The 72,089-nt window shown below is 37.3% G+C and overlaps 1 protein-coding gene and 1 pseudogene across 1 annotated transcript; both read right to left on the bottom strand.

Annotated features, from left to right (window-relative positions):
• Nucleotides 1-18,031: 18,031 nt before the first annotated feature.
• LOC131053552 (uncharacterized) lies at nucleotides 18,032-19,334 on the bottom strand. Its single transcript, XM_057988175.2, has 4 exons — nucleotides 19,255-19,334; nucleotides 19,090-19,154; nucleotides 18,758-18,980; nucleotides 18,032-18,351 (listed from the first exon to the last, which is right to left on the bottom strand). Exons 1-4 carry the CDS (start codon nucleotides 19,325-19,327, stop codon nucleotides 18,230-18,232), a joined length of 483 nt encoding a protein of 160 aa, XP_057844158.2. The 5' UTR covers nucleotides 19,328-19,334; the 3' UTR covers nucleotides 18,032-18,229.
• A 1,504-nt stretch (nucleotides 19,335-20,838) lies between these two features.
• LOC131053543 (large ribosomal subunit protein uL3-like) lies at nucleotides 20,839-43,549 on the bottom strand (annotated as a pseudogene).
• Between the last annotated feature and the right edge of the window lie 28,540 nt (nucleotides 43,550-72,089).

The following is a 72,089-nucleotide window of genomic DNA, read 5'->3' on the forward strand; positions in this document are numbered from 1 at the left end:
TTCTCTACATCTCTCCCCATCTCTCTCTCTATTTATCTATCCCTCTCTCTATATTTTTATTACCCTCTATCTATATCTCTCCTTCTCCCCCTCTCCTTTATAAATTAAGCTATCTCTCTCTCTCACCCCTCTTCTTTTCTATCTCCCTCTCTATATCTCTCTCCCTCCTCTACCAATTTCTCTCCCTCTCTCCCCCTCTTTCCTCCCTCTCTTTCTACATCTCCCATCTCTCTTTCTCTTTGTCTCTATTCCTCCCTAGCTCACTTCCTATCCCCTTATCTATCTCTATCTCTACTTTTCTTCTAAAATATCTTCCCATATATATCTATATCTCCCTTTCCTTTCTTATATATCTCTATCTCTTCCTCTCTTTTTTGTCCCTCTCTCCATTGTTTTCTCTTCCTCATCCTATCTCCCTCTATCTTTCTATCTCCTCTTCTATCTTTAAACATGTCCCCCTCTCTCTATCCATCTATCTCTCCTCCCCTCTCTTTTCCTCTCCTTTCTAGATCTAGATATATCCATATCTCTTTGCATATTCATTTCTATCTCTCCATATTTATTCTATTCCCCCTCTATATATATCTTGTTATCTACCCATTATTGTCTACCCCTATATATTTCTCTCTAACTCTATATATCACTCCCTATCTCTAAATTTATCTTTCTATCTCTCCCTCTCACATTCTCTTCCTCCCTCTCCCTCTACATATTTATCTTTTCCATCTCTATCTTTCTCTTCCTCTCTCCCACTGTATATTTATCTCTTCCATATCTATCTCTCTCCTCTCTCTCCTCATCTCTCCCACTCCTCTTAATATCCATCTCCTTCTCCTTCTCCATATCCATCTCTATCTTTATCTCTATCTCTATCCCTCATCTCTATCTCCTTATCCCTCTCTCATTGTTTGTCTCTTCCCCCTCTATCACTCCTTTCTATCCTTACCTATCCATCTCTATGTCTCTCTATATTGCAAACATAACATGAGCATGTTGATGATGGGCTCTAATTATCTTATTTATTAAGAGATTTTATTCTAATAATGTTTGGATCCTTGTAAGTAGATGCATAGTTGATTTGGAACTATCACTTCTCCATTGAGACCGTTGTTACACAAACATCATTTTTTAAATGGTTTACCAATTCACATTTGTTTTCTAATCATTGACCTTCAATGTATTTTCGGTGTAACCATTGCACACCAAGGTGCAATTGCTAGTTTTATTTCAATGGCCACAACTTGTAACTAATGATAACTGCCACTACAACAAAAATAAAAATGATCTTCCATGTCAATTAATCAATGTTTATCTATAAAACATTGCATAATACAATAGAGTGTAAATTTCATAGTCCATAAAATGGCATATACTTGGTTTAGGTATGTTCTTTCAGAATAATATATTCTTCTAGCTATAGGTAGAAACTCCAGACCAAAACAGAGTCATATGCACCGTTTCAGTGGGCCTCACTGTTACAGAGATAATAACAATCCGGACAAGGATATAAATATCATGAGTTTGCCACTGATATTCTCAATTTGAATGTTGCTCGCCTTACCACTACAATGGACACGGTGCGTTACGTTAAAATCTCCTGCACAAGTATGGCCATTATATTAGTTCAAGAAGCGCTCGTAATGAAGATTTAGTTTCCTTCATCTGTCTAACTGTTAGTTAACAGACTCCCCGCATAAACAGCCCATATATTTAGTGTAGATCCAAGCTTTCATGTAAACAATAGGTAAGTTGTGATCAACACATAAGAATGTATAATTTCCACAGTCATGTAATATTTTGAACTTCAGAATGCTTAAAAGCCTAGTCTTACCGTGCTTTTCAGTATTACTGCAGGCTTATACTATTGTTTTTCTGATATCTTCAACAGTGGCCTTGTTGTAAAATTCAAAGTTTGAAAGTATTTGATCGATACAAGTGAGCACCAACGGTGTCCCTTCATAGCAACCACTATTGCAGTATTCATCTGTTTGTTCGTAAGGAACATTGACTTTACCGCTTGGCGTCAAACGATATGCAGGCGGGCATTCATAGACCTTACAAAATGTTTAACACACAAATATATCATAAAAAAAGCTAGGCGCCCATTGGAAAAACAAGAAGGTATTTTCTAAGAAAAGAAGTCCTGTGAATAAACTGAGGAGGACGTTATGTAACGTACGTGGTCGAAGCATACCAACGCCTTCCCAACTATCTGTGTTGGATCTTGTTGTGCTGGACCATCTTCTGTAGAATATAGTTGTGTGTATTCTAACTTTAACACCAAAGAAGAAAATTGAAATACGATCTGAGGAAAGTGAATTGTTAACTTACCTGCATAGCAGAATGATATACAGAGAAATGATATAATGCTTGCAAATAGAATGCATTTGCTTCGGATTTCCATTGCAAAGTCGAGTAAAGCAGACAATGTGGGCACACCCTTTTGTTATAAGTGTGTTTGGTGACAGTTCACCGAATTTGATCTTCTCGTTAGATTGGAAGATAAGTAAAAATTATCGACTTTCTGGTATAGGTGAAGTTTGATTTGACAGGTTGTGATATTATATGCTAAATTACGATGTGTGTAGGGTGTGACATGAGCAACGTTGGCTATTACGAGAGTTTGGTGAGTGATGATGAAAATATGTAACTATACAGACTTTAAACCAACGTTGGATTGGCTAAGAAGGCTTCGTAAATTAGGTATTGTTGTAAGTTCGCAGAAGCTGATGATGTGTAAGTTGAGTAGGTCTATCATAAGTGGATATATGCCGGTAATGAGTTAGATTGTAGGGAGTTCCAGCACCAACCAAAAAATTCTATAAGAGTAAAATTATTAATGAAGAGTACACAGTTGATAAGATAATATGAATTGCAATGCTAATTCATTTGATGGTAATAATAATAATTAAATATAATTTATTTTCATATATTAACTGGTTTGATAATTGTCTTATTATTTTATGTTATGTTTAAGTTTATATTTTATTGTTTTTGGTTTTTTTTCTTTTATAAAATAAGGTTAGAATTTAAAATATTTTTAAAATCTTTGTATCGATATTTTTACATACTGTAAAGAGAAACAAAAGATATTAAATATTTTTATCTTAATAATTTTGTGTTTTACATTTATAAATCATAATATTGACTATTTATGTATAAACTAATAGTTAAATTAATAATTTATTTCTACTTTTTTTTAATTATGATAAAAGAAAATGGTAACACTAGATTTTAATTAGGACCCCTCCCCGATATCGGATGGCTTAAGCTGAACTTTGACATGTCTTCTCGTGGTAACCTGGGTCAGGCGGGAGGGGGTGGTGGAATCAGGGATCCGCGTGGTCACCTGATCCTCGCTTATGTTGTCAACTTAGGTGTCCAAACTTCCAGCGTGGCGACAGTGGCAGCGTTAGTTCACGGACTTGACGTGGCAAGTGAGATGGGTATCTCTAAACTCATTGTGGAAGGTGACTCCCGCAATACCATTATGATGTTAAATGAAGAAGCTAGGATAGATTGGAAAGTTGCTCCTCTCATCGACAAGTGTCGCATCCTCTGCCTTACTTTTGATTAAGTCAATTCTGCCACGTGCGATGCGAGGGGAATAGGGTGGCGGATAAATTAGCTGGACTTGAAGTTTGGTTCCAAATGCACAACGTACCCCTTGATTCCCATGCCATGATTTCAAATGACAAACATATTAATGATGTGTAATCCCAAGGTTGATTTTTTAGTATTTTCTATTCTTGCCCTTTCCTTTCCAAGTTGGTTAAGGCAGCGAGATTTTAATTTTGTGGTACCCACCACAGTTGTTTTCAGACATGTCACTTTCACTTAGTGGCCTTTGGGTTTGAGAAGATGGTAGGAGTTTTGAATCAGATCAAACCTGATGGGTGTTTAGAGTTCAAAAATAATGGCAAGTTGGAGGGCAAGATTGTCCACAAAAACTTGGACTCGTATGTGGAGCACATGAATGGACATGACCCCAAACTCTCTACTGCCTTTGTTGAAGCATGGAACAACGACATCGTGAAGCATCACTTTTGAGGTTTTTAAGCAGATCATTGCGGATGTTACTGGGTTGGCTCTTGATGGTGTTGCATTCCCTAAGAAACCTAAGAGAAATTACAAGGAGGATTTTGAGCTTTTTTTGAACCCAGTGAATGGATCTCCAGATTGCAAATTAGATACAATGGCGATGAGCTCACAGGTATATGGAAGGAGGCTACCCTACTCCCAATGAAATACTTCACACTTGATGGAAGGAAGAGGAGATTTAACTTTTAACTCTTCTCTATCTTAAACCATCTGCACCATGGGGTAAGGATGAACTTCCCTTACTGGGTTTTGTCTTCCCTGACTCAATCTTTTTCTAGGGTTGTGTCTAAAGGTAAACCCCCCTGCACTAGGTCTTATCCATGGATTGTATTACTTTCATTTGGACCAATATCCCTCGTGTGGGGTCCCTGCTACTGAAATTGGGTCCACTATTGTGTTGGAATCAATGAACATTGAGAGGGTGGGGGGTGAATCTGTGTTCTACAAATTTCAAACTTGTTATTCTTATTCTTTAACCACCAGATGCATGAGAAGGAAAGTAAAGGGAAACAACACAAAACAAATAACCATGCAACCATACCACCAATATTTTTACGTGGAAACCCAAAAGGGAAAAACCACAATGGGATTTCAACCCACAATATTATTCCACTATGGCCAGTAGCAAAACAATATTACAAAATGGGAATGCACTTGCATTCAGGCACACTGCCTAAAGCACAAGTTACTCAATTAAAAAAATAGGGCTACAACCCCGAAGGAAGGCTCACTACCTTACACGCTGTTAGGAAATGATTACAATGAGTAATGAACTAGAAAATAGAATCTAACTATGCCAAGTATTAGTTCCGGTTAGGCACAAAGTGATCCACTGCACTGATCTGCTAAACTACTATGTTCTGCTTTGCTCTGCTTACAGAATCAACACAACTCAAGGTGTGCACGTGAAACTACGCTCAATCGCTCCAAAATAACCACACACAACATATCCACCCTAAAATGCATTAAACTAATCGATCTTATATATCCGCACCAACAAAAATGATCTTCCACAAGTCGGCTTCACCAAATATAAAAAATGAAATGTGTAGCTGGAAGTCGGCTTAGATATTTTACCGAACCATTTTCTGGACCCAAAATACATGATCACACACTTCCTATAGGTCTCATCAACCATATCGAACACATCATCAATCACCATAATCAATTCTAAGAATGCGGTCACATGTTATACCACCAAACATGATGAATACTCTATTTTTCTGCTCTATCGGATATTGAAATTTCAATCAAGCATAAGAATCAACATTGGAGGGTGGATTGTTGAGATAATCTGCTTCATATACCCAACCAACTAACAACTGATCACCAAGACCAATACCTCTTCACTGAAAATGAGAATGATCACAAAACTATATATTGAACTGCACTGACAGTTATAATCCAAAAATACTTTATCCAAGACATCCAGATAGCCAAAATGCCATACGAGATAAGATTATGAGGTTGAGTTTCCATCAATGATAACTCCTAAGAATCTATAAGCATCAAGAAACACCAATCTTAACTGGAGCATCACTGGAACGTCAAATGCCAACAATCTTCCCCTTTGGCATTGATGGCAACACTGGTGGAAAATGATAAGTGCTCCAATCACTAAAAGCAATCCGACAATTTGAAAATTTGTATAATCACTACCTGGCTGACTCCCCCTAAATATGTGTATCAATCTATTTACATTAAGAGTTATCATTGATGTCAATCGACATTGTGGTCATTGCAGTCAACCGGTAGTGCTGTTACTGATGTTACCGACATTATGGTCATTGCAGTCAACTGATAGTGATGTCATTGATGTTAACTGGTGAGTGATGTGTTGGCATTGTATTGTTGCCAACCGGTAAAGATGTGACCGGTAAGAAAGCAGGGTTGAACAAATGAGAATGTGTAGTGCAACTAGTATGCAGTTTGATGACTAGCAGCAAGACTCCCACTAGTTAAAGATGTTATCATCAAGAGAAGAGAAGATTGACATAAACTATGCTGCTGCATGTTAGTAAGGTAGACAAAGGGGATGCCAACTAGGTTATGTGTCTGTTTGAAGATTTATCAGCTCAATGTCAGCAAAGTCAAATTGGTGCAATGTATTGTCAACTGATTCCCATCAGTTGTTAATCAGCAGGTGATAGAAAGAATACATCGGATGATCATAGTGGAATTTGTGGGAGCCTCCAGTGTATAAAATCAGAGATGAACACTGGATTACAAAGTGAAGGCATGATGAGCTACCTGTTAGAGTAAAGTAATTAATTAACTTTACTCTCCTCTTAAGATTTCCCTTTATGCACATATTAGTCATTTAATAATTAATATTTAATTATTAAATGCACACACCTTAGGGTTAGGTTTTCCTTTTGGTGTTGATCTCCTTTATAAGGATTGATCTCTTGTATTATTTATTCTTGATTTATTTTTCTCTGATAATACATCTTTTCTCTTTGTCAGAGCCAAAACCCTTGTATTTGTTCTCTCTCTTTCTCTGTGACAGGTTTCTTGCATGCAGGTTTCTTTTGGGTTATGTGGATTTGTATTTCTCAAATCCTACATGGTATCAGAGCCAGATCTGCTGCAGCTTGTTCAGACTTTTGAAAGATTTTGAGATCCAGGTTTTGGTTGCATCAGATCTGTTTTTGTCTTCTGTATTTTTATTTTGGAATAGGGGGGTATTTTTTTTTTCAGCGCACTTTGAGCCCAAACGGACCTCACCGTTGAGCTCGTAGTGCCCAAAAACCTCTATTTCCATATAAAATTCGTCCAATTTGGACACAGTTGCTCCAGAAGACAAAAAAAAATTGCCCTAAGGCCGTACGACCCTAGGGCACGAATTTCGAGGAAAAAATTTCACGAAAAATCAAAAAAAATATTAAAAAAAATGCAGTTTTTTTAATATTTTGGGCGCAGCCAGTGTTACGGCCAGCACCGCCACCGCCCAGCCTGGCGGCCACCGCCGCCGGCGGTAACCTGCCCAGCACCGCCTGCCGCCTGCGCGCCGCGCGCCGCCTGCGCGCAGCCCGCGCCCCGCCCAAGCGCCGCCACTCCACCGCCGCCGCCCCTACACCGCCACCAGTAGAGCACTAGCCCCTGGTCGCCCTGCGGACCAGGGGCTTATTTTTTTTAAGCCCTTGAGGGCTTAAAGGCCCATCTGGGTCCCTTTAGGAGTAGTCTTACAAAATCGGGCATAACTTGGGCGTCCGCTCTCCGTTTTTGGCAAACGAATAGGCGTTGGAAAGATGAATCTGAGCCCATTCTAATGGTGCCATATTTTTTTCAAATTTCTCTAGTTTGATTGCCTTTTTTGCAGTCAAAGTCCGAAGAGCCTTTTTGCACTCCGAGGGGCATAACTTGCTCGTTTTTGCTCCGTTTTTCGAAAGCGAATAGGCGTCGAAAAGGTGGTTCTGTGCTCTTTCCAGCTCTATAGTTTATTTCATCAGTAAATTCTTCAGGTGCTCATAATTTTGTCTCAACCCATTACTGCTTTCTAGCATTTTCTGGCTTTCAGTTTGTACTGGGGATTCATTTTTTTTGCATTGTGGGGGGGTGTTTTTCTTTCTTTCTGTTATTTACATCAAAAAACCAGAATCTAAAAACACCAATACAAAAAATTCAAACCCCCTTCTGCATCTTCTGTCTAGTTCTGAAAGACCACTTAATAATAATTAAAAATTCAGAGCTATTGAGACACAGTTCACAAGATGGCAGACAGACCTATTGAATCTCTCATACCGCATAATTACCACACTTGGAAGGGTCGCATGATGAATCTTCTCCAGTCAAAAGGGTTATGGTCATGTTTGGATGAGGTTCAACCTCAGTTGACACGTCCTTTTGAGATTATGCAGCACAGGAACAATATGGATCAGGCTATGGGATTGATGGCTTTACACATTTCCGACAGTCTCCAGTTTCATCTTGAGGGTTGTATCACTCCTCGAGATGAAACTGGAGACTGTCAGAAATGTGTAAAGCCATCAATTCCATAGCCTGATCCATATTGTTCCTGTGCTGCATAATCTCAAAAGGACGTGTCAACTGAGGCTGAACCTCATCCAAACAGGACCATAACCCTTTTGACTGGAGAAGAGTCATCATGCAACCCTTCCAAGTGTGGTAATTATGCGGTGTGAGAGATTCAATAGGTCTGTCTGCCATCCTGTGAACTGTGCCTCAACAACTCTGATACCATATAGGAGTTGAGAAAATACAACACCACAGGAGCCTAAAGATCTTCTGCAAGTCGAATAACCTGTTACAAGGAGAAGCAATGAAGCAAAATTTGAAGAACATACAAAACCCAGAGAATATTCTCAAAAAGAGAGAGCTCAATATTCACAAAAAATATGTAATGTGATTCTTACAATGAAAAGAAAGAACTCAACCTTTAATAGGTCAAGAAACCCTAAAAAGGGAAAACCTAGGTTTGCACATAATAATTAATTATATGCACCTAAAGTTAGCTTAAATGTAAAAGAGATAAAGGGAACTTAAATAATTAAACAAAGAATGTTTAATTAATCAAGTAAATACCCGAATACTCTAACACCCCCCCTTAAGCTAGACTTAGGGAGAAGCTTAAACCTAGAACAGCTACTGAAAGTGAATCCAACTGCTTAAGCTTAGCTTGCTCACGAGTCAGATGATCACAAAAGACCTCAAAAGAAGGCATGACATGTCGAGCACCCAAGGCATCCATGGTGGAATAGAAGGTCGAAGAGAAGATCTGAAATGGACCCTGAAGCTTGGAGAGGATCAGGAAAATGCACTCTGTATCAGTCTTAGTCTTACCACAACCCTGCAAGATAGATCGTTGCTGTTTGAACTTCATCAGAAAGTCCTCAATAGAGGGAAATGAATCAGGGACCCTCTTTTGCATTGTAGTTCCTTTGCTTTCTTCTGCATTGTTTGTAGCTACATTGTAGCTCATCTTAAGGGGGGGTGTTAGAGTAAAGTAATTAATTAACTTTACTCTCCTCTTAAGATTTCCCTTTATGCACATATTAGTTATTTAATAATTAATATTTAATTATTAAATGCACACACCTTAGGGTTAGGTTTTCCTTTTGGTGTTGATCTCCTTTATAAGGATTGATCTCTTGTATTATTTATTCTTGATTCATTTTTCTCTGATAATACATCTTTTCTCTTTGTCAGAGCCAAAACCCTTGTATTCGTTCTCTCTCTTTCTCTGTGACAGGTTTCTTGCATGCAGGTTTCTTTTGGGTTCTGTGGATTTGTATTTCTCAAATCCTACACTACCGAGACAGAGAAGGAAGAGTAAAGAATGATGTGTTTGCCACTTTGACAAACTGGTTAAGATGAGGTTTATACAAATGAAGGAGAAGGATAAGTGATAGTACTTACAGACATGGAGTCACTCCAAGTTGTTGATATCAACATAGATGCTTGTTGATGACTGATGTCTGAGTTTGTCATGTCACCGATGTGCTAGAGTATGAGCCTTGAAGACTATTCACAGGTTAAAGTCAATCGGTTATTAGGGATACTAGTATGCAGCAAAGAACCAAGAGGGAAAGTGAAGAAATCTCAATTGGTTGGAGATGAGCATGCAGACTCACTTAGGATATCTGCTATGGGTTGGCTTAGTTTGGTGACCAAGAAAATGTGATCCCACCAGCAGAATAGAGAAGAGCTGACATGTAGGTTAATCGGTTAGAGCATCACCGACAGGGTAAGATTATCCGACAGTATAAGGTATACACTGGTTGTGTGTTGTGATCGGTGATCATACTTGAACCGACACAGTGTGCTAAGGTGGATGATGACAAAGAAGATGCGTAGCTTCCAGTTGGAAAAGAAGATAAACTAAAATGCAGAGGTCAGTAAATGAGTTAGTTGGTGATTGGGTCGATAGTTAATGCAGACTATGAAAATCATGACTTGAGTGCAGAATGATGCGGCTCGAGGCAGATGGATAGGTTGACTGTTGAGATATGATGATTGATGCAGGGGTATCCAGGTGCAGATAGGATCTAGTGAAGGGACTTGCAAAGATCATTTATGGTGATTGACAATGCAAGACCGACAAAATAGGTTGCAGGTTGCCAAGGTTAGAAAACATGTGCTGGAAGGAACATATATAGCGGTGAGGCTTGATTTGTTGCAGGTTGTCAATCTTGAAGATGAGATTTGATTGGATTCAATATGCCTCGTGGTCGATGGAGTAAAACCTAGAGCACCAAGTTTGAGTTTCCTTTTGGTGGGAAATCTTGGCTATAAATATGTAGACATAAGATTGAAGAGGAGTGATACCGCTAGATGTGATAGATACTACATGTCGGATGTGGGAGAAGACGAAGAGTTGATCAGTTAGAGTGTTGAAGAGAAAAGACATTGAAGGGACTGAGTGCTCAAAGAGTTTAACCAGCAAGGTTAAGGCAACTCATAGACTATCACTGAGCTTGAGAGTGGTGTGAACAGGATGTGTTTATACCAGTAAGAAGGTTGCAGAGAGTGAAGCAGGGCAGAGTGAGAAGAGGTCAGTCAAGTTTGAAGTAGAGTAGAAGTGGAATCAGGCAGAGAACCAAGCAGGGTTCAATGGGTAAGAAGAGCAACTGATAACCACGTGCAGAGTCTGATAGTTCATTCAACCAATAGAGTTTGTACCGGTAAGAAGGTTGTAGACAAGGCAGAGATAGAGTAGAGGAAGAGTCAAAGAGAGAGCAGAGAATTAATAGAGAGCAAAGCAAAGGTGAATTGGTGAAGAGATTATATGCAGAGGTTACAAAACTCATTTTTAATTGGTTTATTACTTTTGTAGTGTTTGTACTCATTATAATCACTGAGTTGGTGCTCAATGCAGGGGTTGGTACTCCTTGGGTTGGTGCCCTAAACGTTATAACAGTTTTATTTGTGAGGCTGGATTGGAGCAGTAGACTCCAACAACATTTCTCATATAGGTTATTCCCATATTGGGTTTTCCTCATATATTCGGTGTTATGTGATGTGCCTTTTGTGTGTGCTTGCATTTTGGTCTTCCCCCATCTCACCGGTACATCCACTTAGTGTCTGAACAACTAACTAGTACACACATTTAGGATTACAAGGTTAAAATATTAAAAACCACTAATTCACCCCCCCTCTCAGTGGAATGTTGTGTTTTATAATTGGTATCACAGCGTAGGTTCCCAGTTGGATAAGCTTTCTCTAGCTTGGGTAGATTCTGGTTTGAGAGCACAATGGTTAAATTTGAGTCAATCCCTACACGGGTGTTTTATGGTTCAAACTATGTTATATGGAGTTGTAGAATGAAAGTCTACCTATCCTCATTAGGCTATGATGTTTGGATGTCGGTTGTTAATGGTATTTCTAGTTCTATCAATCCTCCCACCGATCCTGAATCTGAAAGAAGATACAGGTGCAATGCTGAAGAAATGAAGGCTATACTTAGTGGACTCTCCGGTGATGTTTTTTCAAAGGTGGATAAGTGAAAATAGACAGAGTTTATTTAACAGATTGAAGAAGATCTATGGCAGTGAACCTACCACTGGTGAACTAGATTGTGAGAGCAAGAAGAGAAATGGAACACATGAGTATACCGATGATAAATCTAGTTTGGTTAGTAGCTACAACAATGATGAAAAAGAAACCCATCTCTTCATGGCTCAAGAGATAGAAAGTGAGATGCACACATCTAAAAGGGATAACATAGATCAATCCCACTGACAAGATGTGTTTGGCAGTGATGGTGAAGATGAAGCTGAAGTTGATCTCAAAGGAGAACATGTAAGTGCACTCGAGGAGTTTATCAGAGTAAGAAAAGAATATGTAAGATGTTCAAGAATGCTGCTATTGTGGAACAAGACCGGTTGTTCAAAAGTCTTCAAGAGTCAGAGTTAACCATTGCAAATCTGATAGCACAAGTGGATGATGCTAAAAGGATAAATAAAGAACCAAAATCAGATTTGGATACCAATAAATGCAGGTGTAAAGATTTAGAATCAGAGCTAGAGGCCAAGGATAAAGAATGTCAGAAGCTAATAGAAGAAGCAGAGAATCTCCAGAATGACCTTTAGAAGTGCCAAGATGAGCTCAAGGTGAGGATCCTATATGATAGCAGATCTGAAGCTCTGGATAAAATGTTGAGCAAACAAAAACACTCCAAGGATACCAGAGGAATTTGATGTGATATCAGTAAATGCTTCACAAGCAAGGACATCTCCAACAAAGAGATTTGGTTTGTCTCCTCAAGTGGGAATAAAAAAGGATAGACCTTCACTATCATAAATGATCCAAGAAGGAAGATAGACCTGACTACAACTAGTGATGACACGAGGATGAAGACCGGTGCTGCAAAGAGGAATAATGTTGATCCAAAAGGGAAAGGAAAGGTAATAGAAGATGACTTCATCAGAAATAAGAACATGAGAAAATAGTCAAGAAGATCTCCCGCTGGTAGAAGACAAAGAAATACTGCTACCCACAAGACAAGACAAGTGTGGAAAAGTAAGGGATTGGATGAAAGGACTGTGGAAGCTGGATTGCTCATCAACAGTCCTCGGAGAAGCAAAAAAGGAGAAAACAAACTGGTAAGATCCCCACATGCTTGGAAGAATAAATTTGTAATTTATAAGCCCTCTTTCCTCAGTTACTATTTTGCATGCAAAGAATATGGTCATAGGGAAGATGAACGTAAAAAGAGGTCTAGGAATAGACAATTTTTTTTTCTCCCAGAATAGCAATTTAATTCATCACAAATGTCATAGACATGGACATGAAAGTTCATCCTGCAGACTCATGTATAGATATGCTCCTATCTATGATAGGATGAGTCCATTTGTTGTTCCAAGAAATGATAATGTTATGTTATCATTGTAATAGTTATGTCCACAGAAGTCATGAATGCAGGAAGAAGGAATTTTAGTCACATGACAGCCGATATAACAACTATGCTCAATATGAAAGTGATAATAGAGCATATGAGAATTGGCCTACATGGAACAAAAGGAGAAGTGTCCCTACAAGATCAAGAAGTCTATTGAAACCGGTAGTTGGTCATAATGAAATGACTTGGAGAAGAAGATCAAACCGGTTTGATAGAAGATCCTCAAATCAGTTGTTTGGCATGAACATCTACTACAACAATGTTTTTGGAAAAAGGACCAATCAGCAAAAGGAATTCAACACTGTCCCAAAGGCTACAAATGAGAAAAGGAGGGAGACCAAGAAGGTATGGAGAAAGAAGCAAGAGGATATGACCATGGGTAGGAACTGTGCATTCAATGCATAGGTGATATCTCCTAAGGTTTAAGGGAGATGCAAGACCTTAGGGGGAGATACATACTGATCATATCATTCACCCCCAAATATTTAAAAAGACATATGTAAGGACAGGCTCCTACCGGTACAAGGAAGAAGATGAGATGGTAGTGTGTGCAGTTGCTGCCTTGGCTACACATCTACATATGAGAGATGGATTACTGATGTTTGTGTGAATGGAGGGTTCAAATTGCAACTAGGATCACAGGCACTTGACACACGGAGACAAAGGCTGATGGACAAAGTGTTCCAGTAGAGATATTGGACCAGTATGGTAAACCAATATGTGTAGTGTGTTACCAATATGGAAGTTAACTGGAACTGTAGGTTAGGTGATTCAATGTGTTTTGGTAACTTTGCAGTGGCTCCTATAGCTTGGATAGATGAAATTATGTTTCCGGTGATATTAGGAAACCCCTGCATGGCAATGGATAGTTGATCTTATATGCATTCATTAGTATGAGTTAACCAGTTGGTAACTGACATGATGTTGATGTAAGTTGGCATTGTGGTCATGAAAGATCATGTCACCAAGTTATGATGGACATCATGGAAGAGGAAGATAATCTGCAGTCCACATATGCTCAGCTCTATTGATACTAGGTGTAGGTTGGAGCACTGGTTCAGGACTTGGTAGAATAAGAAGACCTAAGATCTGTGGTTCCGGGGGAGTTCATAGCCATATCTTCTGATTGGTATTAGACATGCTAGACTCAGAGGTAGTTTATGTTGGACATAGAGAGATTAGGTAGTTTCTTAATAGTACTGATTTGTTAGTGACTTTGGGAAGGTGCCTATTCAATTTGTCTGTCTATCAAGTCACAAGTCAGTTTTCTCGAAAGAATGACCTACAACAAAGGAAGAAAAGTGCTCACTCAACTAGTTGTGAGGAAAAAGAGGAAGAGTTGACAAAGAGGGAGAGTTACCCGCACAGGGGTAGAATGTATCAGATTACTATCTGATTAGTATCAACAAATTGGTGTCAGAGCATCCCCCAAAGAGGGAAAATATACAATTGGTATCAATAATCCGGTGTTAGAATAATGGTCAAAGGGGGAGAAGCAACAAGTAGAAAGTTTTGTCAATACCCTTTGTCATTGTTGTCAAAGGGGGAGATATAAGACAATATTATACCAGATACTACATGCATTGACATCAATGCCAAAGGGGGAGATTAATGATATTGTGTTGTCATTGATGCCAAGCAACATTGTGGTCATTGCAATCAACTGGTAGTGCTGACATTGATGTTACTAACATAGTGGTCATTGTAGTCAATTGATAGTGCTATCATTGATGTTAACCGGTGAGTGATGTGTTGGAATTGTATTGTTGCAAACTAGTAAGGATGTGACCGGTAAGAAAGCAGGGTTGAACAAATGAGAATGTGCAGTGCAACTGTTATGTAGTTTAATGACTAGCAGCAGGACTCCAACCAGTTAAAGATGTTGTCATCAAGTGAATAGAAGACTAATAGAAACTATGTTGTTGCATGTTAGTAAGGTAGACAAAGGGGATGTCAACTGGGTTATGTGTCTTTTTGAAGATGTATCAGCTTAATGCTAGCAAAGTCAAATTGGTGCAATTTATTGTCAATCGATTCTCATCAGTTGTTAACCATCAAGTGATAGAAGGTATACACTGGATGATTAGAGTGGAATTTGTGGGAGCCTCCAGTTTATAAAATCATAAATAAACACTGGATTAGAAAGTGAAGGCATGATGAGCTACCAAGATAGAGAAGGAAGAGTAAAGAGTGATGAGTTTGCCACTTTGGAAAATCGATTAAGATGAGGTCTGTACATATGAAGGAGAAGGACAAGTGGTAGCGCTTACATATATGGAGTCATTCCATGTTGCTGACATCAATAGAGATACCGGTTGATGACTGATGTCTGAGTCTGTCATGTCACCGATGTGCTAGAGTATGAGCCTTGAATACTGTTCACATGTTAATATCAACCGGTAAATAGGGATATTGGTATGCAACAAAGAACCAAGAGGTAAAGTGAATAAATTTTAATAAGTTGGAGATGAGCATGATGACTCACCCAAGATATTTGCTATGGGTTGGCTTAGTTTGGTGACCATGCCAATGTGATCCCATCGAGAGAAGAAAGAAGAGCTGGGATGTAGGTTAACCGGTTAGAGCATCACTGATAGGGTAAGATGAATTGACAATATAAGGTATACACCAGTTGTGTGTTATGGTCAGTGACCATACCCGAACCGACATAGTGAGCTGAGGTGGATGCCGCCAAACAAGACACGTAGCATCTAGGTGGCAAAGTAGAAAACCTAACATGCAGAGGGCAGTGAATGAGGTAGTTGGTGATTGGGGCGACAGTTATGTAGATTGCAAAAATCACGGGTTCAGTGACAAAGGATGTGGCTTGAGGCAAATGGATAGGTTGACTGTTGAGATGCAATGATCAATGCAGGGGTATCTAGGTGCTGACCAAATTTGGTGAAGGGACCCGTGAGATCATTTATGGTGATTGACAATGCAAGACTGACAAAATAGGTTGCAAGTTTCTAAGGTTAGAAAATGTGTGCTGGAAGGAACAGATATGGTGCTCAGTGTAGGGGTTAGTGCTTCTTGGGTTGGTGCCCTAAATCAACAGGGGTTGGTGCTTCTTGGGTTGGTACCCTAAATTAGCAGGAGTTGGTGCTCCTTGGGTTGGTGCCCTAAACGTTGTAACAGTTTTATTTGTGAGGCTGAATTGGAGCAATAGACTCACTCTTGCAACATTTCTCATAGAGGTTTTTCCCATATTGGGTTTTCCTCATATATTCGATGTTATGTGATGTGCCTTTTGTGTGTGCTTGCATTTTGGTCTTCCCCTATCTCACCGGTACATTCACTTAGTGTTTGAGCAGCTAACCAGTATACACATTTAGGATTAAAAGGTTAAAATATTGAAAACCACTGATTCACCCCCCTCTCAGTGGCATCTTGTGTTCTACACAATCCACATGATTTTCTCTATGTATAATATAAATTAGGAAATATTAAGATAATATGATATTAGATAATGATTATAATGTCCCATGTTAGGTCTTAAACATCCTTAGTGTGAGTGAATTGGAAGCCCATTAGGAGTTGATGGATATAATTTTATCATTATGCTTTAAATTTTGTGAGATATTATGGTGATCATAATAATCAATGAGATTACAAAATAAGGTCAATGGTCAAGAGTTATGGAGGATCTTTTCAAGATATTCTATTAGAGTATTTTTTTAGCACTTATGAAGCCTCCATATTGAAGTGGTCTTAATAAAAGATTATAGTTGAAACTATGATGTGTACAATTTGTATTTGTGTAAGAGGGGTCACATTCTATTATTAGAATATTCTCTTTATGAGTAAGGACATGAGATATTTTCTTTGCAATTGGGTACCTAGCTTGCATCCATGGATTTGCATCCATTATTTTGTACACTATTTATGATTCTTATTTTTATTTATTTTATATATTGAAAGTTGGCAATAGAGACGTGCCATGGTTTTTTGTAGGTACATTCACCATCAAAATAATGAGAGACTAAAAAATATTGTATAAATTATAATAATTTATTCATTTTTAATTGATTAATACAAGATCAATGTTTTTTTGTAGGTACACCTACACTATCAAAAAATGACTAAAGAATATTGGGTAAATTGTAATGATTTATTCATTTTTACTTGATTAATATAAGCTCAATATCTCTTCTGTGACATAATTTTCTTCAAAATATTTTTCCACATATTTAATGTCATATATGATTGAGAATATCAATTAGAGTGGTACATTTTACACATATAATTTTACTATTGATATTGATTCTATCAATAGAGTCATTATGAAATGCTAGGAAAACATAAAAAGAAAAGAAAAAAGATAGATAGAAAGAAATAAATCATATAGTAGATATCAAAATCGAATTAGGCACCAATTTTTATTATTTATTTTTTATTTTAAAACTAACTCTTGACTATGAGTATCATTAATGGGTAAAATTCTTTTTTATATCATATTAATGACAACGAAAAGTGATAAAAGTAATTGTCAAAAATAAAAAATAATATTTTTATATTATCTTAATTTTTTTCTATTAAAAATTTCATATAGATAAAAAAATGATAATCATATCATTTGATATTATATATTGTAAAAGTGATATTTTAAATCCTTTTTAATTTAATATTTAACAATTTATAGTAAAACATCAATTTATATTTATCAATAATACTCTAAACTTCTTATTTAGTAATAATTAAAATAAATTACATGTACACTTCTTTATTTTAAAATAATCATTCACATTGATTATAAAATAATAACTATAAATAAATAATTAAATTTTTATTTAATCTTTAAATTAAATATAATAAAAAGATTGAATTTATTTTTATTATAAAAAATTCATTATACATTAAATTTCAAATACATGAAAACACTTATAAACATAAATTCATAATTTAAACATCTTAATTATATTTTAAATACATGAAAACAATAAAAAAACACAAATTTATAATTTTAATATTTTAATTATAAATTATATTTTATTCCAATACCAACAATTTTTTATATTGTAAATACATAAAAACACTTAAAACACAATTTCATAATTTATACATCTAAATTATAAATTATAGTATATGCCAATACAACAATGTTTTATCAACCATAATGCATAGAACATTGCATAAAACACTCGAACTTGTATCTATAATGTTGTATCCTTCTCCATATAAAGGTCATAAACAAATTGTATACAGTACCATACCCTGTTCAGATTTATTGTTTATATTATTGTAATTAGGGCAGGCACCCCTGCTAAATCATACAGGTAATAGCAGTCCTGCCAAGAATAGAAACATCATGATTACGCCACCAATATTCTTAGCCTCAGTTTTGCCCGTACTCCCACTCGCAGTGACCCGCTCCATTACGTTAAAATCTCCTGCACAATTGTGCACAACAAGTTAGATGAACAATAATGATATTAGATTTTTATAATTCAATTGTTATTGTTTTCCAATTCTATTGTGTGACAGTTTTCATCAATCTTTCAGATCATATTCTATAATCTATCATTCTTCTAATTGATGCTATCACATAATCAAATCCAAAAACAAGAATCAGTGAAAGACATTAAGTTTTCACAATCCATGAGATATTGATCAGTTGTTTTCAAAATTGATTGTGTGTAAATCTTTGCATCAACATTTCAGATCACACTCCGTAATCCATCATCAAGATGAACCAAATTAGAGAACAAACAGAAATAAAAGATCAAGAAATTGCTGGTAAGTTTTACCCTAACGTCAAACAGTCGAACTTAATAATGGACAGAAGTCTAGTATTACCGCGTTTATCAGTATTACTGCAGGCTTGCACAATTGTTTTTCTGATATCTTCAACAGTAGCCTTGTTGTAAAATTCGAAGTTTGTAAGTATTTGATCGATACAAGTGAGAACCAACTGTGTCCCGTCATAACAACCACTATTGCAGTACTCATCTGTTTGTTCATAAGGAACGTTGAGTGTACCACTTGGCGTCAAACGATGTGCAGGCGGACATTCATAGACCTAAAAACATGTTTAACACACAAATATATCATAAACAAAGCTAGGCGCCCATTAGAAAAAAAAGAAGGTATTTGCTGAGAAGAAAAAGAAGAAATCTAATGAAGTGTACATGATCGAAACAGGACATCGCCTTCCCAACTATCTCTGGTGGATCTTCTTGTGCTGGACCATCCTCTGTAGAACATGATTATGTGTATAATCACTTCAAACATCATAGAATAGAATAGAAGAGAATTGAAATATGATACTGAGGAAAGAGTATTCTTAAACTTACCTGCATAGCAGATTGATATGCAGAGAAATAATAGAATGCTTGCAAATAGTATACGCTTGCTACAGATCTCCATTGCAACATCGAGCGAAACAGACAATGTGAGCACATCCTTTTGTTATAAGTGTTTTGCATGGTAGTTCAACAAATTTCATTTTATTAACTTGGGCAACAAGAAAAAAACGATAATTTTCTGGTTTAGCTGCGACTTGATTTGGCAGATTTGAATATTATATGCTAAAATAGTGGAGTGGGTGTGGAGTGACTTGATCAACGTTAATTTCTATGAAAGTTTGTTGAATGATGATGAAATTGTGTAACCAGACTTACTATAAGTCAATAGCGGATTGGCCATGAATATCTTTCTGTTTTTGTAAACACGTTTTGCAAAGGAAAACCTCTTCCTACCAATGACTTTGCTCAGAACATCGAAACCTCCATTTGAGGTATGCAGCAGAAGACTGTTTCTGGCGGGGAGTTGTTGAAGATCGAAAAACCAAAGAATCAGTACATAAATTAGAAAATTTTATATTTCGTTTGTTTTTGGTTTGGAGGGGTTTTTTATGAAATTTGGATGGGCTATGTAAGTTATTGATATTAAACTAAAGTTTTGAAATAATATTCTTTTAATGGTTAAATTTAAATATATATATATATTTTTAATTATTTGAAAGCTTTGTTAATCAGTTTTTGTAAATTTTTTTTTTAGTTTCAACGATTTTTATTATAAAGTCTTTTAAATAGCTTTTATCTTCAAAAAAAATAATTAGTTGTAACCAACTGTAACTAATCACAATGAAGTTCTATAATTTACATAATTAAGATTATTAAATTTATTTTATTCATTTAAAATTTAAAATATTTTAGTGTTGACTTTAAAGTCTTCAATACAACATATAGTTGGGGTAATGTTTGAGGAAACCTCTTTTATTCTCTTTTAATTTTTTAATTGTATCATCAATTGGGGATTAAGTTATGTATCTATATTTCAAGATGGTATTTTCTACCTTTGACAAGAACATTTCTTTTAAATGTTTCACTAAGATATTTGGAAGAAATAGATATAAGACAAAAAAAGATAGCATTGAATTTTGAATGGTGGTTGAGGGAATTCATTAATCAATGAGTTTGTGTGTGGGTTGTGGGTTTCCATTATATGGAAGGGAGTGCTTCCCTTTTTCATTTGGAAGAATTTTCTAGCCAATATGATCTTTCTTTGAACTTTAGTGGAGTTTATTGCATGTGGGAATTCATTCAAGGGCTTGGTGTTAGTGTAGAAATTTGTATTACATTTTTTAGTTAGCATATGGTTATGCCTTACAAGTTGTTATGTAGATATTGTTGGAGTAGATAGTTTTATTCTATTTACATTTACATAAGTCCAACTTGGGTAACCAACATATTTTATCACATACCTTGCATTTTGTAGCTGGACAGTTAACGATAGTTCTCTCTACCTACCCTCACACCTGATTGAGACACATGTCCATATCATGTGATCTCCTACCTACCTCCTTTGCCATTATAAGAAAGGCCATTGTAAATATTATTAATCTCAAACTCAATACATTTTATCTAGTGAATCATTTATCTCTTTACATGTGGAGTAATATCCTTCTTAGTCTGGTCGAAGTCAATTAGTATAGTATGGGATTTCTCTTCTTGCTTTCCAATCTTGTATATTTTCTTATTCATTTCAGTTTGATGATGATACCCATTTTCACCAGGCTTAACATTTGTGAAGGAAACTCTAGCCAGGTGGCAAGCACCAATAAAAGCTACCTTTCACAAACCTCTAAGTTTTACATGGCAGTCTTTTGACACTCCATCTAGTTACCACACCTTCATAACCCTTACCTTTTGTAACACCAATCATATCAATCATGTCATCCTTCTTGAAAATAGCCTCAATGGGTATACCTACTTCTCAAAAAAGTTGTATCCATAATCTATTTTTTGTGAAATTTTTCCACCATTCACTGGGAGTTCTATGAGGTGAGCCTTCTTCTACTTCAAACCTTTCATATTCTTCACCCAAGTGTGAGATAGAACCCTAACAATAGTGATAAGGTATAAGATTGTCTAGAATTTTCTTGAAACCAAAAACAACTAGAAGTTGTGTAGAAAAAAGAACATTCCAGTTTTAGAATTCACTAGAATTCTAGAAGTTTTTAAGCTCAACTACAAATATGAAATTGTTCATTGAAAATAGAAATGCAATTTAATGTTGTTGTATGTTGATGGATTGAATATAATAAAATCTAGACTATTTGGGCATTTATCTCTAATTCAATGCATTGTTTTGCCCTATTTATGGCTATTATTTTAGTTTATAATTATGTTTTGGGCCTATTTTACATTGTATTAGAGCTGGAGTAAATTTATATTTTTTTAATAGGGCTAAAGTATTGTTGGATTGATATTTGTTTAAAAGATAAAAAATTTCTACTAACATAGGCTCTTCAAGTGAAGTTTTGCCTATATTTGATGGAAGTGGTTTTGCAAATTGGAAGATTGCAATCAATAATGCTTTAAGAGAAAAAGCATTGTGGAGTATTGTGAACAAAAAAATTGGAGAAAATCAATCTGGAAAAGAAAAGGAGCTATGGAGATGCAAGTTAGAGAAAGCTAGAGGTATCATTGGTAAAGCCTTAAGCCCCAATATTAATAGAAGATTTGTTGATATTGATGATCCAATAGAGTTGTGGGAAAATTTAGAAAAAAGATTATAAAGATGCAGATGTTTCTAGTATGTTTCAGTTATAGAAGAAAAATTGGTGAACTTGGATCTTGGTAATTTTGAAAAAATGAGTGATTACTTTAATGAAATTACATATTTAAATGCTTAGCTAAAGAAAATAGGTGTTGAATACGAAAAATAATATTTTTATTATATTGTAATGGTTGAAAGTAAGCTTCACAACCATACAAGATATTTAAAAAATCAAGGAAAGGGGTTATTTAATTAAATCTCAATGCCCCCAACAATTTTTTGATCAATTTTGTAAGCCAGTTTTAGATGAAGAAATTCAACTCATTAAACAAGGTTATATTAAGAAGAATCATGCATATGTAGCTAAGGGAAAATAATTTTATAGAAATGTGTATGGAAAGACGAATTGGAAAAGCGATAATAAATTTTGATATAATAATGATTCTAACCATTTTTCTAGAAATGATGGTACAAAAAACAAGTGGGAAGAAAACCATTATTTGCCGGTATTGTGGTAGAGAGAATCATATGGAGAAACTTTGCTTGAAAAAAAGGGACAATGAAAGACAATAGTACAAGCCTAAGGAAGAAAGGTTTAAGGATGCCAAGACATATATACATAGCTTCATAGCCATCTCCCTCAAGAAACAACAACAACTAGATATGAAGGTAATTGCTACACCCAAAAAAGAATCTAGTATTAAGGGGGGATACTTTTCTTTAGATACTAACGAAGAATGCGTTTTAGGTTCAGAAGCATCATTTCACATGACTGGAGATCGATCTTTGTTTATTGATTTTCATGAGGGAAAGAATTCAAATCAAGAAATTACTATTGGAAATAAAATGAAGCTTCCTATATTAGGATCAAGCACTATTAATGTGACAAATAGGTCTTTGAAAAATGTTTTATTGGCTGAAGGATTAGGGTTGAATCTTATTTTAGTATTTAAAACTACTCAAGCTGGATACGAGGTTGTTTTCACTACTAATCAAGTTGTTGAACTAGAAATAGAAAAGACCCAAGTAATGTAATTTTTATTAGTGAAGTTGATCATAAAGAGGGTCTCTTTAAATTTGTTGGGTTTGTTGATGATGAACACACACTCTCCCATGCTTTTATTGCTCAAACTGATTACATGTCAAAAATTTGGCATGTTATATTTGGACATATAAATTATAGAAAGATACAAGACACCACTAGAAAGGATATGGTTAGAGGACCAACAAAAAATTCAGCTTTTGAAATTGTGTGTGAAGGATGTATATTAGGTAAACAACATTGCGATCCTTTTGAATAAGGAAAAGCATGAAGAGATAATCATCCACTACAACTCATTTATAATGATTTATGTGAACTAGGTTATTCATCATTTTCAAGTGCCAGGAATCTTCTCGCTTTTATTTATAGTTATAGCAGGCGAGTAAGGGTTTATTTTCTTGAAAGGAAAAATGAATTGTTTGAATTTTTTTAAAAGTTTAAGGAACTAGTTAAAAAACAAAGTGGAAAAAGAGTTAAATGCTTAAGAACAGATAATGGGGGTGAAAATTGCAAGTATGAATTTCAATCATTTTGTAAAAAATATGGTATTGAGATACAAAAAATGGTTCCTTATACTCCTCAACAAAATGAGGCTATTGAACAAATGAATATAACTCTTTTAGAAATGGCTCGTTGCATGTTGCATTCTAAAAGTTTTCATAATTAATTTTTGGGTTTGTTTGTTTCTTGTACTGCACATATTGTGAATTGAATCCCCATCAAAGCCTTCCCAAACATCACCCCTAAAGAAGCATAGAGTGGTAGGAAACCTCACATTTGGTATTTTAAAGTATTTGGGTGTATTGCTTGGGCAAACATTCATGATGAAAAGAGAAAAAATTCAGATCCAAAGATTCATAACTATTTGTTTATTATATTGAAGAATCAAAGGCTTGCAGGTTATATGATTTGAAAGCAAAAAAAATATTTGTTAGTAGAGATGTAAGGTTTGATGATCATTCACAACTTCCAACCACTCTTAATTCTACAACAACTAATTTTTCGTATATCAATGAGGATGAATTTATAATAATGAAACAACTAATGTTTGTCATCAACCATTTTTTGCAAGCAGTAATGAAGAAGAAGATGACATTTCAGCTTGATAAAAGACAAGGAGTATTGAAGAAATCTATAGTTAAGGCCCTAAGAACCAAGGAAGGAGTGGTAGTTCTCTCATGGCCAAAGTATTACATGTAATTGACCCAATCTCATATGAAGAATCTAGAGGGAAGAAATAATGGGAGCAAGCTATGAAAGAGGAATATGATGCATTGCTAAAGAAGAACACTTGGGTGCTTGTGCCTTGTCCCAAAGGTAACAATGTTATTGGTTACAAATGGGTTTACAAAACAAAATTTAAATTAGATGGTGCTATTGAAAAATTCAAAGCTAGATTGGTTGCTAAAGAGTTTAATATTAAACAGGGTGTGGATTATGAAGAAACCTTTGCTCCTATTGTTAAATTGAATACAATTAGAATTTTTCTTTCCTTGGTTGCAAGTCTTGGGTGACACATTCATCAAATGGATGTTAAAATTACTTTCTTAAATATATTTTTATATGAAGAAATATATATAGATCAACCACTAGGTTTTGTAGATCATGAAAATCCTAGATACTGGTTCCCACTTTTTGACCAACTTTGACACTTAGATGAACATTTTGAAAAAAACCTTCACTTTCCGACACCCATAACTTTAAATCCGTTAAGAATTTGAAGATGATGTAAACTAGTGATTTGTAACATCTTGTTTGTAGATTCTAAATATATTTTTTTTCATTTTTTTTTGAATAAAATTTTATTGATTTTTCCATCTCCCTCAAAAAGTAGTTTTTTACAACAAACAACAATTTTTAAGAGTGATGTGCATCCCGAAACACATAATTTTTTTTATAGAAATGATAAAAACTTAATTCTTTTGAATTTTGGTTTGTAACATCAATACCCAGGGCATGTAGCTGGTTTGATAGTGACATGTTGAATATTTTTCATCTTATTAAGTTTTGAAGTCCGACTAATTATAATTTAAATATATAGGTGTACATTTGAACACATAACTTCTTCTATATATATCAAAATTCAATTTTATTTTTTTTGTTAAAAAGAAAACATCAATACCTAGTGCATAGATATTTTTTAGAATTAATTTACTATTTTTCCCAATGCATTGAACAAAGAAGTTCATGTTTGGTGAAAAACCTACATTCATAAGACATAAAATAAAAATATATGAATGAAATTAAATATATTAAAAATTATACTATTTGGAAAGCTTATAATAAGGGCTAAATACTTTTAAAAAAAAACTTCTAAATGAATTCATTCGACCCCCCAAAAGCTAATGTAAAGTTTGTTTTTTATCAGCATTTGACAGATGCAAAGGAGACTCCATTGCAAGTATGATTTAGAAGTAGAGAGGTTATATCCAAGAAATTTTGATCTAAGAGCCTTTGATCTAACTCTCTTCAATTAATTACTTTAGATGGGACCTCTTAAAGCTTAAATCATTATATTTTCTAAAAAATGTATGATTTCAGCAAAAATCACGATGTACCAAAAAGTGGGAACCAACATTGTGAGTTCACCCAAATTTCATGTTTACAGATTAAAGAAGTCACTTTATGGTCTAAAAGAAGCGCCACGAGCATGGAATACGAATATTGATAGGTACTTTCTAGTTCATGGGTTTAAAAAGTGTAAATCTAATCCAAATATTTATGTGAGGTAAGTGTAGACACCCAAAATTGTCATGTCTAATTAAATAAATATTTTATTTATTTAATTATCTAAGCCTAATTCCTCTATTAATTAAATAAATCTTTATTTATTTAATTAATTCATTTATCCTCTTCTAGCCTTATTTCTCATTTAAATAAATACATTTATTTATTTAAATTATCCCTTTCCTAAATTAAATAAATATTTTATTTATTTAATTGTTCTACTTCTTCTATTAATTAAATAAATCTTTATTTATTTAATTAATTCATTATCTTTTTCTACACATGACACATGTCATTCATCTCTTAATTCAAACACTACCTACCTCTTTCATTATTTTGGTATTTCTTATACCTACCCTCTAATCCTAGCCGACCTCTCTTTTTACACCTCTCAATCTTATCCCTCCATTTCATATTGTGTCTTCTATTTAAGAAGATGTTTTCTTCATTGTCAAACCCTAATGACCTAATGACACATCCTAATGACTAATGACTGATTTTCGAGTACTTGGCTACACTACGATCCTACTTGCAACCACATTCCGTTCTTTGTTGAGCTCTTGTGCATATAAAAAAATCTGAGGGCAAATATATCAAGCAAGATAAATGGAGATAGGAAGAATGGAGATCAAAACCCTATTGGACATGTGATGGTATAATCTTTGTGATTTTGAGTTATTTTGCATTGTCTTAGGTTATCTTCATATGTTATGGTGGATCCTTGTTCATTGTTAGGCTAGGGTTTGGTGGTTGAATTCATTTAGCCTTTCAATATTGTTATTATTGTTATCCATTTTCACCATATACATTTTGGCACGCCCGGTGGGACTCTTGTCCCTTTGCATTTAACATTTTTGTTGCAGATTTTGCATTTTTGAAGTTGCAGATCGGACAATTTCGACGACATTTTAGGTTTTTTCCGCATCTGCGAGTGTTCGGATCGCGTTTTTGTGTTTCAGAAGCGTCTGTGATATCGTAAATCGCGCCTATGTTTTTGCCAGATTTTTATTTTTGCAGGTTTCTGGAATCGCGTCTGAGAATTTTAACCGCGTCTGCGCTGGATCTTATCGCGTCTGCGTTCGAGAGAGGCGTCTGTGACCTCTGATCGCGTCTGTGAATCACAGAACAGCGTCTGTGTCTGGTAGAAGGGCGTCTGTGCATTCTGTTTTGTAAATTTTTCAAGTTTCTTCGATTCGGATTTTCGGATTTTGTACTTAGGGTTTCGGATCTGGTTTATTTTTGGCTAACCCTTGCAGATCTAGCTAACTTAGTTTTGTGCAGCTTGCTTTGGAGGCAAATACGTTTTTGTTGAAGGCCCCTTTTCACAAAGTCTTTTTGGGTTTTCTAAAATTTACCTAACTTGTGTGCTTGCAGGAAGGGGTTATCATTTGAAACAACCCAAACTACTAACAATTTTGTTGCAGGGCCTTAGCTAAGGTTTTGTAATTTTATTGTGTGCCTTGTTTTCATAGCTTAGCAAACACTTCAATTGGTGCACTAAAATTGAATCATTGTCTTTTGTGTCTTGAGCAATAGGCTCTTTTTGTTTATTCTTTAGAGGGCCTGTCTTCCCGTGTGGTCATTAGGACTACGAGTGAGAAGAGAACGACCCAAGTGGTAGCGAGGAAAACCCACCTCATCCAAACCACTATAATCAAATGTATTCATGGTGAAAACTATGGATAACGTGTGCTGATTAGTTCATACCAACACTATGTCTCCCCATAAACCCATTTGATTAAATTTATTTGATCATTTGTAGGGCGTAACCCCTACCGGCTGGGAGCCTTCTATATTTACAGAGCTGAAAGTGCCGCATGTATGGCCACACGAGCGGATGCCCTTACTAGCACCTCTTTGTTTTAGATGCCAAAATCCTTCTAGTTGTTGAGGCAGGAGGTCGGACCTCTGGTAGCGGCCCACACACATACGGTTCTTAGTAGAGATACAAAGTTTGCCATGGGGAGTTTTCATGGGGACTGATGCTTGGCTGACCCGAGAAGTGAGTGCCGAGGGTGGAGCCAGTGAGGTCAAGCATCTAAGTATCCGCTTTGAATAGCATAGCCTTGGGGGTAAAACCCTATGTGGGATCAACAACTATTGTCTTGGCCAGCCCTAAGATTTGTGCTTGTCTTATGCTAAACACTCAAACATTCAAGGCAAAACAGCAAAACATTGTGTCTTTTGTGTCTTCAAGTGTAGGCAAAAAAACTTTTTACATCAAACAACACACTTTTGGAGTCTAAACAGTTTGCAAACATTGAGTCATCAACATTGTGTCCTCTTGTCACGAAAAACAGTCGAAAAATCAGATTTGGTCACAACAAAACAACTTCACAGATAGGAAAAATTGCACTAAGGTTACAGAAACGCGTCTGTGTCTATTCTAATCACGTCTGTGTCGGATAAGCGCGTCTGTGAAGTACAAAATAGCGTCTATGTTTTTAACAGCGTCTGCGTCAAACAGAGTAGCGTCTGTGTCTGGAAAACACGTCTGTGAAGTATACAGGGGCGTCTGTGTCAGGATTTGAAAACTTTAACAGTTAAGCAAACAAAGAAAATCAATTTCGGCATACTTGAGCTTCTTAGGTTGTCTCTTCAGGTTTCATCTAGCATTCAGCCTGTTCTAAGGTCTCACATAGTCCATCATTGCTTCATACCTCATTTTACATTCACAATTGTCTAAACTTGAGTCAAAAAGTCACTTGCTTGTCCTCATCATACTTTGTCAACACACTACATACAACAACACTTTGCTAAGTGGTCCCTCATCAAGGTTTCTTACCTTTGGGTCTCATTTGGTCTTACTTAGAGTCAAGGTTAGCTTACCTCATCAAGAGAAATGATCCTCTCTTTGGAAGTCACACCTACTCTACTACTTACATACTTGGTCTTACACTTTGGACATTGCAAGTACACCTCAAGATTCATTTACACTTCATACAACTCTTGGTCTTCCATACTCTTGTCATTTTTCATCTAGTTTCTCACATCTTGGTCTAACACCTAGTTCATGGTTGAAACCCGCCTTCAAAAATCTAGGAGAATAGCTAAAGAAGCTCAAGAGTCCGTAAACATGAGTTCTTATGAGTATGACAATGATCTATTCTACAATCCTCAGCACACTACATTACCAGACATGAATGTTTATAGACACAATCCAAATGTGGAAAGCGCAAACACTATAAACAACAATGCTACACACAATGACACAGTGGACAATTCTTCAATACTATCAGCAGACATACAAGAATCCATAATGGATCCTCAATTCAATAGATTGGTTGAAGAGATAATGAGGAGAGATCGTCAATACTTTTTAAACATGATGGCACAAAGTGGAGCTAAAATACCACATGATTTTGACTTATCTCAACTTATGGAAAGTCGACCTTCACAACAAGCTCAACCTAACATGGATCAAAGGAGACCAAATAGTGGAGGAAATAGAGGACCAAATAATATGATGCCGGAGTCACCATCAGTTTTGCTTCAAAAACCAGCAATCCCACATACACAAGCTCAAGCATATGATACTTACACTCAAAGACCCTCATGGAGGCCCTATGCTCAAACACATGCTCAAGGTATAGATCCATCAAGACAAGTGGATACTCAAGGACATCCTCAAAATTTTGACACAAGGAGACCTCATGTCAAAATTGGGGGCAACACAATGGAAAATGAAAGGCCTATTGAATATGGTTTATACACACAAAATAGATATGGGGTCCCTCAACAAGAAGTTATGCCAAGTTCTCCATACATGTCGCAACAATATAGACCTCCATATGGACATGTCTACGATCAGTATCATCCATACATGCAACAAGCTCCTCCTCAAATGGGTGTTTCAAACATGGGGTATGCTACAAGAAATCCATCTCCTCCCAAGAATAATTTGGAGCAACAAATTAGAGATCTACAAAAGAAAATGGAGGACATGAGTACACCAAAACCTACATACACTATGAGAGATATATGTCCTTATCCCTTTGATAAGAGCATTCCAATGCCTCCATTTCCTCCACACTTTGTAACGCCAAAATTTGACAAATATAGAGGGAGAGGAGACCCCAAGGCACACATAAGACAATTCTTCACAGCTTGCATTGAGATAGTGGCAGAAGAAACATACTTAATGAGGTTGTTCCCACAGAGCTTAGGAGATCAAGCTATGGAATAGTTTTCTCAGTTACCTCTTGGTATTAAATCATGGGGCGATTTGGCAGAAGCTTTCATTCAGCATTTCTCTTACAACATTGAAACAGATGTCTCAGTTACTACCTTGTGCAATACTAAACAAAAGGAAGGAGAATCTTTCGCAACATTTTTACAAAGATGGAGAAACTTAGCTAGCAGATGCTCTTGTGAAATCCCGCAGAAACAAATGGTGGAGATGTTCACACAAAACGTTAATAAGGCTATTGGCTATGATCTCAGAAAAGCTTGTTTGTCTACATTCAAGGACGTTATTGAAAAGGGCCTAGCAACAGAAAAGGTCTTAATTGAACAAGGAGTTATCAAACTATTCAAAGAAAACAAAGAGGACTTCAAAGGAAAGGACAAACCAAAATTTTGGAATAAGAACAAGAACACAGTTAATGATGGTGTTGTTGATGCCAACACTGTGAGACCCAAGTTCGTCTTTTCTGGATCAAGTTCTACCAACAATCAGGTGAACACTCAAACAACTTCTAGACCACGAAGGAAGTACACTCCATTGGGAGAACCACTTGAATCAGTATTCAAAAAGCTTGTAGCAAACAAAGTAATTACAGTTCCAGATTTTCCTCCTTATGAATCAAAGGTCAAACCGAATTGGTGGAATGATGATGAATTTTGTGAGTTTCATAAGAGAAAGGGTCATAAGACAAGTAATTGCCATCGATTGAAAAACATTGTACAAGATCTCATTGACAGAGGAGATATTGAGATTGAGGGACATTCATCTAACCAAGAACATGAGGTGTTTAAAGAACCATTCCCAAAACATGACAAAGGAAAAGGCAAAGTCACAGATGATCAAGCTAATTACACTAGAGCACCTTACAATTATGATTCTACTATCAATCACATCTCAATGGACAATCATATCTCTACCATTACTATCAAAAACAAAAATCCTGAGAATCCTTCTCAGAAACCCAAAATTGTCCTAAAAGGTGTGGGATCTTCGTCCGAATCTACCTCTGAATGTCATGTTACAACCCGTCGAGGTAAGATCACATTGCCAGGTGCCTCTACTAAGAATACCAATCTTTCATCAACCAAGCCTGAGTACGACCTTGTAGAACAATTAGGGAAAACACCCGCGCTCATCTCCATTCTGGAACTTCTACGTATATCCCCTGCACATAAAGCTATCCTTGACAAAATCTTGAGAGATACTGCCGTCCCTACTGATCTGAACATGGACCAGTTTCAAGCCATGGTGGGATACCTATCCGTTCCACACTCCCTCACATTCACAGAAGCCGATGACGCCTCCATAAGTCAGCCACATAATGCACCTCTACATGTTGAAGCCTTCATACATAAACATCGAATAAAGCGAGTCCTGATAGATGGAGGAGCAGGTCTTAATATTTTTACCTTGAGTATCGTAAGACAATTGGGATATTCTGACAAGGCTGTGAATGCTACAAACCAAATCACCATCAAGTCTTATGATGATGAAGAGCGCTCGTCCAAGGGCACAGTCACCTTACCGCTAAGAATAGGGCCAGTCACAAAGGATGTGGTTTGTCAAGTCCTAGATCTTGATCTCACATACAACATATTGCTAGGATGTCCTTGGATTCATGAAATGAGGGCAGTCCCATCAACATACCATCAGTGCATAAAGTTCCCTCACAATGGAGTCGAGGTAACGGTCAATGGTGATCCAAATCCATTCATATATTGTAATAACTTGAGATCACATACTGAGACTATCATCCCCAGCAATCGTGAGGCTACTCCTTCTTCAGCATATATTGATCCTGAGTCATTAAAGCCCTCGACATCCAAACAAGGTGAACTTAGAGGCAAGTTTCAAGACAAAGGCATGGGAGAATACACTTTGAATCAAACAATGTTTTTATGACAAGTCATGACCTCTCCCAAGGAATATGGGAGGCCACATCCTAACAAGCAAATCTCCATCATGATGCTCAAATGGGATCCTACCATCTTTCAAAAATGGGGTGAACTAGAAGAAGAAAATTTATATAAAATGCTCTATAAGGACGTTGAAGAGGACACACATGATCAGATTATTATACCCTGTGAGAACTACGGCAAAGGCTTCAAAATTTTGCAAAGATTCGGGTATGATGGAAAAAGCCCTCTCGGACTACGCAAAGAAGGTGTCATGGAGCCCTTACAACCTGAGCTAACTACAAGAAGGGAACGCTCCAAGGGGCTTGGTTTTCTGAATCCCAGACTACATAATAAAAGAACAAAAGAGGTATGGCGAATTAAAGTTGCCGAAGTTCAACAAGAGGATTATCCTTCCACAGACTCCAATGAGTGGGAATGGGGTTCAGACAAATCCTCCAGTGACTATGAGCTCACTGAAACATTCAGAGAGCCAGATGAACCCACAGAGGAGGAGGAATTTTACAAAAAGTTCAGAGTTGGTCAAAAACCAACCCATAAGGATCCCGCACAAGCTTCGTTTCAAGGTCCTAGGTCAAAATCACATAGGATGAGGACACCTGTCCCAGAAGGCTCTACTAGTGATGACAATTTGGATTCGCTCACGATCGAAACTGATGAGGAGAGTGCCATCGATGACTTTGACGATTGCCTTGACATACCTGAATATAACCACATCTTCACTATTAGTCCAGCAAACTCTGAAAACACTAAAGACCTTCCCCTTGTTCACCCCCAACTCATTGACTGGGATCATGAAGGACCAGCACAATTTGATACATTTCAAAATGACGAAGCTATTATCAACTACCTTGGCATTCGAGATGATCTTCCCCTTGGAGACCACAAAGCAGGATATGCCATAGAGCTCAACAACGTGGCATAATTTGGTGAGGGTGTCGGACCTTCCAGTCGCAAAAATGTGAAAATAAAAACAAAACAAGGGTCTTATGGCGAAAACCACACTGTGGCGCTATCTGACCCCAAAAAAGTAAAAAGAAAGGACGTATCTGAGGGTGAAAACCTCTCTGAGGCGCCCGAAGATGGAAGGCTCGACATTCTCCCAGCATCATACGAGGAAAAATCATCCATGTTGGTAGAAGAGACTATAAAGACAAACATTGGTACAGCAGAGGTTCCACATAACATATTTTTGGCTCAATCATTGACAGAGGCCGAGAAAGCAAGATTCATAAGCTTCTTTAAGGGACGACAAATCAACTTCGCATGGTCTTATGCTGATATGCCTGGGCTAGACCCCGATTTAGTAATGCATCATTTAACAGTCAAACCGGGGGCAAAACCAGTAAAACAGAAATTGAGGAAAATGCACCCACAAGTGGCATTATTAGTCAAGGCAGAGCTGGAGAAATTACTGGATGTCGTATTCATACGCCCAATTGATTATCCTGAATGGATTTCCAACTTAGTACCTGTTAGCAAACCAGATCGCAGCATCCGAATATGTATAGACTTCAGAGATATCAACAAGGCTTGTCCAAAGGACGATTTCCCATTACCAAACATTGATTTAATTGTTGATCTCACAGCAGGCCATGAGATGTTATCCTTAATGGATGGATTTTCTGGATATAATCAAATCAGGATAGCACCTGAGGATCAACATAAAACATCATTCACTTGTCCATGGGGAACCTTCTGCTGGAATGTCATGCCCTTTGGGTTGAAAAATGCAGGTGCCATGTATCAACGAGCCATGACTACTATCTTCCATGATCTCATGCACATAACCATGGAAGATTATGTTGACGATCTTTTGGTTAAATCAATAGACAGAAATACACACTTGGACATACTTTTAGTTGCTTTTGATCGGTTGGAAAAGTACAAGGTAAGATTAAACCCAAAGAAATGTGTCTTTGGAGTAACCTCCGGGAAGCTCCTAGGATTCATTGTGTCTAAAAGAGGAATAGAAGCTGATCCAGCAAAGGTCAAGGCTATCTTGGACATGCCGCCACCCAAGAATATCAGTCAACTTCGATCTTTACAAGGGAGACTCCAGTCCATACGAAGATTCATAGCACAACTTGCAGATAAGTGTAACCCTTTCCAGCACCTGCTACACAAAAACATCAAGTTCAAATGGGATGAGAACTGTCAACAGGCTTTTCAGGCGCTCAAAGATTATCTGTTGAACCCGCCAGTTTTGATGCCACCAATTCCAGATCAACCATTGCTACTTTACATATCAGCTACTCCGACAGCACTGGGGGCACTCCTAGCATAGCAAATACCTGACGGTAAGGAAAAAGCAGTCTACTATATCAGTCGCACATTGGTGGGATATGAGCTGAACTACACACCAATTGAGCGTGCATGTCTCGCTGTGGTCTTTGCTTCACAAAAATTATGACATTATATGCTCACTCACAAGACTAAGTTGATTGCCAGAATTGATCCACTAAAATATCTGCTCAACAAAGCTACACTTACTGGGCGGCTGGCCAAGTGGGTAATGATTTTGAGTGAATTCGGCATTGAATACGTGGACAGAAAAGCTATAAAAGGACAAGCCATCGCAGATCAACTGGCAGATGCTCCCATGATAGATGATGTTCCTCTACAGTCAGAATTTCCAGATGAGTCCATTCTAACGATATCACCTGCAAAGCCATGGCAATTATATTTTGATGGCTCATACACACAGCATGGGGCAGGAGCAGGTATACTCTTTATAACTCCCCAAGGTGATTCTATACCAAAGTCATACCGCTTATCATTTCCTTGCACTAACAATATAGTGGAATACGAGGCATTAACAACTGGGCTCAAAATTGCAGTTCAGTGGAAGATCCAAGAGCTTCGTGTTTTTGGGGATTCTCAACTGGTCATCCGTCAAGCAATTGATGATTATCAAACAAAAGATGAAAGCTAATGCCTTACAAACAACTGGTAGATGAGCTAAAACAACACTTTGCAAAGATAGACTTTGAGCAGATACCAAGAGAATAGAATCGTGCTGCTGATGCCATGGCCACAATTGCTTCGCTCATTGATCTATCGCAAAATGAGACCTGCTATGAGTTCCTGGTAGACAACCTGCTGATTCCGTCATATGAGATCACTCCTACGGAAATGATATGTGTTGTTGGTCCTGAATCCTAGTTATATGGTTCCATATTCACATACCTTCGCGACAATATCTTACCTCTCGATCTATCGAACAACCAACGCCACACTTTCATTCGCCAATCCTCCCGATACGTTATCCTAGCTGATATCCTATACCGATGAGGTCTAGATGGCACCCTTCTTAGATGTTTAGAGAGTGACGAAGCTCAGATTGCGTTACGAGAAGTGCACGAAGGGATATGTGGTCCGCATACTAGTGGTCCTACCTTGGCCAAGAAACTCATTAGGACTGGATACTACTGGCCTACTATGGAAAAAGATGCATATCAGTTTGTCAAGAAGTGTAAGCAGTGTCAAATTCATGGAGACCTTATACATGCACCAGCACAGGAACTACAACCACTTGCGTCTCCTTGGCCCTTTTGTCAGTGGGGACTTGATCTCATAGGCAAGATTCACCCTCCTTCTTCCAATGGACATAAATTCATTATCACAGCCACAGAGTATTTCACAAAGTGGATTGAAGCCGTGCCTCTCACACAAGTTACTGGGAAACAAATCGCTACTTTCATCCTGAACTACATCATTTGCCGATACGGGATTCCTACTTCCCTTATTACTGATAACAGGCGTCCTTTCAAAAATCAAGTTGTTCATGAACTCTGTGAGCGCTTCCATATCTCCCATCATTTCTCCACACCATATTATCCCCAAGGTAATGGCCAAGCTGAGGCGTCTAATAAAACAATTCTCAAAATCCTTAAGAAGACAGTCGACGACGCTGGCCGTAACTGGCATATTCAACTCAATCCTGCACTTTGGGCCTATCGCACAAGTGTCCGCACACCTACAGGAGCTACACCCTACTCACTTGTCTATGGCTTTGAAGCCATCTTGCCTATTGAGGTCGAGCTACCTTCTTTACGGGTCTCCTTGAGAAACATAATCAACGATGAAGACTACAGGGTCTCTCGCTTACAAGAACTAGAACTGCTGGAGGAACGAAGGCACACTGCTTTTAATCATCTCAAGGCTTACCAACAACGAATGAGTCGCAGTTACAATCACAAAGTCAAGCCTCGCACATTTGAGGTAGGTGACTTAGTCCTCAGAGAGAACCCCAAGAATCAGCAAGACAGAGATAAGAAGGGCAAGTTCGAACCAAACTGGCTTGGTCCTTACATCATCACAGCAGTATATGGATCTGGGGCATATCAGCTCTCAACTACAGAAGGTGAACCCTTGGAGGATCCTATCAACAACATGCACCTTCGCAGGTTCTACACATAAGCTCTTTGGAATATCCTAATTCAAAAATACAAAAAAAATCAAAAATTTCAAAAATACAAAAAAAAAATTATAAAACAAAAAAATCGTTACTTGGTGAAAACCTGGCAAATAGGCGCCTTGTGACAACAAAAAAATTGAAAAATCGAAAAAGTAAAGAGAAATAATTTCGTCCAACGGTGAAAACCACTTCGGTGGCACCCTGGGCAAGTACCATGGTGAAAACTGGGTCACCAGCGCCATGCGTAGAGACTTTGCTCCTCCATCCTTCAGGATTCTCTTTCATCCTTTCACTTTGCACACACTCACAACCAATTTAGCCATAATAAACTTACCCAATCCCATCATGGCTTGTTATTGATCTACCCAAGATTGGTTAGCCATTCATAATAAACATCCCTTTTCACATCCCTTTCCATCCATAATAAATCAGATCCTATCTGTGACTACGGCCAATCCTACGTCTAGTAATGGGTGTGGAACTGAGAACATCACATGTTTCGAGGAGTACAGTTTCTTCCAGCTTTCTTCAGTCTATCCGCGCACAGTCCGCAATAAAGCAACATTTGCATCACAGATCCGCAATAAAGTTTCGTTTTCTCCGCAATAAAGTATCAGTTTCATGGATTCAGTCAGTTTCAGATGAGACACAGCAGCAACAATGGGCTTCAACAAATCAAATCTTTCAACAGACTCAGACAACATATGGTTCAGTGCTATCTATCCTTTTTGTGAAAGTGAACATTGTGACCACAATCAAATAAGACTTAAACAAGTGACAAGAGACACTAAAATTGAGGACTACAGTGGATGTTGGTGTCGAGTCTTGGTTTTCTTTTGATTTTATCTTTTGGTGACATGTCTTTTAGCTTTTCCGGGATGTCTTTGACTAGAGATTCTATCTCCAAGATGTCTTTGACTAGAAAGGCGAGGATGGGGTATCGTCACCTATCTGCATTTGCTGTCTGTGGATTGTCTCTTAGTAATGCTATGACTTGTCCAAGGATATGAGGACATTGTGAGTCTAGTATGAACTGGGGCATTCCTTGTTTGTGACTGTCTTATTTCCATGCAAACGGGTACAATGACTTTCTGGGTTGAACATATGCCTCGATTGTCATAACCTATTTTGCCATAATAAAGCTCAATGATGATAACGCACAAGAAGCTCTTTCACGTTCATATCTTCTATCTTTCATCCCTCTTTCTTGATTGACTTCCATCATCCTTCTCGAGTCCACGTAGCCCACTGTCACATGACTGAGTATAATGACACACCAAAAACATTTACATTTCATGTAGCTACACCTACATCACCACATATAAGCATCTCATACATACATATAGATATCACAATTGCATCACATCCTGCATACAACACATGTTAGCACATCTCACATTTTCATTATGTAAATAATCATTTGCATTATCATATTCATTTGCATTACATACATTCACATTTGCATCATGCATCATATATACTACATAAAAGAACAAAAATATATTGCATTACATCATATAAGCATCCATTCAAATAAGAAACATCTCATCACATAAGGTACACATGCATATAGCTGCCGCAAAAATGAATCATCTCATATATAATCAAAATGTGTCATGATACAATGATGTCAAAAGAATCATATGGCTACAAAATCACCCGCAGGTGTCTACAATACAAAAATGGTACATATACTGATACAAAGGGGAGCCCTCTATGGCTATGATGAACTCCCTCCCTCGGAGCCGCCTGGCCTCGACGGAGTCTGAGCTGTAGATGGACCCACTCCAGGATCCCCCTGTCTCTCTGGTGGTGGTGGAGGACCCATAACCCCACCGCTGGATGCCTGCCTCCTGCGACTCCCTCCCGTAGCCGTCGCTGTGCGCGACGATCTATGGAAGCTCCTCGCCCGCTGATCTGCTGGCACGACAGCATAGTACAGATCCCTCCAATAGGCGATCTCCTCTCCGGCTCGCAGCACATATGCGTAGCCTGCCCCTGCATCCTTTGCTGCCCGCCTCCCCGCCCTCAGAGCTGTCTCGGCCTCAGTATATCTCTGGATGGCCTGGTCCCTCTCTCGCTCTATGTCCTTGAGCCTGATCCTGAGGTGATCCCTCTCCCGCACCAAATCCTCAATCTCATCTGCCTGACCCTGGCAGATCTCTCGCAGCCTCAACAGCTCATCCTCCTCAGGATCTCCGCCCTCAGCCTCTGCCTGTGGCTCCTCCTCTACAGGTGCCTGTCCCTGTGCCTCTGCCTGCACCTGTCTAGGTGCCTGAATAGGTACCTGTGCCTGTATCTGTCCCTGTCCCTGCACCTGTCCAGGTCCCTGTCTAGGACCCTGTGCTGCTGGTACCTGTAGGGGTACTCCACCCCGACCCCTCACCACCACCTGGGCTGGTCTCTCCTATCCTCCCTCCCTCCGAGGTGCTACTCGCCTCTCCCCCACCACTCCTCTCCACCTCCATCTGCCCCTGCCTCCATCTCCTCCACCATCATCATCATCATCCCCCCCACCTCTCCCTCCAGTAGCTCTCCCGGATCTGTCAATCTCGGAAAGGGATGCTCTGCCCAATACGCAGAGTACTCTGCGTCCATCCCGACATCCTCTACCTCCGGCCACATGTCCCATGGTAATGGAATCATCTCCACCAGCTGTGTCACGGCCTGATCATATGATAGAAGCGGCCCAAACTGTATCTGATCTCTGACTGTACGGGCATACATGCCCAAGCCTCGTGGCATCCGTTGAATCCTGCCAAACTGCCTGCATACCCTGTCAACAAGATGCCTCTCCAGAATATAGGGCGTTCGCCCAATCAGATACCTGCTCCTGAATGCATAGGGTAGCTCCAATGCGTCGTCATCCCACTCCTCGCACCCCAGGTACGGCCTCCAGATAACCATGTCTATGTCATCTATGACGCGCCTCCAATGCTCCAATCTACCAATCCAAGGCTAGGATGTGATCATGTCGTACAAATGCACGAAGCTCCGTCCCTGCCCTCTGCCTCTGAAGTGGATCGGCCGTGTGATGGGAAGGTGCTCATATGCCCACACCTGAAGGAGAGTCACTCCGCAGCCCAAGCCCACTGATCCGTGATACACAAACTGATACAGCTCATAGTACAAATGGGCCAGGACACATGGCCCCCATGCATACCTGGTGTGCTCTATCATCAGTGTCTCCAATGCCCCTCCCCAGCCAACTGCCAATCCTCGTGTGGCTCTGTCCGGACATAAATACCCACTGATAGCTCCCCCAATAACAGCCGGCAATGCTAAACCTGTGGTGGTCATGGTATCCTAGGCCACGTGACCTGCTCGCATCTCCAAACCGGGATCCTGAAACACCCATCTCAATGCCTCCCTGTCACCGTCACGATCGTATGGAATCAACTCTCCATCGATTGGGATATGCAGTATCCTGTACACATCCTCCAATGTCACTGTCATCTCACCCATCGGCAGGTGAAACGTGCACGTCTCAGAGTGCCATCTCTCAGCCAACACAGTCAGCAACCCCATGTTTGCCCGAAACTCAGGCACAAATAGCACATGTGTAAGACCCATCTCCTCAATGGAAATCCTATCCTGGATCGACAACTCTGGTCACAATCTCTGTGTCGACGGGAATCTCTCCCGTGACTCCAGCATAGGCAGATACTCCTGCAGTCAACCAATCAATCATATCAGTTATCGTGGCATTCACTGTTTATCACAAAATGCTACTTGCTACCTAAATGCATACGCTTACCTATCCTAGTGACACTCACTGTTCATCACAAAGTGTTGCTATCTACCCTAGTAGTGCTCCCTGTTCATCACAAAGTACTACGTGTGTGACATTCCCTGTTTATCACAAAGTGTCACTCACATTCACACTCCCTGTTCATCACAAAGTGCTGCCTATCTTGGTGCTCCCTGTTCATCACAAAGTGCCTTGATCTATCCTAGTCTTCCTAGAGGACCTGCTTGAGTGTCTCCTCTCAGCAGCTTATCCAATCGACAACGTATGTTCATCACAGAACTACCGATTTGACCTAAAAGACTAAAACCATGCATTTTGACACATAAACGCGCTTTAAACTCCTAAACGCGCTTATAGACTGCACAAACGCGCTTCTGCAACACAGACGCGTTTTCTGAACACAAACATGCCTATACCATGCACAAACGCGACCAAGGAACACAGACGTCCCTACATGACATAAACGCTCCTACAAAGCACAGACGCTTCTACATTTCACAAATGCGTCCGTATTCAGCACAAACGCGGTTCTAGGCACAAACGCGCTTGGACTCGACACAGACGTGCCTGTTGGACACAGACGCGCCTATTGGACACAGACGCGCCTGGAACTGACACAGACGCGGTTGCACGTTTTTGCATATTTTATCTACCCTATTCCTAGCGCATTTATTGCTACTAAACATGCATTAATGACAAAACTTGAAATGCGTGAAAGTACGAGGAGGTTTTCGGGTACTTACCGGCTCTCCTGCATCGGCTGGTCGCTGGAATCGACGAACACGGTCGAATCTATGAATGGAAGCCATCGCTGCTGACTGCTGCTGCTCTTTTCTCGCTCTGCACTATGATCTTCGAAGGGTGTGGATGACAATGAGGATGTCTTTTGCCCGTGGTCTATCTTATAGCCTACCCTAGCCCTCGCCCTCATTTCCCGAGTCAGTATGCTTCATCTTGTGACTTTGTCACTCTATCCAGTCAGTCCATTCTAGCCTTTCTTTCTTATCGAGAGATTGTCTGCAATCTTTTCAGACATTTTCATCCAATCTCTCGAGGGGGCATATAATTCCCATCTTGGGGCAACTTTGTATCAGTTCATCTTATCTTCTTTGAAACAACGCGACAAGCCGCATTGTCTCAAAGAGGGGCAAAATGTAGACACCCAAAATTGTCATGTCTAATTATCTAAGCCTAATTCCTCTATTAATTAAATAAATCTTTATTTATTTAATTAATTCATTTATCCTCTTCTAGCCTTATTTCTCATTTAAATAAATACATTTATTTATTTAAATTATCCCTTTCCTAAATTAAATAAATATTTTATTTATTTAATTGTTCTACTTCTTCTATTAATTAAATAAATCTTTATTTATTTAATTAATTCATTATCTTTTTCTACACATGACACATGTCATTCATCTCTTAATTCACACACTACCTACCTCTTTCATTATTTTGGTATTTCTTATACCTACCCTCTAATCCTAGCCGACCTCTCTTTTTACACCTCTCAATCTTATCCCTCCATTTCATATTGTGTCTTCTATTTAAGAAGATGCTTTCTTCATTGTCAAACCCTAATGACCTAATGACACATCCTAATGACTAATGACTGATTTTGGAGTACTTGGCTACATTACGATCCTACTTGCAACCACATTCCGTTCTTTGTTGAGCTCTTGTGCATATAAAAAAATCTGAGGGCAAATATATCAAGCAAGATCAATGGAGATAGGAAGAATGGAGATCAAAACCCTATTGGACATGTGATGGTATAATCTTTGTGATTTTGAGTTATTTTGCATTGTCTTAGGTTATCTTCATATGTTATGGTGGATCCTTGTTCATTGTTAGGCTAGGGTTTGGTGGTTGAATTCATTTAGCCTTTCAATATTGTTATTATTGTTATCCATTTTCACCATATATAGTAAGTACAATAAGAGACTCTTGCTATTGCAATCCGTGTACATAATTTACTTATTGCTAGACCAAATATTAGGTTAATCAATGATTTAAAATTTGATCTTAAGAAGGCATTTTATATGAGTGATTTGGAAGAACTCAATTATTTTCTTGGTATACAAGTCTGTAGACTCCATAATGGATTATTCATCTCACAATCAAAGTATGCTTTGGATATTTTAGAAAAATTTAACATACTTTAATGCAAGTCAGCTGCTACTCCCTTTCAATCACGAGTCAATATTACTAAAGAATGTACTTCTAAAAGTGTAGATGCCAATTTATATAGAAAGATTATTGGTGGCTTGGTTTATTTGAATCATTCTAGACCTTATATTAATTTTGTAGTCAATCTGGTATCAAGATTTATGAAGGCATGTAAAGAGTCATTGGTTGAATTCTAAGAGAATTTTGAGATACATTCATGGAACACTACACTTTGGCATCCACTATGGGTATAAGTCTTCAATTTATTTGGTTGTATATATAGATTCAGATGGGGGAGGTGATATAGATGACAAAAAATATATAGGTGGTTATTTTTTCATCTTGGTTTAGGTCCAATTACATGGAGCAACAAAAAACAAACAACTACATCATTTTCTTCATGCAAAACATAATATAGAGCAACAAAAGATGCATGAAAAGTAGTTTGGATTCAAAATATTTTATTTGAACTTGGCCTTCCTCAAAGTTCTACTACTACTTTGTATTGTAAAAATCACAGAACTATCCAAGTTGCCAACAATCTTGTTTTTCATGTTAAAACAATACATATTGAACTTGATGTTCACTACATTCAACATCTGGTAAAATTTGCTATTGTCAATCTATAATTATGAGGAATGCTTGGTATGCTAGAGGTGAACATTAAGGGGGGATAGTGTTATATTGTTCCCCTATCTTTTATATCTTCTTTATAATAATCAAGCCAACCTTAAGGGGAGGTGTTAAGGTATAAGATTGTCTAGAATTTTCTAGAAATTTTTTTTTTTCCAAAAGCCAAAAACAACTAGAAGCTGTCTAGAAAAAAAGAACATTGTAGTTCTAGAATTCTCTAGAATTCTAGAAGTTTCTAAGTCCAACTATAAATATGAAGTTGTTCATTGCAAACAACAATGCAATGTAATGTGGTTGTATGTTGTTGGATTGCATATAATATAAGATAGATTATTTAGTCATTTATCTCTAATTTAGTGCTTTATTTTGCCCTGTTTAATGCTATTATTTTAGTTTATGATTCTATTTTAGGCCTATTTTTACAAATAGAGGTACATAATTCTTCATCTTCTCAAGTTTGGTCTCAATTCTTTTATTTCCATCTTCATTTTCATAATTGTTTGCATACTTGGTGAGGGTCATCTTCTTGGCTTTGTACCAGTTCTTGTAAAAGCCTCTCCTTAACTCCTCATAGTGATGTTGAGCCCACACAATATTTAGTGTGCAGAGACCATGAGGGGTCTTTATTTATGCCACCAAACCCACAATCACCATGGGTGGAGTCTCTAGAATAGTCATTTTTTCATACGTCTCCTTGTTGTGAAGCTTGGATATGGGATTCTCGACCTCTCTAATGATGTGGGTGGTGGAAGGTTCCAAACATCGACAGAGAAAGATAAGAATTTTTGGTAAATTGAAGGCATAAAAGGTAATGTAGGTAGTCCTTAGTATTTATCTATGGCTACAAATGGTGTTTTTTAATCAAAATTGAATTTTGAGCATTCATTCAAGTTGTTTAAACTATGGTTCATTGTTCCAATAGAAATCATTGAGAATTATTGGTTGAATGAAGATAACATTTAAAGTAATTATCTTTTACCAAGGGATTGAAAAAATTAAAATAATTTATTGCCTTATCCAAGCTAATTTCGGCTCATCATTAGTTTTAATTGCTATGGCAGATTCTTATTTTGTTGAAAATATAACTTTATGTTGTTATTGATGTCAATCTTTCTATCATTGATGTCAACCAAGGTCCATAAGTTGGTCCAAAAGTATGTGATTAGTGGTGTTGTATCAAGTGTCTACTCATGTGTTCACATTGACGTATGGATATTATTGGAGATTGGTGTAGATAATATGTCTGATTGTCCCATAGTTTCTCGACATCATTGGAGATATATTCAAATGTCCACAACAGATTTTGGCTAAGTGTGACCATTCAAGTGAATAGTCTATCAGACTAGGTTTAGTTTTCTAGTTTGCATTGTGCTACATTGATTCATCTTTTCTTTTAATTGTAATATGATGTTAGTGTTGGCATTATAACAAACAATAAGAGATTGTTGGCATTTCAATAAGTATATTGAGAAGGTTGTTGATGATTATGGATATAACTGATTAAGGATGTTTACTGTCTTAATATTATTATTTTGTCATTGATGTCAAGAAATTGATTTTCTAATTCAGTATGATGTTGCCATATCTTAAGAAGTATGATTTGGTGAGTATAAAGATGTCGGTAAAAGACACAGAAAGAATGTGATGAATAAGGGGAGGAATAAGTTATTCAATGGGCAACTATTACCGAGTTAGACAATGATGAGATCATGATGTTTAGATTGTTTTGATATCTTACATATGTTGTTGATTGTAAGGTTAATACTATACTATGTTACCGAGCAAAAAACCTAGTCGGTAAACCCTAAGGTTATCGCTATCGGTTAATGAAGGCGGAATGTCTACCAAGTGAAGTTTAGTATTTACCGAGTTGTAACTGAGCTATAACAGAATGCATTAAATGATTAAAAGCACTATTTAATGAAGGAAGCTGATGTGCTGGAATTGATTAAATGATTGGTATGCCATACATGAAGTTTGTTAAAGAATCTATGACAAAGGAAAATCGACAGAAAGATCTACAGTGCAGATTGAACTGCAATACCTTAGCACAAGTTCCAAGAAATGTATACAAGTTCCAAGGTGAGGTAAAACATTGTCAGATCAAAGGATACATTGAACCTGGTCAAGTTTGAAGATCTGATGGCTATGATTGATCATGGGATATGTGATCAAGGAGATTAAGCGGTTAGAAATTGTTTATAAATAAGGAACTGTTGATAAACAATGTATGCGGGCAAGTGTAAGCATAGGGATTCTACATAGTGATTACCGAGCATAGAAGCTTGAAGACCTGTTTGATTAACAGAGTATAGAGCCCAACAAAGGGACAAGATAAGTCCTATGACTATAATGTATTGAGCAAATAAGAATCTTCTGTAGCATTTTAAATGTGAAGTTGCAGATAGATTTTTATTACTGTTATTTTGTGAAGTGACAAAAAATCTCTTAACCAAGTGGACTTAACAGTCTTATTTGTAAAACCCTCTAGCAAGGTGACATTCTGATTGAGTGTTTAAAATCCTTTAACAAGGTCACTTCTAACAAGGTGAAGATCCTAACAGATCTGAGGGAAATCCCTTAACCGGGTCACATCTAGCAATGTGTTTGTAATCTTTAACAGGATTTGCTTTTAACCAAGCATACTCTAGAAGAGTATATTTCTTAGTGGGTCCAAAATCCCACAGTGGTTTTTCCCTATTTGGATTTCCACGTTAAATCTGGTGTTATGAGTGTTATGATGTTTATATGCTTATGAGTTTGCATGTTTAGCAGTTTTCGTTATATTGCTGAAGTATATGTTACCGAGGTTGAATCTGTTGTTTTTATGGAAGATTTAGTTTGTATGATTCACCCCCCCTCTCATCTTGTTAGCTTGGCATCTGTACTTAACATTAAGTATCAGAACTATCAATTAGTGGATGCAAATGAATGTTACATCAAAATTTTTATGTTCCCATTTGATCTACAGATGGTTTGGTGGCAGCCTGAGTGTCAGTTCTATAGTGATTGTGTACCTGTTTGCAGGAATGTTTTGCATTCCTCCACTTTATGATGTTTCTGGTGTTGCAATTCTCTGATGATGTACAATGTTGGTGTTAGGTGATTCTATGTTGTTCATCCACAAGTGTAGACAAGCGATTAGGGTGGCCTTACAACTAATACCTAATCCTATACACTAAGATATCACATAGATATATATGGATGGTAAGGATGCCAAATATCAATATATCACAAATAACACAACACTAAAAAATTCTTTATGAAACCCAAGCTAAAAATAGAACTTACACTATAATTAGTGGCCAACACTTAGCACTTATTCATTTTCTTTCTTAGTTCAATAATATTCTTAATAAGAACCAAAGAAAGTACATGGGTCCAATCCAAGTAAATGACATTGAGTAAAATATTCGATACCTAATGCCCATATGGTACCCTTGAGTTAAATATTTGTAGACTTTGGTTGCTCAAAAATGTTGGATGTTAAAGCTTCTTGATTATTGAGGGATTTGCACATTTATCATAGGAAGGTTCCTTGAGTTGTTGGAAATTGGAGGGACATCTTGATTTCTGAGTGGACCTATCTTCCATTCTAGTAGATCACTTGTCTATGGTTCACAAGGTGATTATTTAGTTTCTTGTAGGTACCAAACATTAAAACATGAAAATATAGGTTACAAATATTTTTCTTAATGGAGAAACATCTCATAGAATTAATTTTTGTCTAAATATAATTTACTCATTTTGCTTATTTGTCAACACAAATTTCTTACTTGAGACAACATGTAAGGAAAATAGGATTCTAAGGTATCTATAAATCTATTCTTTATGGTATTAATAATTGTGTCACACATCTTTTCTTTTAATAGTCTTTTTCTCAAGATCTTTGGAGACACTTGTGAAAAGTTTGAAATTAGCTTCTTATGGATGCTACTTGTTTGTCTAAACTCTAGACTACTTTGGGATTCCCTCCTATTTCTACCTCTTAACATTTTGTAGCCTATGCTATTATTCTTGTCTTTATTTTTTTACAATTTTGATTAGAGAGAAGCCATCAAATTTTTTAAGTTTATTAAATTCTTATTAGGTATGTCTCTTAGAAGATTTAAAACTCAATAAAGTAAATTTCGGTGGCTATGTATTTCATTAGTAAAATTCTTACCTTCTTAGTATATTTAGATTTTTATAAAATTAGATTTTCATTTTATTGGTTCTTCTCTTTGTAGCTCCAAGATTAGAACTTTTGTTAAGGTGAGCAAGTAAAAGGTCACCTCCATTAAGTTCCATAAAAAATAACATAGATGGGTCTATGCTATGAGGATTGGTGGAGATGAGTAGGATAATATTTGTTTGGCTCAATTCTTCTTCTTTTTCTTATATAGAGTTTGTAACTAATAATCAAATGAAAGCTAAGCCATCCTTATGGGTCTAAAGAAAGAATGTAAGATAGGTTGGAAGAAGATAATATTAGAAAAATATTTTATATTTTTTTGTGTCAGGACACCTTATGAATCTTCTTAGAGGTTGGCATCTTTTGTTGAGCAAATCCTTTACTTTTTACAAAATTGTTTCCATTTTAATTTATATTCCTATAGAGTGAAATGTTGTTGTTGACTTCTTGAGCAAATAGAGCTCTAATACAAAGGACATTTAGAATATAGTATATTGTGAGTCCTCTTCTATTAAATCTTCATAATTTATTAAATTTCATAATAATTTGATTTGATCATTATGATCTTTTGTTTATTAAGATTTTTTATTTTGTCGGTTTCATGAATTGCTTCTTATATTAAAGGTGCTGAATTTGAAAATAACCTCCTTAATTTTTTATCTTTAGACTTTAATGATAATTATTGCTATCTATAGATCCTTTTATAATTTTTTTCTCAATTCTTAGTTAATTGTATATTTAGCTTTTCTTTAAAAAAAACCATAAATTTATGTGAGCTAGGTAAATCGAAACCCAAATCAAAGTGTATTGTCAGTCCATATCATTTCTCACACGATTTAAATCACACACTAACCTTTGACTTCTAGACTTAAAATTGTCAAACACTCAAAATTGACTAACATTCTCTAGACTTAATATGTTCCTTAGGGACTCGCTTAACTGCCACACACTAAGCTTTGACTTCTTAGGCGGTTGGTGTGGGCCCATACCTTCTCCCAAATCCATTCCGTCTATTCCCATTCAACACCATTAATGTTTGAATTCAAACATAATCCTGCCTAACGATTCCCATTTATGTCACCGTTGTCATGGAATGGTTTTATGCTGCTCGAGGATTTTTACAACGCTGCACAACACATCCCCGATAATTGTCAAAGAGGGGAGAGGGACCAGTAGTTGAATGGGGTCCAATAGTCGTTATAGCAATTGTGCACATAATATCCAATCTTACCACAAATTTATACTCTATATTATAAATAAATAGTCCAAATGTAAATAAAAAAATAACCAAATGTTGGTCAAAATAGACCTATACTTGAACACATAAGAACCTGTAAATGTTATATAAAAACTACAAGTATACATTCATTAACAAGCGAAATAAATAGTTTTTTGTTTGGAATAAAATATCATAACTATCCACTATAAGTGTGTCATTTAAAAAATAAAATGCTAATTTAATAAAATAAGATACTTGCTTAAGCAAGTATTGTTGTCATAGTGAAAAAATAGTATTCCTATGTGTACAACTATTTGGGTAGCAATGCATATTCATTGGAGTATTTCATATTAATAATTTGTCCTATCACAAATATAAAAGGTGAGCACAAAAAATACCTTGTATTTTTCCATGAAATGAGAAGGATTTTCAACAAGTTTTAGTGTTCAACTATTGGTTCATTTGTGTTGGATATAAGTTGTATTTTATATAATAATGTATTTTTTCTGTAACAACAATTTTTTTTTCAACTATTAATTCATTTATGTTGGATTTACAAGTTAGATATAACAATTATTTATGGTTACTAATATGTATTTGGTCCATTTATGTTGCATATAAGTTATACTCTAAATAAAAATATGATATTTTACTAACAAGAAATGATATATATATATATATATATATTCAATTACTAGACATTTTTAGATTAAGTTTTGGTCGAATATTTAAAAAGTCATTTTTGGACACTTCACAGTAGACATTTTATTTTGATGAGTTGCCTGATGAGTCATGCCTTCAAACCTTAGTTGTTGTCATGCCCGAACTTTAGGGCACAAAAACGGAACAACAAATTTTTTTTGACGTCATGAACTCGCTATAAATCCTAATGCATAACAACTGTATTTAAAGTTTTGTCTTAACTAGGATGTAAATAAACGTACTTACTAAGGTTAAGTCAAATAACCAACTCGAGCGAGTGACTTGATTGGTGGAGATTAATTTGCATTGCAGATTAGTTAGCTAGCTCATTTACCTAAGACAAGTTGTCGCTAATTAAATCAAGGGGTAATTGGCTATCTTAATGTATTAAATCATTCCAGGTCATATAATGATATTGCCAATGATTATTTGATGCTTATATAAAATTTATTATACACATCCACCCGATGAGGGTTTCGAATTACTACAATGTCATCTGCCCCTAAAACCGACAATATACTAGGGCCAATTCTAATTACCCTAAATCCCTTGATTTTGTCAATTACTTTACAATCTGACCAAAAAAACGGTCTCAAGGGCTTAGGTTCATAAATTTACAAATTCCTCTTTTTTTTTTTTTTTTTTTTCCTAACGTCCAATTATATGGGGGGGGTAAAGTCCATTGATTAATTAAATATATATATTGTTGGATTAAACATATAGTTTGTCCAACTATAGTAATCCTCTATATATTAACCCCCTTGAATTAATTAAAAATTAATTTCTAAAGAATGGGGACGTATAATAATTCAATTATTAAATTAACCCCTATTATAAAAAGTCAAAAATTCCATAATACTTCAATTATAAACTTAACCCCAAATTATATACTAAAATCTAACTTTAAATTTCCAATTTAAATTCCTTATATATATATATATATATATATATATATATATATATATATATATATATATATATATATATATATATATATATATATATATATATATATAAAATCACAATATCAATTCTTGAATACTAATCCCTCAATAAAATCAATTATAATGCTCCAATTTAAATCTTTTATATATATATATATATATGTATATAACTTTCTTATAATGCTAACCCTAACCCGAAATTGGGTTAGGGTTGCATTTTTTTTATATATTATACTTGCTTTATTTTATTTTTATCCTTTTATACCCTAACCCGAAATGGGTTAGGGTTTATTAAATGTCTATATTTTATTGTATGTCCCTTTTTTTTTGTGGTTTTTGGAGGTTGCAGGTACGACGAACTAGGGCACGGCGGAGGGTTTCATGTGGGGGAGAGGCGGAGGTTTTTTTTTTTTTGCAGGTTGTCCGGGTGCCGCTGTGCCTACGCACAGTGGCGGCAGCGCCGCCCACTGTGTGTACACACAGTGGCGGACGGCATAGCCGCCGCCCACTGTGTATACACACAGTGGCGGGCGCCGTTCACTGTGCGTAGCACAGTGGCGGCCGCGACCGCCCACTGTGTTACACACAGTGCGGTGCCCTTCGGCGCCGCCCACTGTGTGTAGCACAGTGGCTCGGCCGTGGCCGCCCAGTGTGTTACGCACAGTGGCCCGCGTGCCCATTTCCCCTTTTTTTTAAAAAAAAAACCCATTTTGTTATATTTCGGGGTTTGATAAAAATGTTTATGATGTATTTTTTTTAAATGTCAAATGTATATTGTGTATATTATATTTATATATATATATATATATATATGTATATATATATATATATATATATAATATGCACAATATCATTTACGAATATGAAAATATTTACTTTTACAGGCATCCATAGAGTGTATTATTATTTTTTTGATGCAGAGAATATATATATATATATATAAAGAAATTCTATTCTGCAATTCTTTTATAAGTTTTGTAACAGGGATGCACAGGATTCAGAATGTATCTTCTATTTTGTTGTTACAGGGCATGCACTTGCAGGAAACTTATATACATATATTCTATATATATATAGGTATATATTTTCAATATATATACTTCTATATATATAGAAATATATATATGACCAAATGTTGAAGTAATAGGGTTAAAAACCCTTATATTGATCTGGGGTTTTAACCATTTACATTCTATTTTTTTTAGTTTTCTAACAGCATTAGATTAGGTCTGTTTTCTTCTTCCTTTTATTTAACTCTCCATAGAAATAAAACGATTCTGGTTCTCCTTTCTTTCTAACAGACATAAAATAACAGGATTTAAAACTATGCAAGTAAATAGTGAGAAATAAAACAATACTAGTTCTCTCTCCCTTTTTTTTAAAAACAGTCATAAACAGAATTTACATTATGCAAGAAAATAATAACCCTACTGCATTTCTTTTTTTTCTTTTCCTTACTAATGCAGTAAATAACTAGTGAATAGTAAAGAAGGAATTCTAGTGCATTTTTTTTTCTGTTTCTTTCCTTTAATATTGCAGTAAATAACAAGAGAATAGACTAGATTTAAAATGTAGACTACAACAAACACTATAGACATCAAAACATAAAATGAAATTTACATTGTTTTTCCAGAATGATAGTTACAATAACCCATATATAAAAATGGGTGAATAATCCAAACAGTCATCTTTCTCTAATCTTCACACAGAAAATAAGGATTACATTTGTTTAAACAGAAACAGAATCATTTTAAGCCCTATATTTACATATGCACTTTCTCTCTTTCTTTTTTTGCTACAAATCATAAGGTTACATTTCTTTCTTCCTTTCTGCATTTAAATAAAGTTAAGAAATCTGAATAGAAGTCTGCAACACAACAATCTGCAACTCCTAGTCTTTTTCCCCAAGCCACCTGCAAGTAAAGTTTAGGACTGTGACCATGGGATGCTCACCTCCCAGCCTAGGCTTACCAGAAGCCACCCCCGAGCTAGGAGAATCAAGACCTAGACGGGTTACAACCAAGCAATACAACACAACAATAGGGCAATCACACAAACATTCACTTTCCCATCCCAAGCTACACTATCACCACACTTGTGGTGATCAATCTACGGGTGGAAGTGGACCAAGTACCATTGGGGAGACTGCAGCCAAAAATATAACACAAGCCACCTCATGGCAACACAAAATACTCAACCAAATTCATCCCACACACCTTATGCCCCCCAAAGGCTCAAAGCCATTTCTCTCCCCATATGACCCCCAAATGCATACACAAGGCTATGCAGCAAGGGTCACAAAGGACACCCTTGAGATCACTCTCCTTAAGGAGAGCCTCTCACCCAAGGCTGTCATGCTTCTTCCACCCCAAGATCATCCTACTCTCCCAAGAGTAGAAGATCTTGGACACTCCCAAAACAAGAACACAAAACAGAAAAACATAGAAATGAAACCACACATTATTTTCTTCAACAACAATTTACATACACACTTTCTTTACAAGCATTTCTTTCCTTCAACAAAACAACATAACTAACATAAACAACAAAACCAAGAGGAGATAACCACCAACCTTATTCTGCCAATAGGTATGCTAAATTTAGTTGGAGATGAGCTGCCCAATCCACACAACTTTCTGCAATCCTTGGCCCCCAAATTCCTCTAATTCCTAAAACTGGTTTTCTTTTTTTTTCTTCCAAGTTTTTCCAAAAATCTCCAAGAATGGAGAGTGGGTGATTAGCTCACTAAGCTTCCATTCTTAGCCTAAGAAGGCCTCTCTCACTCCTTCCAACCTCTTGGATAGAGTGAGAGATCTCCCATTGGGTTGGTCTTCCCTAGGTCTTACACACTCCCTAACCTAGGTGCCTAGAGAAGGGAAATGGAATGGGGAAGGGGGATTACTATCTCCAAGAAGGTTCTCCTTCCAAGGATGGCACTCCTATAGATGGAATTCGTCCATCTTGGGAAAACCACTTTTTTGGGTGGTTAAACAAGTCCTAAGGGAAAGACACATGGCCAATTTTGGCCTTCACCCATAGGTACCCCATGAGGCCTAATAGAAAAGCTCTAAAATTGACTCTAGGAGTTGATTTGACCTTCAGAAAGTCCACCTGAAGTTAACCTACGGGTCAACTCTGAGTTGACCTTCCTTGTGGCTCTCTAACCTAGATTTCTTGGTTCCTTCAAGGATAATTAGGGGATATAACAATTAACAAAAGATAAAACTTTCAAAAAGGTGATATGACAATTGCCAACACAACATACTACATAGGTGTCAAGTGACACTACAAAATAATTCCACATCACAATAACCACATGGCAATTGTCCCTTAAACAATTTAATCAATCCAATAAATACAAATTACACACATGCAACATTTTACATTTATGAATAAAATACAGTACATACGGGGTGTTGTCTCTCCAAATAGACAACCCCTGGTTTTACTAACGCACATTGGCCTAGGCTTGATTCTCCCTAATATTTCCATGGTCACATGGATAGTTTCCTGCACATCTCAATTTAAACATTAGTACTTCCCAAATAGCCTCATATAATATATAAAATCACATAATCAGAATACAATACATTCATTCTGCAAAGACTTGACATTATGAAATATGATTTGTCACAAATCAAAGCAATTTCCTCATAATCCTCAAAATTTGATCCATCTACAATATATGCAAACATTTTCCTAACATTATATCAAATCCTGAAATTCAGATAATAACCTGCATCATCACAACATTACCCTAATCTAGAATCATATAATATTCTATAATCCACAAGGCATAGAAATGAAGCATCCACATATATCAATGTTACCAAAATCGCGGAATCATGAAAAGTTCTATATCCATAGTGTGTCAAAACTAGCATCCAAAATAGTTCCAAAATGAAAATAACTGAAGAGATAGGATGGGTTGGGGTAGGGCCTCACACCCTCCCCCTCTAGGCATGAACGTCCTCCTGGAGTTCATCGAAAAGATGAGGGTACTGTGATCTCATACGTGCTGCATCCTCCCATGAAGCTTTAACCTCATCATAGCAATCCCACTGGACCCTAACCTGGTCCAGCTCTCGACCTCGAAGGGCCAACGTCCGGCGAGCCAAAATGCGAATGGGCTCCAAGGCTAGCTGCCCGTCCGACTCCACCTGCAAGGCATCCCAATCTAAAATATGAGACTCATCATAGATATACTTTCTCAAAACTGACACATGAAACACATCGTGGATGCGTGACAGGCTAGGTGGCAAAGCTAGGCGATAGGCAACTGGTCCTATCCTCTCAAGGATCTCGAAGGGTCCGACAAAGCGAGGTGCGAGCTTAGAACCCTTTCCATAGCGGATTGGACTCTTATGCGGTCGCACTCTCAGGAAAACTTTGTCCCCAACCATGTAACTCCGGTCTATCCTCTTTGCATCTGCATATTTCTTCTGCCTATCCTGTGCCTCTCTAAGGCGCTGTCTAATCAAAATTACCTGCTGCTCCATATCACGAACCAACTCAGGGCCTATGGCCACTCTATCCTCAATACGATCCCAACTCAAAGGTGTCCTGCATGGTCTGCCGTACAAAGCCTGAAAGGGTGGCATCCCCAAAGAAGTGTGATGCCCATTATTATAGGCAAATTCTACTAAATGCAGGTACTCCTCCCATCGGGTCTGATGATCCATGACGTACATGTGGAGCATATCCTCTAACACCTGGTTAACCCGCTCTGTTTGTCCATCTGTCTCTGGATGATAGGCTGTGCTAAAGTTGAGCTTGGTGCCCAATGCTGTCTGCAATGCCTTCCAAAAGGAAGATGTAAAGAGAGAATCCCTATCCGAAATAATCTTGCGTGGGACACCATGAAGCCTAACAACGTCTCGCAAGAACACCTGTGCCACTGCTGGAGCTGTGAAGGTAGTCCGGACTGGTGAGAAGTGGGCTACTTTGGTCAATTTGTCAACTGTCACCAAGATAGCATCATGGCGACGAGATGACATAGGAAGACCAATAATGAAGTCCATGGATATAGTATCCCACTTCCACTCTGGTATAGCATGGGACTGGAGTAACCCACCTGGATGGCGGTGCTCCGCCTTGACTCTCTGACACTCAAGGCATCGGGCTACTAACTCGGCGATAAGCTGCCGCATTCCTGGCCAATGATATAACTGCCTCAAGTCAGCATGCATCTTCTTAACCCCGGTATGCGCTGCATAAGGAGCTCTATGAGCCTCCATGATAATGAAATCTCGCAAACCCCCAGGAGAGGGTACATAAATGCGTCCTCTATGGCGTAATAGACCATCGGACTCCAAAGAGTAGTCCACAAACTTCCCTTCCAGGGTCTCCTGATTTCGGATCCTCTGACAAACCTCTAGATACCAATCATCCTCTGGCAATCGCTGCAAAATACGGTCTCTCAAATCTGTGCTCATGGATATGGTGTAAACCTCATGTCGTCTCCTACTTAGGGCATCTGCGACCACATTCTCCTTTCCTTTGATGTAATGAACATCAAAATCATACTCCCAAAGGAACTCCATCCATCTCCTCTAGCGTGCATTAAGGTTAGGCTGGGTGAAGATATACTGCAAACTCTGATGGTCTGAATGAAGCTCGAAGTGGTGACCTAAAAGGAAGTGTCTCCACCTCACAAGTGCATGTACAACTGCTGCAAGCTCTAGGTCGTGCGTAGGGTAGTTAAGCTCGTGAGTCTTAAGTTTCCTAGACTCGTATGCTATAACCCTACCCTCCTGCATAAGAACTGCTCCCAATCCATCTAAGGAAGCATCCGTGCATACCATGAAGTCGGCCGTGGGGTCTGGCACAATAAGAATAGGTGCACTAGTAAGTGCCCTTTTTAGATCCTAAAAAGCCCTCTCACACTTCTCTGTCCACTCGAATTTCTTCCCTTTTCGCTGGAGGGATGTGATGGGGTGTGCAACTCTGGAAAATCCCTCCACAAAACGTCTATAGTATCCTGCTAAACCCATGAAGCTTCTGACCTCTGTCACACTGGTAGGTGCCGGCCAATCCATGATGGCTCTAATCTTTGATGGGTCAACTGAGATCCCATCACCGGATATAACATGCCCTAGGTACTTGACCTCTGATCTAAAGAAAGCACACTTCGACAAACTGCCGAACAACTGGTTGTCCCTCAAACACTGCAAAACCTGCCTGAAATGCTCCTCATGCTCCTGCTCATTTCGGGAATAGATCAATATGTCGTCGAGGAACACTATCACAAATCGGTCAAGGAAGGTGCGGAATACCAGATTCATGAGACTCATGAATAAAGCTGGAGCATTCATAAGACCGAATGGGACCACAGTGAACTCATAGTGGCCATATCTGGTACGAAACGCGGTCTTGTGGATATCACTTTCCACAATCCTCAACTGATGATATCCTGACTTCAGGTCTATTTTGGAAAACACTTTGGCTCCCTGAAGCTGATCAAACAAATCATCAATCCTCGGCAAGGGATAGCGGTTCTTGATGGTTACTTTATTCAGTTGCCTGTAATCCATGCATAACCGAAGGGATCCGTCTTTCTTCTTCACGAAGATGACTGGTGCACCCCAAGGGGAGACACTAGGACGGATGTGACCCTTCTCTAAGAGTTCCTCTAGCTGCATCTTGAGCTCATTAAGCTCATGAGTGGTCATCCTATAAGGTGCTCTCGAAACTGGCTCGGCTCCTGGTACCAAATCTATGTGGAAGTCATTCTCCCTGCTGGGCGGCATACCGGGTAGCTCATCAGGAAACACATTTGCAAATGCCTCAAGGATGGGATGATCATCTATGGAAGGCTCCTTCTCATTTTCTTCCTCTCGGTCACTGATTGTGATAGCAAACAACTGGCATCCCTTCCGCATGCTCCGCTTAAGCTGCATAGCGGATATCATACGAAGAGACACGGGTCTCTGAATCCCAGTGATTACTATGGGAGCACCATGATCATCCTCACACTCGACCTTTTTCAAGCGACAATCCATCTTGGCTCTGTGGGCGTAAAGCCAATCCATGCCAAGTACGACGCCATAAGATCCGAGTGGTGTAACTCTAAGGTCTACTAAGGTGGTGGTATTACCAATCTGGAGCGGACATCCCCTAACCTCTGAATCCACTGACACTCTAGCCCCTGAAGCTAACTCCACTTCCCAGCTGACACTTTGCCTTACTGCCACTAGCCCGCAACGCTTCACAACCAATGGAGATATAAAGGAGTCAGTCGCTCCTGAGTCAAATAATATAGAATTACTACTACCTCTGACCTTACCTGCAGCCTCGATCACTGTGGCCTGGTGCTCTGCCTGACGGTTATCAACCGCTGCGAAGACTCTATGGGACTTGCCCATGTCCCCAACTGTAGGCTCTGATGTTGCCATCCTCTGATTCCCTGTCATCTGTCCCTGTGGACACTCTCTCGCCATGTGCCCCATGGCTCCACACGTGAAGCAAGCACCGCGTGCTTGAAACTGTGCGCCCTGAGGCCTAGTAAAAGGATGCCCACCCGTCCGGCTAGAACCACTGTACCCACCCCTGGAGGACTGCTGAGCCCGTGCCGGGGGTGTGTATGTACCCTGTACTCTCTGGTCATGCCTAGGACCTTGTGACTGCCACTATTTGGGCCTGGAGCCCTGCTGTCCCTGAGGTGGCCTATGTCTCTGACTCTGCTGTGACTGCTGTGGAGGAGGGGGTTTATGGGACCCCGAAACATTTCTGTGGTTGCCTTTCCAATGGGGTTTCTGAAACCCGAAAGGCTGGGGAGCTGGGTTTCGGTTCTGGAACCGATCCCTCGTGTCCTGTGGCCTGATCTGAATCTCCTCGGCTATAAGGGCCTTCTCTACGGCAACCTGAAGGCTCCCTGGAGCGGCCATCCTCACTGGTCCTGCTATCCCAGCATTAAGTCCCCTAACAAATCGGTTGACGAGCAGCTTTTCATCCTTCAGGTAATCTACATAAGGTAGGAGCTCAATAAACTTACTCTCGTACTGGGTCACTGTGAGACCCTTCTGCTGGAGGTCATGGAACTCATCGATCCTACGCTGCCGGAAGTGCTCTCACAAGTACCTCTCTCTGAACCTCTCTGTGAAGATTTCCCATGTGATGGTATCTGCAGTGAGTCCGCACTTGAATTCCTCTTGCTTCCACCATGTGGAGGCTGTCAATCTCAGAAGGTGGACTGCAACGCGTGCCTTTAGATTTCTTTTATAAGATCGCAATGCGAAGCACCGATCTAGGCTCAAAAGCCATGCCTCAGCCTCTACTCCGTCAGTAGTTCCTCCAAAAGATGGTGGCTGGAGGCGTAAAACCTCTCTAATCAGGTCTCCTGGTTCTTGACGTGCTCTCTCAAAGTACACAGGTGCTGCTACTGGAGGGGGTTCGGGTAGGTGAACAGACTCTGGCTCATGCTCTGCCTCACCCTCTACGGAATTAGGAGGTGGACTCCTACTCCATTCCCTATCAACTGATCTATGACTCCCTGAGTTCTGATTGTCTGCATGACGGTCCACTGCTGGAAGCCTGTCCTGCACTATCCCAATCAAGTTCCGAAGAGCTAGCAAGATGTCTTGGTTAGGGTCAACCGGTGGTTCAGGAGGTGCTTCCGGGTTCCCTTCTGGAACCGGTTCCTCCCTAGCAACATCCTCGCGTGCCATACGTGTACGCCTAGGACCCCTTCCGCACTTGCGAGCTTGTCGCGTAGTCGGAGGCATCCTATGAGGAAACAAAAATAAAATAAATAAACAATTAATTTAAATAATTTAATTTTCATATATTTATATTTTTATTTTCTGTTTTAAGAAAATATTTCATTAATTTAGATAATTAAAGCGAAACGTAATGGAGAAAGGTTCCTAGTGTTGGAAACCTTGCTCTGATACCAAAATGTCGTGCTCGAACTTTAGGGCACAAAAACGGAACAACAAATTTTTTTTGACGTCATGAACTCGCTATAAATCCTAATGCATAACAACTGTATTTAAAGTTTTGTCTTAACTAGGATGTAAATAAACGTACTTACTAAGGTTAAGTCAAATAACCAACTCGAGCGAGTGACTTGATTGGTGGAGATTAATTTGCATTGCAGATTAGTTAGCTAGCTCATTTACCTAAGACAAGTTGTCGCTAATTAAATCAAGGGGTAATTGGCTATCTTAATGTATTAAATCATTCCAGGTCATATAATGATATTGCCAATGATTATTTGATGCTTATATAAAATTTATTATACACATCCACCCGATGAGGGTTTCGAATTACTACAATGTCATCTGCCCCTAAAACCGACAATATACTAGGGCCAATTCTAATTACCCTAAATCCCTTGATTTTGTCAATTACTTTACAATCTGACCAAAAAAACGGTCTCAAGGGCTTAGGTTCATAAATTTACAAATTCCTCTTTTTTTTTTTTTTTTTTTCCTAACGTCCAATTATATGGGGGGGGGGTAAGTCCATTGATTAATTAAATATATATATTGTTGGATTAAACATATAGTTTGTCCAACTATAGTAATCCTCTATATATTAACCCCCTTGAATTAATTAAAAATTAATTTCTAAAGAATGGGGACGTATAATAATTCAATTATTAAATTAACCCCTATTATAAAAAGTCTAAAATTCCATAATACTTCAATTATAAACTTAACCCCAAATTATATACTAAAATCTAACTTTAAATTTCCAATTTAAATTCCTTATATATATATATATATATATATATATATATATATATATATATATATATATATATATATATATATATATATATATATATATATATATATATATATATATATATATATATATATATATATAAAATCACAATATCAATTCTTGAATACTAATCCCTCAATAAAATCAATTATAATGCTCCAATTTAAATCTTTTATATATATATATATATATATGTATATAACTTTCTTATAATGCTAACCCTAACCCGAAATTGGGTTAGGGTTGCATTTTTTTTTATATATTATACTTGCTTTATTTTATTTTTATCCTTTTATACCCTAACCCGAAATGGGTTAGGGTTTATTAAATGTCTATATTTTATTGTATGTCCCTTTTTTTTTGTGGTTTTTGGAGGTTGCAGGTACGGCGAACTAGGGCACGGCGGAGGGTTTCATGTGGGGGAGAGGCGGAGGTTTTTTTTTTTTGCAGGTTGTCCGGGCGCCGCTGTGCCTACGCACAGTGGCGACAGCGCCGCCCACTGTGTGTACACACAGTGGCGGACGGCATAGCCGCCGCCCACTGTGTATACACACAGTGGCGGGCGCCGTTCACTGTGCGTAGCACAGTGGCGGCCGCGACCGCCCACTGTGTTACACACAGTGCGGTGCCCTTCGGCGTCGCCCACTGTGTGTAGCACAGTGGCTCGGCCGTGGCCATCCACTGTGTTACACACAGTGGCCCGCGTGCCCATTTCCCCTTTTTTTTTAAAAAAAACCCATTTTGTTATATTTCGGGGTTTGATAAAAATGTTTATGAAGTAATAGGGTTAAAAACCCTTATATTGATCTGGGGTTTTAACCATTTACATTCTATTTTTTTTAGTTTTCTAACAGCATTAGATTAGGTCTGTTTTCTTCTTCCTTTTATTTAACTCTCCATAGAAATAAAACGATTCTGGTTCTCCTTTCTTTCTAACAGACATAAAATAACAGGATTTAAAACTATGCAAGTAAATAGTGAGAAATAAAACAATACTAGTTCTCTCTCCCTTTTTTTTAAAAACAGTCATAAACAGAATTTACATTATGCAAGAAAATAATAACCCTACTGCATTTCTTTTTTTTCTTTTCCTTACTAATGCAGTAAATAACTAGTGAATAGTAAAGAAGGAATTCTAGTGCATTTTTTTTTCTGTTTCTTTCCTTTAATATTGCAGTAAATAACAAGAGAATAGACTAGATTTAAAATGTAGACTACAACAAACACTATAGACATCAAAACATAAAATGAAATTTACATTGTTTTTCCAGAATGATAGTTACAATAACCCATATATAAAAATGGGTGAATAATCCAAACAGTCATCTTTCTCTAATCTTCACACAGAAAATAAGGATTACATTTGTTTAAACAGAAACAGAATCATTTTAAGCCCTATATTTACATATGCACTTTCTCTCTTTCTTTTTTTGCTACAAATCATAAGGTTACATTTCTTTCTTCCTTTCTGCATTTAAATAAAGTTAAGAAATCTGAATAGAAGTCTGCAACACAACAATCTGCAACTCCTAGTCTTTTTCCCCAAGCCACCTGCAAGTAAAGTTTAGGACTGTGACCATGGGATGCTCACCTCCCAGCCTAGGCTTACCAGAAGCCACCCCCGAGCTAGGAGAATCAAGACCTAGACGGGTTACAACCAAGCAATACAACACAACAATAGGGCAATCACACAAACATTCACTTTCCCATCCCAAGCTACACTATCACCACACTTGTGGTGATCAATCTACGGGTGGAAGTGGACCAAGTACCATTGGGGAGACTGCAGCCAAAAATATAACACAAGCCACCTCATGGCAACACAAAATACTCAACCAAATTCATCCCACACACCTTATGCCCCCCAAAGGCTCAAAGCCATTTCTCTCCCCTTATGACCCCCAAATGCATACACAAGGCTATGCAGCAAGGGTCACAAAGGACACCCTTGAGATCACTCTCCTTAAGGAGAGCCTCTCACCCAAGGCTGTCATGCTTCTTCCACCCCAAGATCATCCTACTCTCCCAAGAGTAGAAGATCTTGGACACTCCCAAAACAAGAACACAAAACAGAAAAACATAGAAATGAAACCACACATTATTTTCCTCAACAACAATTTACATACACACTTTCTTTACAAGCATTTCTTTCCTTCAACAAAACAACATAACTAACATAAACAACAAAACCAAGAGGAGATAACCACCAACCTTATTCTGCCAATAGGTATGCTAAATTTAGTTGGAGATGAGCTGCCCAATCCACACAACTTTCTGCAAGCCTTGGCCCCCAAATTCCTCTAATTCCTAAAACTGGTTTTCTTTTTTTTTCTTCCAAGTTTTTCCAAAAATCTCCAAGAATGGAGAGTGGGTGATTAGCTCACTAAGCTTCCATTCTTAGCCTAAGAAGGCCTCTCTCACTCCTTCCAACCTCTTGGATAGAGTGAGAGATCTCCCATTGGGTTGGTCTTCCCTAGGTCTTACACACTCCCTAACCTAGGTGCCTAGAGAAGGGAAATGGAATGGGGAAGGGGGATTACTATCTCCAAGAAGGTTCTCCTTCCAAGGATGGCACTCCTATAGATGGAATTCGTCCATCTTGGGAAAACCACTTTTTTGGGTGGTTAAACAAGTCCTAAGGGAAAGACACATGGCCAATTTTGGCCTTCACCCATAGGTACCCCATGAGGCCTAATAGAAAAGCTCTAAAATTGACTCTAGGAGTTGATTTGACCTTCAGAAAGTCCACCTGAAGTTAACCTACGGGTCAACTCTGAGTTGACCTTCCTTGTGGCTCTCTAACCTAGATTTCTTGGTTCCTTCAAGGATAATTAGGGGATATAACAATTAACAAAAGATAAAACTTTCAAAAAGGTGACATGACAATTGCCAACACAACATACTACATAGGTGTCAAGTGACACTACAAAATAATTCCACATCACAATAACCACATGGCAATTGTCCCTTAAACAATTTAATCAATCCAATAAATACAAATTACACTCATGCAACATTTTACATTTACGAATAAAATACAGTACATACGGGGTGTTGTCTCTCCAAATAGACAACCCCTGGTTTTACTAACGCACATTGGCCTAGGCTTGATTCTCCCTAATATTTCCATGGTCACATGGATATTTTCCTGCACATCTCAATTTAAACATTAGTACTTCCCAAATAGCCTCATATAATATATAAAATCACATAACCAGAATACAATACATTCATTCTGCAAAGACTTGACATTATGAAATATGATTTGTCACAAATCAAAGCAATTTCCTCATAATCCTCAAAATTTGATCCATCTACAATATATGCAAACATTTTTCTAACATTATATCAAATCCTGAAATTCAGATAATATCCTACATCATCACAACATTACCTGAATCTAGAATCATATAATATTCTATAATCCACAAGGCATAGAAATGAAGCATCCACATATATCAATGTTACCAAAATCGCGGAATCATGAAAAGTTCTATATCCATAGTGTGTCAAAACTAGCATCCAAAATAGTTCCAAACTGAAAATAACTGAAGAGATAGGATGGGTTGGGGTAGGGCCTCACAGTTGTAGATAGTTAAGTGTCCATTTTACATTTGTAAAAAAAATGGAGGTCTTACGACATTCCATGTGATGGCTACATGTTGACGAAGTTATCCCTAACGACTATTGGTCCCTCTCCCCTATCATAGTTGGAAACGCTATGCTAGAGATTCAATCAAAATGTAGAAGCACAAACAAGGTCCGTGAAGGGTTTTACTGAATTTCCCGAAATAAAATGGTCTCATAGGGTATCGAGAAGATCCGTTCCTTGAAAATGATTTAGACGATTTCAACCAAATGCGATGGGCATGTGTAGAGCTAGACACCGCAACGTTTGCTAGCATCCTCTCAGCCGCTACAAAAATGGGAGCTTTGGAACAGGGGATGGACATCCATCACAGTAATTTTTTCAGACCTTGTAGCCGCAATTGCCTTGACTACCCTTTGAAACATCCGTGCAAAATGTCTAAGCATAGACAACGCACATGAACTGTTTGACAGAAAGCCATGATTGCAAGGATATGCAAAATATAAAAGCATATGAAAGACACCTAAATTGTTTGACAAAATGCCTCAAAGAAATATCTTCTCATGGAATGCCCTCAATGGAATATTAACAAAAGATACCGTAGAAACAACAGTGTATTATCCACATTTCTATGTAAGACCATGGGGACATTCTTAAAAATCTGAATAACCACTTGCCCCATTGCTTCATTAAACTAGTATATTAAATGGTTCAATATAGTGCATAATTAAGGATGATTAGACTCCATATAAACCTAATCATAAAATTAGCATGCATTAGGTATTTGTTATCTTTAATTTGACATGTGATATGGTCAATAAAATTATTTGTTTAACCAAGTGTTCAATTACAACAAGCCCTTTATATATGAGTAAGGGAATTTGTTATATTTTATGAATTAGTATGTTAAAAATGTATAATACCTCAATTGTTATCATTTAAGGAAATGTAATTACATTAACTAAAACTTGATTTAAAATTAAGGACATTCAATTAGGTGAAATTTGAGTACCATGGCACATCATTCTAAATGAAATGAATAGCATTAGCCTTTGGTCTAGCTTTTAAACTTGAAGCACATGAAAGTGGCATTAATTTTTAATGCATTTTATGCTTTTATTTAAATTTTAAATAAAAATATTACGTTATATTTTAAAAATTGACTTTTCTTTAATAATTAAAAAGGAAAAGAAAATACACTCTTTTCTAAAACATTATATTTATTTGTTTATTTTAAAAATAATATTGTTTAGATAATAGATTAAAAAAAATCATCAATAATAAAATGGAAATATATAATTAAACAGTTCAGGTGCATTGTCTATGCTTCCACATTTTGCATTGCATTTGCCAGAACATTTCCAACTGTGAGAGCTCATTGCAATCGTCGTTCCTTGATGCCAGAGGGCCGAAGCTATTCTGACTCCAAAACAGAGCTTTCGTACAATGTGATAGCGACATGTTAGTCAATCATAGCCATTTATTGCAAAATCGACGGTGTAAAACGCACGACTAACACGCATGTTAGTTAATCCGTACTGCCATTTTGGAGCCAGAATAGACGCGTCCATGCCAGAGCTCCATTTTTGGTGCAAATCAAAAGAATGCTGGGAAATTAAAACTGCCCCTGGCCTGTCACCAAACATGTACCAAAATCCAGGCTGAAGCTATTCTGGCTCCAAAACAGACCTTTCGTACAGTGTGTTAGCGACAGGTTAATCAATCGCAGCCGTTAATTGCAAAATCGATGGTGTAAAACGTACGACAATCCGTACTGTCGTTTTGGAGCTAGAATAAACGCGTCCCCAAAATCCACCGTAGTTACTAGGCGGGAGGAGGAATGTTTGAATTTGAATGCTAACGGAAACGAGACAAACGGGAACGGATGCTGGCAAAGGGAATGGGCCCACACCAGCCACACTAAGCGGTCAACACTTAGTGTGTGCTGTTTAAGGGTGTTGTATGATTTAAGACTGGCCGCCATTTCTTAATCCTCTTCTAACAAGTCAAAAGCATCCGTTATTCTCTGCAATAGATAATAGATAAAGACGTCTGAAATCCTTTCCCTTTACAGGTTTCATGGCAATACTTGCAGAATAAATAATCATAATTCTCGTCATAATAAGATCACTATCCGAAGTTCTAATTCTTGAAACGCTCTCTTGTTGATCACGACGAGTAGTATTCAGTGATGATTAGGAGGCCATTAATTCCCTCTTCCATTTTGTCAAATATGATGTCGTAGGGCATGACGTTTCACAATCGCAGCAAGCATGAAAACAAAACTAAAGTGGTGTGCTGAAGTAATACTGTTGGCCTTAGTAACTCCTATATCTTTATCTTGATTAAACAATAAGTCAATCTCCTCCTCGTGCTCTCAAATTTCACACATAACATATTGTTCATGTGATTCAATTTTTTATGTCCCTTTCCTAACTTGCACGTTACAAGACATGCAAACTAAAATAGCTTGAAACTCACAATCTGAAGTTGCTCTCCAGAGAAAAATACAGTGTTCATGTGATGGGCTTGTTAAGTCGAACTTTGACTTGTGTACAAAGAGAATATTGAATATACTTTGTCCTCCTTCTCCCTATTTATTCAGCAGAGGAAAGGAGATTTGTAAAGTAAACGAACAGTGTTCCTGGTCTGCTATTAAATTCAATTATTTTGGAATAAAGGATTTTCTCTGCTAACACAAGATGTCGTCACTTGAGGCGTTGGCCATGGCGGGTGCTGATTACACAAAGGTTGATACTCAATCATTCCACAGTGAAGAGTCGTTGATTTCAAAAGTACAGCCCATGTCTTTTGAGAAGCCAAGAAAAGAGCAATTCTCAAAGCCGAAGGAAAGCAAAAGAGATGTTATAGAAAAGAATGGCATTATGGAGTCTGTTAATGATCCAGTGAATATGAAGAAAAGTCTGAGAGAATGGGCTAAAGCAGTTGCAAAGCTTTCTGTTGAAGAGAAGTTAAGCAGATGAATGAAGAGAAACATTCGCAAGGCAGAGAAAGAGCAGCATACAATGAGGATGAGGACATTCAATTAAGTGAAATTTGAGTACTATGGCACATCATTCTGAATGAAATGAATAGCATTAGCCTTTGGTCTAGCTTTTAAACTTGAAGCACATGAAAGTGACATTAATTTTTAATGCATTTTATGCTTTTATTTAAATTTTAAATAAAAATATTACGTTATATTTCAAAAATTGAAACTTTTCTTTAATAATTAAAAAAGAAAAAAATATATATATATACTCTTTTCTAGAACATTATATTTATTTGTTTATTTTAAAAATAGTATTGTTTAGATAATAGATTAAAAAAAATCATCAATAATAAAATGGAAATATAAAATTAAACAGTGCAGGTGCGTTGTCTATGCTTCCACATTTTGCATACGTTTGCCAGAACATTTCCAACTGTGATAGCTCCTTGCAATCGTAGTTCCTTGATGCCAGAGGGCCGAAGCTATTCTGGCTCCAAAACACACCTTTCGTACAGCGAGATAGCGACGTGTTAGTTAATCGCAGCCGTTTATTGCAAAATCGACGGTGTAAAACGCGCGACTAACACACATGTTAGTCAATCGTTCTGCCATTTTGGAGCCAGAATAGACGCATCCAAGCTGAAGTTATTCTGGCTCCAAAACAGACCTTTCGTACAATGTGTTAGCGACAGGGTAGTCAATCGCAACCGTTAATTGCAAAATTGATGGTGTAAAATGCGCGACTAACGCGCGTGTTAGTCCATCCATACTATCGTTTTGGAGCGAGAATAAACGCGTCCCCAAAATCCACTGTACTTACTAAGCAGGGGAAATGTTTGAATTTGAATGTTAACGGAAACGGGACAAACGGAAACGGATGCTGACAAAGGGAATGGGCCCACACCAGCCACACTAAACGGTCAACACTTAATGTATGCTGTTTAAGGGTGACCGTTGCTTAGTATGTATGATTTAAGACTGGCCGCCATTTCTTAATCCTCTTCTAACAAGTCAAAAGCATCCGTTATTCTCTGCAATAGATAATAGATAAAGACATCTGAAATCCTTTCCCTTTACAGTTTTCATGGCAATACTTGCAGAATAAATAATCATAATTCTCGTCATAATAAGATCACTATCCGAAGTTCTAATTCTTGAAACGCTCTCTAGTTGATCACGACGACCAGTATTTAGTGATGATTAGGAGGCCATTAATTCCCTCTTCCATTTTGTCAAATATGATGTCGTAGGGCATGACGTTTCACAATCGCAGCAAGTATGAAAACAAAACAAAAATGGTGTTTTGAAGTAATACTGTTGGCCTTAGTAACTCCTATATCTTTATCTTGATTAAACAATAAGTCAATCTCCTCCTCGTGCTCTCAAATTTCACACATAACATATTGTTCATGTGATTCGATTTTTTATGTCCCTTTCCTCACTTCCACGTTACAAGACATGCAAACTAAAATAGCTTGAAACTCACAATCTGAAGTTCCTCTCCAGAGAAAAGCACTGTTCATGTGATGGGCTTGTTAAGTCGAACTTTGACTTGTGTACAAAGAGAATATTGAATATACTTTGTCCTCCTTCTCCCTATTTATTCAGCAGAGGAAAGGAGATTTGTAAAGTAAACTAACAGTGTTCCTGCTCTGCTATTAAATTCAATTATTTTGGAATAAAGGATTTTCTCTGCTAACACAAGATGTCACTTGAGGCGTTGGCCATGGCGGGTGCTGATTACACAAAGGTTGATACTCAATCATTCCAAAGTGAAGAGTCCTTAATTTCAAAGGCTTCTGTGGGTGATCATAATGTACGGCCCATGCCTTTTGAGAAGCCAAGAAAACAGAAATTCTCAAAGCCGAAGGAAAGCGAAAGAGATGTTATAAAAAAGAATGGCATTATGGAGTCTGTTAATGATCCAGTGAATATGAAGAAAAGTCTGAGAGAATGGGCTAAAGCAGTTGCAAAGCTTTCTGTTGAAGAGTAGTTAAGCAGATGAATGAAGAGAAACATTCGCAAGCCAGAGAAAGAGCAGCATACACAGAAAGTGAGAGAGCAAATGCGAAGGTATTCTTGGTATGCTGTAATGACCTATCCGGAAGAGAAGAGAGATTTGTTTCCTTGCCAATACAATGAGGATGAGGATCACCATCATGTGAGCAGATTAGTTGTAGGATCCAAATCGTCCATTCAAACTAGTGAAATGTAATGAATGGGTTTTTACCTTGGGAAGGACATTGTAGGTTGGACTCTGCTTTTCGTGAGTTGAATTGCATCGACCATTCATTTCATATACAATTATGATGTGTGCAAACCTTTTCTTTAATATTTATTGAGTGGGTGTCGAATATAAATTAAGAAAAATCTACAGTCTTTTCTATTTATTTTCTATTTATGTTTTAATCTTAATGTTTGAATTAGTATATTTAAGATATAAAATAATTAAATTTTAAAATTAATTATTTTTTAATTTATCTAAATTTTAACTTTTTATATTTTATTTCATTTCTATTCAATCTTTTATTTTATATTAGATCATAATGAAGACTCTTTTTTAAAATGAAGGGAAGAGATAAAGGACAAAATATATATTCCCTTTTAATGCTATCACATTTCCAGAAGCTCTAAAAGAATTATATTCTCTTTTTCTTGACTACCAATTCCTTGACATTCTTTAATGTCCATGATACTACTCTTGTTTCAAATTGAAAAGATGATCAGAAGTAGTTTTTCTATCATCAATATTGCCTACACAATCACTGTCAATGTATCCTATTAACTTGAAATCACACGATCCTAAGAAGTGAATTTCATAATTCCTTGTTCCACTAACATATCTCAAAATTCTTTTCCATGCTTCCTAATAAGAATCTTTTGGACACTCCACGAACCTTGAAATAAGACTAATTGCATACATTATGTTTGGCCTTGTGTGTAAGGAAGTTAATTAGCAGAAATAATTCCTACACTAACCTTGAGAGGAGGGTAATGCAAATTTTTTTATAGATCATTACAACAGTTACAAAAAATTTAACAGAAATAAACATAAATAACATGAATACTACAAAATAGTGATTTACATGGGGAAAACCCTTTCAAGAAAAAACCCCACACTTCAAAAGCCACCCAATATATTACTCAAGAATCAATTGTTGGCAATTGACACTCAATTGGTTGGTTTCACTATGTTGTCATTGATGGCAACATGTTATTTTGTTTTGGCTTCATGTTTTGGTTCAGTTGTGTATCGACACGCATCGACACTGACAGGATAGAAGGATTTATTTGGTTACCGACAATGCAAGCCAACATGGTTTAGAATAAGGTTATCGGTATTGGAGGCCAACATCTCTTGGATCCGGCATAGGCAATTGGGTTTTGATATTCATGTACTTATGTTATCTAGTCGACATGTAATTTGATATTGTAATAATCTTTGTAAGCCAACACAAGTCATGATAAGTTAAATAGCCTATATAGGTCAGCTGGATTAGATCATTTTATAATGTGAATGGTAATGACAATGTAATGGAGATGTGGATGTGATGTGATGCGAAATATATCAAAAAGATTATGTACGTGAGGATATTTATGTAAGGGTTATTTCGGTAAGGGGTTTAGGGTTTCCGGCTGGAATAGATAGAGCTTAATCAGAACTGTATTCTGGCATACAAGATGCTATCTTTTGCAGTTCAACACTTCTCCAAATTGTAGTCTCGATTTATATGTAGTTAGTGAGGCTCCTTTTGTGATTGAGCAGTGTGCTCTAGGCTGTAAGCCTTTCTGCAAGTGCAGGCCCCTTATATTTTATAATATCTCTTCATATGGCCAGTGGATTGATATTGTGGGTCACAAATCCCATCGCGGGTGTCGAATATACAATTATGATATGTGCAAACCTTTTCTTTAATATTTTTTGAGTGGGTGTCGAATATAAATTAAGAAAAGTCTATAATATTTTCTATTTATTTTATATTTATGTTTTAATCTTAATGTTTAAATTAGTATATTTAAGATATAAAATAATTAAATTTTAAAATTAATTATTTTCAATTTATCTAATGTTTAAATTTTTTATATTTCATTTCATTTTTATTCAATCTTTTATTTTATATTAGATCATAAGGAAGATTTTTTTTTTAAATGAAGGGAAGAGATAAAGGACAAAAGATATATTCCCTTTTAATGCTATCAGAATTCCAGAAGCTCTAAAAGAATTATATTCTCTTTTTCTTGACTACCAAATTCCTTGACATTCTTTATGTCCATGATACTACTCTTGTCTCAAATTGAAAAGATGATCAGAAGTAGTTTTTCTATCATTAGTATTGCCTACAAAGTTACGGTCAATGTATCCTATTAACTTGAAATCACACGATCCTAAGTAGTGAATTTTATAATTCCTTGTTCCACTACCATATCTCAAAATTCTTTTCCATGCTTCCTAATAAGAATCTTTTGGACACTCCATGAACCTTGAAATAGGTCTAATTGCATACATTATGTTTGGCCTTGTGTGTAAGGAAGTTAAGTAGCAAAACAAATTCGTACATTAACCTTGAGAGGATGGTAATGCAAATTTTTTTATAGATAATTACAATAGTTACAAATATTTAATAAAAATAAACATAAATAACATGAATACTACAAAATAGTGATTTACATGGGGAAAACCCTTTAGAGAAAAACCCCCACACTTCAAAAGCCACCCAATATATTATTCAAGAATCAATAACGGATTACAATATACTTGCAAAGCAAGATTATTATAGGAGTATTGCCAACTAGAGATTCATAGGTAACTCAATAGCTATAAGGCTCTTACACACAAACTTTATCTCATGCACCTCATATATAGGAGATACAATACATGAAAACATCAAATAGTATTACAAAACTATGAGCTAAAACCACCCAATAAAGTGGAATTGACCTTATCTCCATTCTAGATGTCCTATGATGCATCAAAAAACACATCAACATGTGTACCTCCATTTTATAGGTCATTTAAATGTGTCCAATGCATTTTTTATATTTCCTATTTTAGAAGACCAAACTTTAAGAGGCCATAACTTGTGAACTGGGTGTCCAATTGATGAACCATTTGAAGCGTCAAAAAGCTTGCAACATGGTGTATCAACTTTAACCCACTACACTAACTATACCCACTTTTCAAGCCATTTAGGAGCCTCTAAAGTGTTGGGATCCAAGAACACTGAGAGGGGGGGGGGTGGGGTGAATTAATGTTTTGCCAGTAAGATATGATTTAACCCTTTTATAACATACACATATAAACCGATAAATGAAGAAACATATAACTTGAAGGAAATAAGCCATCCCCATAAATGAACACCATAACACACATAATCTATACATGGAAAACCTCAAAGAGGAAAAACCACGGTGGGATTTGTGACCCACAATATCAGTTCAGTGGCCATATGAAAGATATTACATAAAATAGGGGCTTGCACATGCAGAAAGGCACACTGCCTACAACACATTTCTCATCACAAAAGAGTCTCATTGACTACAAGCTTCTTCTAAAATAAAATAGTAATAATGAACTCACAAAATGCATCTTCTACACCAAAAATAGTTTTAGTTATAGTTCTTCTCTGTCCCAGTTCATAAAACCTAAACACTTCTAACACTATCTCCTCTCCTCCAAGAATGCTTTCCAAACTATCTACATATCATTGTATGATATTAAAATTCACATTAAAATGATCTACATACATATAATTCACATTACACAGTCTCCTATATTCTTATTACAATCTGTTGCATCATTTTTTTTTCATTATGAACTTAACAAACTAGCCTATATACTCTTCACTATCAATATGCCTTATGTCGGCTTACAATGCATTACAAAAGATATACAATGTCGGCCTTATACAATAATTACAAAATGTTTTTA

Source organism: Cryptomeria japonica, chromosome 2 (genome assembly GCF_030272615.1).
Source record: "Cryptomeria japonica chromosome 2, Sugi_1.0, whole genome shotgun sequence".
NCBI classification, from domain to species: Eukaryota; Viridiplantae; Streptophyta; class Pinopsida; order Cupressales; family Cupressaceae; genus Cryptomeria; species Cryptomeria japonica.

Coding starts and splice junctions, on each gene's coding strand:
- LOC131053552 (XM_057988175.2), bottom strand. CDS start 19,327: ATGGAGATCTGTAGCAAGCGTATACTATTTGCAAGCATTCTATTATTT. Junction 19,155..19,254: donor CATATCAATCTGCTATGCAG/GTAAGTTTAAGA, acceptor CATGTTCTACAG/AGGATGGTCCAGCACAAGAA. Junction 18,352..18,757: donor CAGTAATACTGATAAACGCG/GTAATACTAGAC, acceptor ACAATTGTGCAG/GAGATTTTAACGTAATGGAG.